A 60,948-nucleotide genomic window follows, 5' to 3' on the forward strand; every position below is an offset into this window, starting at 1 on the left:
CAACGGACATAATTCATCTTCATGCTACATGAAACACCCAAAATTTTACGTGCTAACGTATTAACATCAATAAAAATAAAAATATAAATTCTTCCATGTACATCATATATTGTGCAAAAATCACTCTAATTTACATTCTGCTGGTTGAGAATATTCTACAAAAATCACTCTAATTTTCTTTAGTATGTAACGTGACCAAACCGAACATTTTGAGCAGAAGAGATAAAAGAAATTCTCAACACAAAGAGATAAAAGAAATCAAAATGAGATCAAGCAAACAAAAATCTTCTTTGCTGCCTCTGTTCGGACCTCCTTTTTCCCAGTTGCTTGTGCTCATGGCGGACGACGAAATCAGCAACCATCTCTTGCGCAAGCCACTGGAGCTCCTCCCAGGACTGCTGCACGGCGGCCTCATCGTGCTTTTCGATGCAAGGAGTCAACTCACCTGGGACTCCTTGCGGTGGCAGCCACAGGCGGCACAGCGGAGCGCGTCAGCGGAGCCTGTATTGTTTTTGGATTTTTAAATTATTGATGTTGCGATAACCAATATTTTTTTGGATTGTGCCGATCTATTTACTATATTCACAATTTGGGTGAACGTTTTTTTTCCAATGAGCTCGCAGCGGATGGCGCTCGGCGAGAAAAGTTTTGTCTTGATCACATGGTGGGTATATGCTTCCTTGTCTATGTGTGTGTATTTGAATTGGTCTTGTGGAATTTGTTGGGCAAAGACTGAAAGCGACAATTTTTGCCACAATTATTTCTTGGTGTCCTGGGAAGCTATCTCCTAGTTAGGATTCGTCTCGCGATTTCAAGAAGCCGTCACACATACTAATCTAGCATCTTTTCCCTTGAGCATCTCCTATCACTTTTTTGGGTGAAAAATTGTTTTGCGCAAATATCATCGAGTAGCAAAATGTAGGTTAGATTGACCGGCAGCAACCCGTCTATGTATAGTGAGAATTTTTATATTTGTTCTTACTGTCAAAAACTTCTCGATTTTCTGGAATTATGAACACTCAAAAATGTGTTGAAACCTATGTGTACAAAGTAACGAGCAGCAATTTTCTATATTGTGGAGTACACCATGGTACTTTCATTTCATTAAATATCATAGCACTGTTGTTTCAACACCAAAGAGTATTTGTACAACTGAGTACGTAGTGGTGTGTTTGTTCAACACCAAAGAGTATTGGTACAGCTGAGTATCTAGTGGTACTTGGATCTGATGAATATTATTAATCGGTTATCCTTGGTCGCAGTTAGCATTTTAAGATGGTGTACCAATATGTTCAAAACAATTTTTTTGTCTATTATTAGTGGTGATTGATATATTCAAAGAAGATCAATGCAATAAAAAACTTGTGACTTGGCGAATTCATGTGTCGTCTCCCATTGTATGGCATAGGGGTACATTTAACGAGGTACAAGGATTTTATTAAACGAGGTACCTTAAACGAGGTACAAGGATTTTATTAAATTTGAATATAAAGAATTAAATGGATCAATCATATCCAATATTAGACAACAAAAAAAATACATAGGGGTACACTGCCCAAAAATATTTAAAATAGTTAGATTGCATATAAATTTAAAGGCGCTAATTGAAAAAGAAAAGATTCAAATAGGAGTACGTCAAATGTGATTAGGGCGGCGGCCATGGCCATGGCATAATCATGTGCAATGTGATTAGGGCTGTGGTACATGTATATCATTTTATTTTTGAAATTTAGTTTTGTGTTATATTGGCATTTTTAAATAATCTAATACACGAAGAATGTCTTGGTGTCTGGCATTTTTATCAGGCAGCAAGGATCTGAACCCATACAAATGACATTAAGCGAAATCCTATTCTGGAAAGAAAAGGGTCATTGTACTCATTGGTACCAACGTGATTTTTACATTCAAATTTAAAAAAAAATTCTCCATAACCACACACCAATAAAATAAAATATTTTTATTTATAATCATTTTTTCTCATATACAGTACAATAAATTAACAGAAACCTAAAATCAAATCATAACCACACTAATCGGGAACCACAATGCTCATTGGTACCACAGTGATTTTTAAATGTACATCGTGGTACCTTAAACAATATACACTACTAGCAACAGACTCTATTATTTGAACATGCAGGTACACCATTAAAAAGATTTAAAATAGTTCACTGATATAATACAATTGTGACATCCCAAAAAATTCACCAAATTAAATCACACGCTAAAAATAATTTTCAAAAACTATTTTCAAATCGTTAAGCTCAGACTTTTCGAAATTGTTTCCCGACCGATCTCCCGGTCGCCCGAAAAACCAGTCCCGGCATCCAATCGCTATCCCGTCTCCCTGTTTCCGCCTCGTTTCGAGCGTCACGCCGACCAGCGCGCGTGCAGTTGAGATCGTCGCCGCGATCGGCGCCGGCGCCAATCTCTCTCCTTCTCTCTCTCTTTCCCTTTTTCCTTTTTCTTTTTCTTTTTCTCATTTTCCTTTTTCTTTCCTTTTTCTTTTCCTCCCTTCCTCTCTCTCCTTCCTCCCTCTCCTCTGCCGCGCGCCCCCGAGCGCCGCTCGCCGCGCCGCCCGCGCACGCACGCGCGTCCCTGCTCCCTACCACCCCCACGTGCTCCGCGTGCCGTGACGCCCGCCGCGCCGCTCGCCGCTGCCGCCAGTGCCACCTTGGCGCACGAGCTTGCGATAGCAGAGCGCGCACAACACTCGCCATCGCGGCCGGCCGCACGTGCACTGCTCCCTGCCCCGGTCACGCTACGCCCCAGCCCACGCGCGCGCCCTGCTCCCGCCGGTGCCCCTGCCCGCGCGCCGCACGCGCGGCCCTGTGCGCGGCCTCGGCCGATGCCGCGCCGCCCGTCGATCCGAACAGCGCCGCCCGCCCTGTGCCGCCTCGACGCGAGAGAGCGAGCCAAGCTCGACGTCGGCCACAGAGACCAACCACGTGCGCGCTCCGCCCCTGGACGCCGCCCTCAGTGCGCACACCACTCCACGACGGCCGCAAACGGCCGTAGCGCCATTAATGGCGCCCCGCGATGCTCGCCGGCCACCAACACCGGCACCTCTACCCCCCACCGCCTCGCCACGCCTATAAATAGGCGCTCCTCGCGGCCATCCACCACCACAAGCCACGCCGCCCCCGTGCCCCTCCTCTCCGGCCTTGCTGCACCGCCACCTAGAGCCGTCGTGGCCGCCGCCCGCTCTTGTCGCCCCAACTCTCTGCTCCACCCCAGCTCGAGCTAGGTAGGGGAATCGAACCCCCACCTCCTCCTCTCTCTTTCCCCTCTCCTCCCGGCCGCCGCCTTCGCCCTGGGCGCCCGAATCAGGCCGCCGCCGGCGCGCCAACCCCCCTCCCCTATTTCCCAGCAAGAAAAGGAGGAAGAAGGGGGGCGTTTATGCCTATACCCCCTGTCTTTTCTATTATTTCATTAAAGGCCCTCCCACCTCTCTAGTTCATTTACGAAAGAGCCCTTTTCTATTTTCCCTATTCGCAAATAAACCCTTCCACCATAAACTTAATTCCAAAAAATGCCCCAACACTTTTTCCAGAGTGCCCCTACACTTCCACCATAAAATATTTACAAAAAGGCCCTTGAACCCCCGTTCGACCCCTAAACCCCTCTCTGACCTATCATTTTATGCGCCAAACAATCTTCGATCGACCTGAAACTTTACCATGCCATTCCTATTATAATTTTGGCCATGCCATTAGGAAACCGTCCAGAGATATTACTCCTATCTTCATATCGTAACTGTTTCCGATTCGAGCTTAATGATAAAACTTTTATTGATTATGTGTTTGTTTGTACGCGTCATAGATCACGGTGTGAACGAGGGAGAGCCCGTCGACGAGCAATACTGCGAGCAAGCGAACGAGGACCAGTTCCGCGACCCCGAGCCCGAAGGACAGTACTTCGACCAGGACCTCCCGGAAGGGTTTGAAGACGGCAAGTTCAATCCCGCCCTTTGATGCATGTTTTGTCCTAGTTTTATAAACACAACATATTGGCCTGTTTTACAAAACTGCATATGTTTTATAAAACTGCATATGTTTTACCTATCCCGCCCTTGATTTGTTATAACCATTCCTTGACCACCTAGATTAATGTCTGAATGTGATGTGTTTGGACATTAATCGCTGCTAGAATGCTTAGGACCTTAAACACGATATGACTTGTTTTATAAAAATAAAATGTGTGAGTTTGTGGGAAGGGAAAAATGTGAAATTTTCGAAAGATAAGTTTAGACGGGATGGATGGCACTTCTGTGTGATTTGCCGATTGGTGTGCTTGTACCTGTGTGGTAGAGCAAGGAAGGGAGATATCCATCTTGTCACAACTAAGGACCGAGTTGGTGTGTCATCTCACCTAACTCTATTACCGTGCAAACCACTCGACCGTTGAATGGGCAACGGCTTAGCATAAACCCCACTAGCTAGTCTGATAGCCATCAGGAGAGCTGAGAGCAACGGGTGATCAAGGAGAAGGGGTTAGCTCTGTGTGACTTATGCCCCAGTTAAAACCTCTGTGATAGGTCAATGACCCCTTGGTGGATTCCGTGATGGCTAGTCAGGTCTAGCTAAGGTGGGTAATGGCTTTGTTGGGATCTGCACCGACACTAAGGTGATCGAGTTGCGGTACCCCGCTTGTGGGTAAAGTTGCACACCTCTGCAGAGTTAAAATCTATTCGAATAGCCATGCCCACGGTACTGGGCGAGTTACGGTGTGGTCACATCACTAGTTTTTATTTTGGGATGGGCTGGCGTGAGTTGTTTTGGGAATGTGTCCGGCAGTTGTGCCGTGTGCTACGACGGATGAGGAGTCTGGTAGCAGCTTAAAAATTAGGGTCCTGTGTGGGCCAACATTATGTGTTATTCAGTACAAAAAAAACTTGCTTTGAAAATCTTTTCTTTCAAATGAGCACATGCATAAAAGATTGCTTTCCGCAAGTTAAACCCCAGCCTTATCCTTGATGTAACCGATGCATTATATTCTGTTTATACCCCTTCCGTGGGTGTGGTTGGACTTGCTGAGTACGTTTGTACTCACCCCATTCTTAATTTTACAGAGGAAGATCCAGACTTCGTTCCCAAAGACGTCCAGTAGAGGTTCCGTCCTGCACCCAACCTTGCCTGTGGATTAGGGTCACCCGCAGGAGGTTCCGCATGGCGCAAGACTCTGATGACCCCCGTTTCGTAGTTAATATCGTGGTGTGGGTGTTAGTTGTTATTCTTGCGATAGTGACGCTTCACTGCCCACTTCCGCGTATAGTTGTACGGTGATGTACCATCTGATGTAATAAAAGTGTTATCAGCCTCCTAGGACTGATATTGTATCACTTTTAAGTATTTTCTTATGAAGGGATACTTCAGGTGGTATCAGAGCCGTAGGTTAGCCGTAGGACGTGACCCTAGGAGTGAAACCCATCTTCAGGCCCTTTTCACATTAGGATTTTTCATTACTCAATCCTTTTTCCACACAAACACTCACCATTGGTTCTTACCCTGTTCCAGATGGCTGACAATGGATGGAGTGGCGGAATCTGCCACGCAGAGCCCTGCCTTCCTAAGTTATTGATACTCAGCCTGGAACGCGTCGGAGTAGTGGACCCACCAGAGTACGTCTACTAGGAGTACGACTCCAGGGGCACTCTTCGGTGCGCCATGATGATCTTCGTGGGAAAGAGCACCCGCTACCCTGACATGGACCCTTGGTTCATCTCCACCACTGGCTTTCGCTTCCCTGACACCTACCAAAAAGCCGCCCGTAAAGCCCTGCGACGTCTGCGTGTGATCTACAAGCATCATCTTCAGTAGACTCCTATGGGATTTTTCCCGCCTACAGAAGGAAGAGGACGCACATGGATTGCCCGGATGAGAGGACTTGGGAGAGAAGAAGACTTAGAAGATACGGTCTCCCACCTATCCATCTACATCACCGGCCTGGATGAACTTTATCGCGAACAAGCGGCACAATTGAAGCAACAAATCCACAGGGTAGAAAAGGCAACCCAAGAACTGGAGGAGCAACGGACAAGAGCCGCACGTGCCGAGTATTCCCTAGCCGCTCTCCAAGCCCAAATGCAAGAATACGAGGCTCGCAGAGGAATAGGTGGGTGGATAGAAGAAGAAGAAGAACCCGAAGAAACTCATTGGGATAAAGGTACTCAGACCGAAGATGATGTGATGGATCAGTGTCTTCCACCAAAGAAGCGCCCTATCAGGATCGAGAAAGAGTCCCCATGATAGGAGTAGCACTCCGATCTAGAACCCTATTCTAATAATCGTGTATCCATGAAATCTGTATTCCCCATGTTGCAGTAATAAATACCATCTGTCCCCTTTGTACCCAAATACTTGTGCAAAATGTGTTCACCCTATCTTTGTTTTCAGATGGCTGAGGAAGGATAGACTCAGGGCAATTGCCAAGCTGCACCTGGTTTCCCCAGCCTCTTGATGAATGCCCTGGAGAGCCTTGGCGTTACGGAACGCCCAAGGTACTACAGCAGAGAGTACAAGCACCATGGTACCCTCCGCTGCAGGGTGATTCTGGTCATCGCCAGAAGTGACCGCTACCCCGACATTCAGCCATGGCGAGTGACCGCTACAATGTTTAGGCACCAAGACACCTATCCCTTGGCCGTTAGAAAGGCACTCCGTTATCTATGCCAGATTTTTGAAAGACACCTCGCTTCCACACCAATGAGGTTCTTTCCGCCGGCCATCAGAACCCTAGTTTGGGAAGCACGCATGAGAAGTCTGGAATGACGCTGCCATGAAGAAGACCCCCTATACCAAGTGGCTACTTACCTAGCCTCCTTGGATCAGCTCTTTGACGAGCAAGCCAACATTCTGAGAGAGCAGACCCATCGAGCCGAGCAAGCAGAGCTCGCGGTGAGACTGCAACAGATACGAGCAGCCCAAGCCGAAGCAAGAGCCGCAGCCGCGGTCAGCAGCAAAGCGGTTGCTCAGGAGAGACTCAGACAAGCCCGAGACCGGCGTATGCAAGAATGGACCAGAAGTGGAACGCCAGTCCCAGCAATTGGGGAAGACCATGTTTTACTCGGGACACCCGTCATAGGATGGGGACCACTCGTGATAACCCCACAAGCCCCACCCGAGAACCCTGAAAGGTCTACTGCCACCGATGAAGGAGAGGCTACTACGCAACCCTTGGCAAATGGAAACCTAGAGGACGGCGAGCAAGGACTACTCGCACACTCCGCCCCTGGAGAAGGCTCGCCCCACGAGTAGAATGCCCGACGCCACCCTAGTGTTATACCCTCCCAGCCCCACTGGTTTAAGTTGTACCTATTGTCGGTCAAAACCCACCGGCGAGTAGCGACAGGCAACATGAAGAGCCGGGAGGTCACCGGGGCGCTGTCAGGCACTGCTCCCTCGTCAACGGCCCGCAATCCTGGCACACGCCGCGGCTTGCTAAGATGCAGGGCGTGCCACCTGACCTATACCCGATCAGGAAGGTGCGATCGTGCTTGCGACGATTTGGCTACAAGCACAGACACGTGTAAACATTAGTCCGAGCCGTGGTCGGCTCCCCGGGAAGACTCTTGCATCAGTTTTAAAGAACCGATCGAGTCCCGGTGTCAGATTAGATCTGCATATCCAGATGATAATAAATAAAGCAAATAACTGTAAAGCTGATTCAATTGAATCTAACTAATCTAATCCACGACGGTAAAAGCTTCACTGCTAGATCGAAACATCCTACACGTAATTGGGCCTAATGAGCGTAATAAATAACTAAACCTTAACCAGAATAGAGGCCTAAGAACAAGCGAAAGCCGATTCCCGGATCAATTCCCTGTTAAGACTAAGGCAAAGCATCTAATACATCACCGGATCATCCAACCCGTTTACAAGGCCTAAACTAGCAGATATTACGCCAATTCTTAAGTATAAGAACAAACCATAACAGATTAGATCTACTAGATTAAAAGGAAGAAGGGTGCCATCTCTACACGACTAATTCCATGCAACGAGAATTAGTATAAGATTAAAACATGATCGCGCAGAGATGACATGATGTTCGTAGATGATAAGCAATAAAAGCACGATTAATCTACTAAAGATCATGCTACGAAAATCAGGATAACTAGCACTACTCGCCATCAAAAACACTTCAGTACGAGTAATACCAAGGTAAAAGTAAGAACAACACTGCCCTGATCGCAAGAAGCGATCAGGGCAGCATGGCGCTTACTTGGATGAAACCCTAGAATTAGGGGTGGCGGTGCGCCGAGAGTTGTTGTTTGCGAAACGTGATGATGTCCTTCTTTTACAAATGTCATAGGGTACTGTCGTGGGATTTTTAGGGTACCCACAGCCGGGTGGCGGAGCGCACCCGCCTATTCCCGGTGAGGGAGGACTCGGGGAAGTACTAGGCGGTTAGGCTAATCTAGCACGGAGGCAAGCACACATGAACTCACGATCTAGAGTGGTTCAGGCCGCCGGAGCGTAATACCCTACATCCACTGGGAGAAGTATTGTTCTTGGTTGTGTATGAACATATCCTCTGCCGGGCCTTGGCCTTTTTTCAGCCTGAGCCTTCTTCTAGCGGGCGCCCCCCTTTTATAGATCAAGGGGTGCGGATACATTGGTTGTTGAGGCCCCGACAGGTGGGCCCCACGTGACTGTGTAGCATGCTGCACAGAGTACTTAAATGGCTACAGTAGTTGTGAATCTTTTCTCCGATATGCTTCCATGCCCTGCTGGCGCTCTGACTCAGGGAGGTCTTCTCTTGTCCCGTCAGTAAGGTGCCCGTTGGGGAAACGTAGCTTGCGGCGTGGCCTGCTAAGGCTATTATGTAGGCGTCATAATGGGTGAAGCCGAGCCGTCGTGTCCATCTGTCATGGCAGACTGACAGGCGCGGCGTGGGCGGCGCCAGCGGCTCCACTACACGTCTTGGTAATACGCGATCAATAGTGTCCCCTGGTCTAAGACTCGCCTCGGCTTCTGCTATATTAATGCGGACGTCCACCTACCGCAATGAATGCAGTGGAAGGTGAACCTTTAGTATGGAGACCAAGTGGCCTTATATACGTGTCTGTGCTTTGCAGACACGTGGCAGCTCCGGACCTCCCCGGGGCGGCGTGTCAATTCCTTCCCTTAGTGAGGGGTCCGGTTACTATACAGGGGGTCCGGGACCCCATGGGGGGGTCCGGGACTCCGCGGGGGTCCGGACCTGCACAGAAAGTCCCGGAGCTCCCGGCTGTTCGGGCTGAGCTCCTGCTTTTCCCGAAACACGTGGTGCTCCCAGACCATTCCCAGCCAGGGGACGGGTCCGGGACCGTTGTTGGGTGAACAGGGCTCCGGACCGCAGGGATCCGGTTGTTTGGACGTAGTCAAGGATAACCACAAGGCTCTTGCCTAGACACAGCAAGAGGGGGTACCCCAGTCCTGGGGTACCGACAGTGGCCCCCGGGCCTTACCTCGGGAGAGGTACGAACCCGCAGGTGGGGCCTACTATCGTGATGTGTTTCCACGCAAACTTGATTGCGTCGGTGTGCTCATGCAGAGAGCGGGCGCTCCGGACCCCTGAGGCCGGTACACCGGTTGCCAGGTTCAGGTACTAGAGCGCTCTCCTCAGGGCGACGAAGGTGTAGGCTTAGGGTGCGGAACCAAACTAAGCGGCTACACAGACCTCGGATCGCTTAGGGAGCAAGCACCACTTCCCGGACCCGGCTCTTGGCGAGCGGTCTCCGCCGGATCGGGCCACCGGAGTTGACTTGAGTCGATCGTGGCGAGCGGTCTCCGCCGGAGCGGGCCACCGGAGTGGACTTGAGACGACCGTGGCGAGCGGTCTCCGCCGGAGCGGGCCACCGGAGCGGACTTGAGACGACCGTGGCGAGCGGTCTCCGCCGGAGCGGGCCACTGGAGTGGACTTGAGTCGACCTGTGGCGAGCGGTCTCCGCCGGAGCGGGCCACCGGAGTGGACTTGAGTCGACCGTGGCGAGCGGTCTCCGCCGGAGCGGGCCACCGGAGTGGACTTGAGTCGACCGTGGCGAGCGGTCTCCGCCGGAGCGGGCCACCAGAGTGGACTTGAGTCAACCGTGGCGAGCGGTCTCCGCCGGAGCAGGCCACCGAAGGGGACTTGAGACGACTGTGGCGAGCGGTCTCCGCCGGAGCGGGCCACCGGAGCGGACTTGAGACAACCGTGGCAAGCGGTCTCCACCGGAGCGGGCCACCGGAGTGGACTTGAGTCGACCGTGGCGAGCGGTCTCCGCCGGAACGGGCCACCGGAGTGGACTTGAGTCGACCTTGGCGAGCGGTCTCCGCCGGAGCGGGCCACCAGAGTGGACTTGAGTCGACCGTGGCGAGCGGTCTCCGCCGGAGCGGGCCACCGGAGTGGACTTGAGTCGTTGCTAACGATCCTAAACGAAGACTTGAGATAGATTACAACTCAATAAAGACTCGAAGATTAGATAACATGATCTGGACTCTTCCCTCCACCGGTCCAGATCTTCATGAAGCTTCCAAATATCAGCCGAAACATGCCGTATAATTGTGGCAGATTCTTGTCGTCCTATTGTTTCGGTAGTTCCCGTCAACTCCGAGTGAATCTGGACGTGATTCTAGTTGTATTGGAAAGCTTATCTCCTTAGCTTTCCATGCATATCTAGAACATCCAAAATGGAGTCCATATGTGGCCTGGGCATCTATTTTTGTGCGGCCTCTTCCTGCAGTCCGAACCAGCCTCGCGAATAGACTGGGCTTCAACATGAATTAGGCCCATGATCCCATCTCAGCTTGACCCTTAAGTGCCCAATTATCATTGTATTTGGCCAAACTTATGATATAAGCCTGGCTAAGTGGACTCCTTTACCGTGGGCTTCTTCTGACATTTGGTCTACCAATCCTGGTCAAATTCTGGCGATAACAGTACCCCAAGTGTGAACCTATACCCGGACGTGTAGTATGCATTTTATTCTTGTCCCCGTGTTGTACCCTCCCTTGCAATAATGAAGTTGTTTGTGCTTGTTGTTTGCTATGTTTGTGTGTTTGTTGTGTGCTTTTCGGCTGAAGGTAGATTCTGCCTTTTCAAAAATACGAATTAAACAACTTAAACATCACTTAATCCTAACCCTAATCTCACAAAGACTCTACCCAATCTACAGATGGCTTCCCGAAGCGGTACAAGGGCCTCCCGCAACCGGACCCCTGCAGCTGCTGATGCGGGAGTACAGCCTAATGGGCAGAACCCTCCTCAGAAAGAACAGGAAGTGAGCCAGAACAGAGGAGAAAATCAAGAAGTGCCACTGCCACCACCACCACCCCTCGGAGACCTGGCCCAGATAATACACAACCAAACATTCATACTGGAAGCTCTGGCCAATGCTCTCGTAAACAAGCGGCCACGGGAGCAGACCATGAATGACAAGCTGACAGCTTTTCTGAGGACCAAGCCACCCACCTTTGCTGGATCCAGCAACCCCTTGGATGCAGATGACTGGCTATGTGTGATCCAAAGGAAGCTCGAGCCGTTCGAATGCCAGGATCGAGACAAGGTTCTCCTGGCAGCCCACCAACTCACCGGGACTGCCTTGGCCTGGTGGGAGAATTACTGTGCCGCTGCCGAAGATGCTTCCACCATCACCTGGAAGGAATTCGTGAAGGAGTTCCGCCGCTATCATATCCCCTCGGCCATCATGAAGCGCAAGGCGGATGAGTACCGAGTACTGCAGCAAGGGAGCATGTCAGTGGAAGAGTACACCCATCAGTTCATGGAGCTGGCTCGATATGCACCAGAAGAAGTGAACGATGATGAAAAGAAGCAAGACATGTTCAAGAAGGGATTGAACCCAGAACTCCGGACCCTGCTTACCCCTCAGATCTACCCGGACTTCAACACCCTGATGAACAAGGCCATTCTTACAGAAAGGGCCAAAACTGAAGAAAGGAAGGATAACAAGCGTAAGTTTCTGGAAAGCAAGGCCCGCCAGCAGGATCGCTTTTAGAAACCAAGAAGCTTCAGCTACACTGCACCAAGATCTCAGGCCCCAATGCAGTATAGGACTCAGTCCCAGGTGACAGGCCCCTAACACACAGTTTAGGAGCCAGAACACCATGAAGGCCCCGCAGAGTAATGCAAGCCAGGTCACCACCAACAACAGTAATGCTAGGGTCTGTTTCAACTGCCGAGAGACAGGGCATTTCATTGCTAGCTGCCCATATGCTAAGAACAAGCCTGCTACATCAGCCTTCTCCAACACGGTGAATGGACCAAGGCCAGTTCTGTTAGGTGCCAACCGAGTGCCCATCCGCAACAACAGCAACACCAACAACAACAATCAGCAGTTGAGGCAGCCCCAGCAGTCATTTGGACGAGTCCGCGTCAACCACATCAACGCGCAGGAGGCTCAAGGAGCTCAGGGCGTAGTGCTCGGTGAGTACCTAGTTAGCTCAGCTCTTGCAACAATACTATTTGATTCTGGAGCATCACACTCGTTCATATCCTCGAGTTTTGTGGAAAAGCACAATATACCTACAGTACTACTAAAAACGCCCCTATTAACCTGGACACCTGGAGGCGACATCAAGTGTCAACTAGGTTGTCTACGGGTAAGGATCAATTTAAGTGGGGTAGAATTTCTAGCAGACCTAGTAGTACTTAAGTCTAAGGGAATAGACGTAATCCTTGGAATGGATTGGTTAAGCCGACACATTAGTCTCATAGGTTGTACTGACAAAGTGGTACACCTAACAAACCCAGAAGGAGTACGAGTGACCTGCCATACTCGGGGAAGTGGATCTGACCCAATGGTGTTTAGCATGGAAGCCAAGCCATTGGAAGAAGTCCCGATAGTAAACGAATACCCAGATGTTTTCCCTGAAGAACTTCCCGGAATGCCACCAGATAGGGATATAGAGTTTGTCATCGATCTTGTCCCTGGAACCTCTCCTATAGCCAAGAGACCCTATAGGATGGCAGCTTCTGAATTGGCAGAATTAAAGAAGCAACTGGAGGAATTACAACGAATTAGCTTCATCAGGCCAAGCTCGTCGCCTTGGGGAGACCCAGTCCTATTTGTCAAGAAGAAAGATGGGAGTATGAGGTTGTGTGTGGATTATCGGGCGCTGAACGAGGTTACCATCAAGAATAAGTACCCCCTCCCCAGGATTGATGACCTTTTTGATCAGCTAAAAGGAGCCAAGTACTTCTCCAAAATTGATCTGTGGTCAGGGTATTTTCAGCTTAAGATTAGAGAAAGCGACATTCCTAAGACAGTTTTTGTCACCCGTTACGGGCAGTTTGAGTTTACCGTAATGTCTTTTGGACTCACCAATGCACCTGCATATTTCATGAATCTCATGAACAAAGTGTTTATGGACGAGTTAGATAAGTTTGTCGTAGTCTTTATCGACGACATACTTATTTACTCCAAGAGTGTTCAGGAACACGAGCAACATCTGCGGGTAGTATTGGAAAAGCTGAGAGTACACAAGCTATACGCCAAATTTAGCAAGTGCGAATTCTGGCTTGAGAAAGTGGCTTTTCTTGGACATATTCTAACCGCAGAAGGAATAGCAGTGGACCCCGAGAAGGTCGAAGCAATTTCCAACTGGCAGCAACCGATTAATGTTATTGAAATCAGAAGCTTTCTTGGATTAGCTGGGTATTATCGGAGATTCATTGAAGGATTTTCCAAGATAGCCCGGCCCATGACAGAGCTGCTCAAGAAGGATAAGAAATTCAACTGGACAGAGTCATGTGAAACAAGTTTTCAAGAATTGAAGACAAGATTGACAACGGCCCCAGTACTGACCCTACCAGATATTCATCGGGATTTTGTTATTTATTGTGATGCATCCCGACAAGGGTCAGGATGTGTCCTCATGCAAGACGGGAAAGTTGTTGCATATGCTTCCCGCCAACTTAGGCCTCATGAGCAGAATTATCCAACCCATGATTTGGAATTTGCAGCCGTAGTGCATGCCCTTAAGATTTGGAAACATTATTTGATTGGAAATAAGTGAGATTTACACCGACCATAAGAGTTTGAAGTATATCTTCACTCAGCCGGATTTGAACTTAAGACAAAGAAGATGGTTGGAATTGGTTAAGGATTATAATTTGGAAATCCATTAGCAACCCGGCAAGGCAAACGTAGTGGCCGATGCCTTAAGCCGGAAATCCTATGGACCCAAGGATGATCATCTGCGAGAGGAAATGGAACGATTGAATGTGCACATTGTCCCTCGAGGCTCCAGCCACGTGCTGAACGTCCAATCCACACTAGAAGACAGAATTAGAAAGGCTCAAAGTTCGGACAATGACTTGATGGGAATCCGAACACAAACTGGACAAAACAAGGCACCAGATTTTAGAGTGTAATGAGAGAACCTTATGGTATAAAGATAGAATTTGTGTGCCCCGGAAAGGAGACTTCCGACAAATAATCATGGATGAAGCCCATAACTCGGCCTACTCCATCCACCCAGGATCTACCAAGATGTATATGGACTTAAAACAAAAATATTTGTGGAAAGGAATAAAGGCGGATATTGCACGATTTGTCGCCCACTGTGATACGTGTCAGAGGATCAAGGCTGAACACCAGAAGCCAGCAGGATTGTTGCAACCCCTACCCATCCCGGTTTGGAAATGGGATGAGATAGGAATGAACTTTGTGGTAGGATTGCCCAGAACACAGAAAGGACATGACTCTATATGGGTAATAGTGGACCAAGTCACTAAAGCGGCTCATTTCATACCCGTACGGACAAATTACGGTGGAGAAAAGCTAGCCAAGCTTTATGTGGAAAATATAGTAAAGTTACATGGTGTGCCTAGCAGAATTGTTTCAGATATAGGGACCCAATTCACCTCTAGGTTTTGGAAAAGTTTGCATAAAGCCATGGGCACCAAATTGGATTTTAGCTCCGCCTATCACCCACAAACGGATGGCCAAATGGAAAGAGTGAATCAGATTATGTAAGATATGCTGAGAGCATGTGTCCTTACCTATGGCAACGATTGGGAGCAGAGTTTGCCATATGCGGAATTTTCATACAACAACAGTTATCAAGCGAGCCTGGGTATGTCACCATTCGAGGCTCTCTACGGAAGAAAATGCAGAACCCCCCTGATGTGGTCAGAAGTTGGAGAACGTGCCCTAGTCAGACCCGCACTCATAAAAGAAGCCGAGGAAGGAGTAGCAGAAATCCGCGAGAAGTTAAAAGCCGCCCAGTCTCGACAGAAAAGCTACGCAGACAAGAAGAGACGAGAAAAAAGTTTCAACCCAGGAGAGTTCGTCTATCTTAAATTTTCACCTATCCGAGGAACCCGAAGATTTCAGGTACAAGGAAAGTTGGCCCCTCGGTACATTGGACCGTACCGAGTTCTGAAGAAAGTTGGAGCCGTAGCGTACCGACTGGAGCTACCAGAAGGAATGTCGGACATACACCCGGTGTTCCATGTGTCCCAGTTAAGGAGATGTTTGAGAGTACCGGAGAAAGAGCATGTGCCAGAAGAAGAGATAGATCTGCAGACAGACCTTCGGTACCAGGAAGTACCTGTCAAGATTTTGGACACTATTACTAGGAGAACAAGAAACTCCGAAGTATGGATTTGCAGAGTTCAGTAGAGCAGACACGGAGTAGAAGAAGCTACATGGGAGCTTGAAGATGCCTTGAAGAAAGAATTTCCCCACCTGTTTAGGAGCCAGCCGAATCTCGAGGACGAGATTCAATTTAAGTGGGGTAGGTTTGTGACATCCCAAAAAATTCACCAAATTAAATCACACGCTAAAAATAATTTTCAAAATCTCTTTTCAAATCGTTGAGCTCAGATTTTTCGAAATTGATTCCCGACCGATCTCCCGGTCGCCCGAAAAACCAGTCCCGGCATCCAATCACTATCTCGTCTCCCTGTTTCCGCCTCGTTCCGCGTATCATGCCGACCAGCGAACGTGCGCGTGCAGTCAAGATCGTCGCCGGCGCGAATCTCTCTCCTTCTCTCTCTTTTCCTTTTTCCTTTTCCTTTTTCTCATTTTCCTTTTTCTTTCCTTTTTCTTTTCCTCTCTCCCTCTCTCTCCTTCCTCCCTCTCCTCTGCCGCGCCCCCCCCGAGCGCCGCTCGCCGCGCCGCCCACGCGTCCCTGCTCCCTGCTACCCCCACGCGCTCCGCGTGCCGTGATGCCCGCCGCGCCGCTCGCCGCCGCCGCCAGTGACGCCTTGGCGCACGAGCTTGCGATAGCAGAGCGCGCACAGCGCTCGCCATCGCCGCCAGCCGCACGCGCACTGCTCCCTGCCCCGGTCACGCTGCGCCCAAGCCCACGCGCGCGTGCCCTGCTCCCGCATGTGCCCCTGCCCACAAGCCGAACGCGCGGCCCTGTGCGCGGCCCCGGCCGACGCCGCGCCGCCCATCGATCCGAACAGCGTCGCCCGCCCTGTGCCGCCTCGACGCGAGAGAGCGAGCCAAGCTCGACGTCGGCCACAGCGACCGACCACTAGCGCGCTCCGCCCCTGGACTCCGCCCTCGGTGTGCACGCCACTCCACAATGGCCGCAAACGGCCGGAGCGCCATTAATGGCGCCCCGCGATGCTCGCCGCCCACCACCACCGGCGCCTCCCCCCGCCTCGCCACGCCTATAAATAGGCGCTCCTCACGGCCATCCACCACCACAAGCCAGGCCGCCCCCATGCGCCTCTTCTCCGGCCTTGCTGCGCCGCCACCTAGAGCCGCCGCCGCCGCCCGCTCTCATCGCCCCACCTCCCTGCTCCACCCCAGCTCGAGCTAGGTAGGGGAATCGAACCCCCACCTCCTCCTCTCTCTTTCCCCTCTCCTCCCGGCCGCCGCCTTCGCCCTGGGCGCCCGAATCAGGCCGCCGCCGGCGCGCCAACCCCCCTCCCCTGTTTCCCAGCAAGGAAAGGAGGAAGAAGGAGGGGCGTTTATGCCTATACCCCCCTGTCTTTTCTATTATTTCATTAAAGGCCCTCCCACCTCTCTAGTTCATTTACGAAATAGCCCTTTTCTATTTTCCCTATTCGCAAATAAACCCTTCCACCATAAACTTAATTCCAAAAAATGCCCTACACTTTTCCAGAGTGCCCCTACACTTCCACCATAAAATATTTACAAAAAGGCCCTTGAACCCTCGTTCGACCCCTAAACCCCTCTCTGACCTATCATTTTATGCGCCAAACAATCTTCGATCGACCTGAAACTTTACCACGCCATTCCTATTATAATTTTGGCCATGCCATTAGGAAACCATCCAGAGATATTACTCCTATCTTCATATCGTAACTGTTTCCGATTCGAGCTCAACGATAAAACTTTTATTGATTATGTGTTTGTTTGTACGCGTCGTAGATCACAGTGTGAACGAGGGAGAGCCCGTCGACGAGCAATACTGTGAGCAAGCGAACAAGGACCAGTTCCGCCACCCCGAGCCCGAAGGATAGTACTTCGACCAGGACCTCCCGGAAGGCTTTGAAGACGGCAAGTTCAGTCCCGCCCTTTGATGCATGTTTTGTGCTAGTTTTATAAACACAACCTATTGGCCTGTTTTACAAAACTGCATATGTTTTACCTATCCCGCCCTTGATTTGTTATAACCATTCCTTGACCACCTAGATTAATGTATGAATGTGATGTGTTTGGACATTAATCGCTGCTAGAACGCTTAGGCCCTTAAACACGATATGACTTGTTTTATAAAAAGAAAATGTGTGAGTGTGTGGTAAGGGAAAAATGTGAAATTTTCGAAAGATAAGTTTAGACGGGATGGATGGCACTTCTGTGTGATTTGCCGATTGGTGTGCTTGTACCTGTGTGGTAGAGCAAGGAAGGGAGATATCCATCTTGTCACAACTAAGGACCGAGTTGGTGTGTCATCTCACCTAACTCTATTACCGTGCAAACCACTCGACCGTTGAATGGGCAACGGCTTAGCATAAACCCCACTAGCTAGTCTGATAGCCATCAGGAGAGCTGAGAGCAACGGGTGATCAAGGAGAAGGGATTAGCTCTGTGTGACTTATGCCCCGGTTAAAACCTCTGTGATAGGTCAATGACCCCTTGGTAGATTCCGTGATGGCTAGTCAGGTCTAGCTAAGGTGGGTAATGGCTTTGTTGGGATCTGCACCGACACTAAGGTGATCGAGTTGCGGTACCCCGCTTGTGGGTAAAGTTGCACACCTCTGCAGAGTTAAAATTTATTCGAATAGCCGTGCCCACGGTACTGGGCGAGTTACGGTGTGGTCACATAACTAGTTTTTATTATGGGATGGGCTGGCGTGAGTTGTTTTGGGAATGTGTCCGGCAGTTGTGCCGTGTGCTACGGCGGATGAGGAGTCCGGTAGCAGCTTAAAAATTAGGGTCCTGTGTGGGCCAACATTATGTGTCATTCAGTACAAAGAAAACTTGATTTGAAAATCCTTTCTTTCAAATGAGCACATGCATAAAAGATTGCTTTCCGCAAGTTAAACCCCAGCCTTATCCTTGATGTAACCGATGCATTATATTCTGTTTATACCCCTTCCGTGGGTGTGGTTGGACTTGCTGAGTACGTTTGTACTCACCCCATTCTTAATTTTACAGAGGAAGATCCAGACTTCGTTCCCAAAGACGTCCAGTAGAGGTTCCGTCCTACACCCAACCTTGCCTATGGATTAGGGTCACCCGCAGGAGGTTCCGCATGGCGCAAGACTCTGATGACCCCCTTTTCGTAGTTAATATCGTGGTGTGGGTGTTAGTTGTTATCCTTGCGATAGTGGCACTTCACTGCCCACTTCCGCGTAGAGTTGTACGGTGATGTACCATCTGATGTAATAAAAGTGTTATCAGCCTCCTGGGACTGATATTGTATCACTTTTAAGTCTTCTCTTATGAGGGGACGGTTCAACAATAAAACATATTACATGTATCAAAACACACAACACTTAGCCAACAGTAAAAGAAAAGAAATGATAGAATTTGTTTGCATCAATTCATGCATAACTCTCTCCCTCCCCAATCGGCAAGAACAACAGCCAGCAACTCTCCTCCGTTACAATAGCTCCTCGTTTCCCAACAAAACAAAAAGCAAATCAAGAACAAAAAAAGGATGGAGAGGCATGAACAATAAGGGTGGCATGGAGACCTTGAGGCCGATAGCTTCTAACAGCGCATGGTGAAAGTTGAGGTGGAACAGGAAGTCCGGGTGGGGGCCGCGGTCGCCCTCGCCGCCGCACGCCACTCCGCCACGGCACGAAGCTCCGACGGCCATAGTCGCTGTGGGTAGCCAGCGCACAGTGGTCGGCGAGGCCTTCACCCTCCTCCGCCACTTGTACGACCTCTGCCTGAACTGAGAAGCTGCTGAGATGGACAAATTGAATCGAATATATGTATGAGCGCCACAGAAACAAGGATCTAACATCCAGAACATCTAGGTTGAACATCCAAAAAACATAGCAGAAAAAGACTATAGTGCATCAACATCCAGAATCGGCAACAGCCAGAATCGTCATCATCAGCAAAAGATTCATCAATGGGTGCAAAGACAAGCTGGGCGCATGCACCAGCTGCATTTTCATCCACACCGCTGCACAACTGCCAAAGAACATACAATCCTGTGAGACCAATGCAACAACATAACTGAAACTAATCAAAGGCTAATGGTGTCTGAAAATATACCTGCAGAAGATATGAAACTGAAAAAGTATTTTTTGCCAGAAAAAGAACACATGCAGTAGTACACATGCATATTATGAAACTGAATAGACAAATAGGTAAACTGCCAGGGTTCTGCAAACTACCATCCACCAGCTTTCCAATTCGTTAAACATCCATGCTAGTTCATTTCGTTGAAACCTGAATCAAATAGGAGACATTAGGACACATTTGAATATCATACCAAGATAACAAGCAATATGAAAAAATAAGAATTTACTGCATTCAGCTTAAACAAAAGGTAAACAGGAAGCTATGACTGATTCGGAATTGTTACTGTGTTCCATTGACTTGACTTGAGAAATTAAAAACAGTCCCTTGACTTGAGAAACTAAAATAGCATGTTATTGTGTTCTGCTTATGCCTGATTCGGAAAAAGATTACACCACGATCTGTTACAAAATATCATGAACATCATAGTAACCATCAACATTTAGCAATCCAACCTGCAGTATCAGTATGTCAAGAACTCAAGATAAGATAAGTTGTTCAGTGCCCTTAAGCTATTTGTAGCACCGGATATCTAGTTTGAGGGGGGAAATTTGTTGTTTCAAATGGTTATACAGAGTACTGAAAGTACTGCAAATCTACTAGGCGCAATCTAATTTCAAAAAAGTAGTTCATTTCAGGACTCCGAAGAAATTCTCAAACCAAAGCCACCACGATAATTTGATGATCAGTTCAAGATCATAAGCATTGATCATACGCTAGAAACTATAGTATTCTCAAGCACGAACTGCAGTGGTAATAATCGACGAATTAGGGAACGTAGGAGTACAGGTTGAAGGAGCTCACTTCCAGGGGACGTCGCCGACGAGCATCCAGTCACCGTCCGTGTCCTTGTATGTGGGCACATACTCCGTCCCGTTCACTGCGTCCACCTACTTCCTCTCTTCCTCTCATCGTCGGCGAACTCCCCTGCGTGCCGTCCAGATAAAGCACCCTCACCAGCTGGAACGCTCAACCAAACAGAGCAAAGTGCTGCTGCGGTAACCAGAAGCTGGCGAGGCAGAGGGGGGTGGTACTCACTGATGTTGAAATGAGAGAAGAGCTTGTCCTGGAGCGCGCGCCGAGGACCAGGTCGTAGCCGGTGTAGGCCTCGAGGTCCACCTTCCGCAGGTAGGGCGCGCCGTCGACGACCGCCTTGATGAAATTTGCGGCCTGCTTGGCCTTGCTGGAGCCCGCAGGACCCCACCTCCTCCGCCAAGGGCAGCCGACATCGTTGGAGCTGCTGTGCTTGGCCTGGCCGCCGCCGTCGCAACGCTGGATCCATCCTCGCCAACGCCGCATCTGGGGCCCTGTAGGAGCCAGTGCTGGATCTGGATCCATGAGGCCAGATTGCGGCACCGGGGCCGCCACGCTGGGTCGGTGCAGCGGGGCAAGAGAGGTCTCGGCACGCGGCGGCCACCTCGGCGAGCGCGAGCTCGAGGAGCGCGGCGTCGTCGTCGGCGAAGAGGCGGCGCACGCCCGGCCTCGGCGCGGAGGCCATGGCAAGCGCCGGAATTCGCCACGCCGTCGCAGGATCCACCCTCGCCGGTGCTGGATCTGGACCCCTGGGCAAGACCGCGGCTCCGAGGCCGCCGCGCCATCCTGTACCCCGGACTGCGAGTCATCAGAGTTCGGAACCCGCAGTTCGTTCACGGGAAGACGGTATGAGCCGCGTTCGAGCGCTCACCTTGTCATCGACGGTGGCGGGCCCTGGCTGCGGCGACGGCCGCCGGTCGTCGGGCACCGCTTCCACGCACCGCCACGCCTTGTCCTTGCGTCGGGCCTAGATCGCCTTCGCCACCTCTGCGTGCGCGACAGCATCAGAATATCAGTGGGGGAACAGATTAGCTCGCGTCACCTCCTGAACGGAGGAATCGGGCCACGAGGAAGAGGGATCCACGAAAGGAGGGATGGCACGCACCTTGCAAGGTGACAACAGCGCGTCCTGGGGCTCGATGAGATTCACCTTGGTGACCCTGGCTCCTCCTCCGCCGCCGCAGGGATCAGTCTTGGAGACGCGGAGGACCACGACCTAACGTAATGCCCGGGGTTGCCGCGCATCACCTCGCCCGCCTTGGCCGGCCCGTGCAGCCGCTCCACCTTGCCGCCGGGGTGCTGGATCACCACGGTCGCCGCCTCCACTGCGAACAGCTAGGTACGGGTGCCGGCGGCGCACCCACCAGTAGTCCGCCGCTGCTCATCCCGCTGGCCTGTTTCCGCCGAGAGAGGTGGATGTGGATCTGGTTTTCAAAATGCGAACCATGTCGTCCACACCATGTATAGATCCGTTGGACACCATGTCAGCTGTACATCTCGGGACATGTGTATACGTATGTATACAGGATACAAAAAGTGCATACGTTTTGCAGATTTGTTGCAGGTACAGAACACATCCCGATACACAAATAGAGGGTCCAGATAACACCTATCATGCTACCATGGTGTATATTATCTTGGTTCGGGAAACAGTGCCTGACTAGTCTCCGGCTAAGCATTTCGGCTCCAGCGACAAGGAGTGAGATCTGTTTCCGTGGACCACGACGATGGAGTACTTTTTTATCGCTCCCCATATTGGTCAAAGCTACGGCAATATAGACCTTATTTAGATACCAAAAGTTTTGGGTGTAAAGTACTATAATATTTTTATTTGTATTTGGTAATTATTATCACGTCATGGGTTAACTAGGTTCAAAAGATTTGTCTCGCAAATTATAGTCAAATTGTGTAAATATTTATTTTATTTAGCTATATTTAATACTTCATACATGCGTTTAAAGATTTGATGTGATGTGAGCCTTATAAAATTTTAGAATTTTGAGTGCATCTGGTATATTACTCCGTACGTCGCAGTTGCACGCCACCTGCCCCTCCATTTCACCCGTTCGCTCACCTCATCACCTGCGTGCTGTTCCGTTTTTACAGGACGGGCCGGCAGCCCGGCACACCGCGGACTGGTCGCGGACCGCCGGTCCGGTGGCACGCGTCGCGCACAACGCTCTGGCCAGCGCCCGCCGCCACCGTCCGCCTCCGGGATCGCGCCGCGCGCCCACCGTCGCCTTCCCGGTTTTTCGCTGTCCACCCGTGCGGCCGTGCCGCGGCCCGCGGCTAAGCCGCAGCGCCCACCCCGATCCCTGAGGGGCGGCTGGGGCGGCGGCCATGACGTGACCCGCGGCGCCCGCGCTACCAAAAGCCGGCAGTTTTTAAAAGAATACACAGGGGCCCACCACCCGAGCGGCGCGGGCTCCGCTGTCCGCTGTCCGCTCCCCGCTCGTCCCGTGCCCGGTGGTGCGCCCGGCGCGCTGCGCGCCCCGATGTGCAAATATGAATACAATACTCCTCTTTCTCCTCCGCGATTGCGTCCCCGCTTCCGCTTCTCCCCTCCAGTCTTCCTCGGTTCCTCCCACCCTCCGCCTTCCTGCCGCCCACGCGACGTTCCTCGGGCCCGTCGCCTTCCCCGGCTCACCCATCCACCCCGATCTCTCTGACGCGAGATACTAGTTACGGTGGAGCTCGTTCACTCGGAAAGTGCCGAGGCCCAGACTCCCGGAGCGGGAGAGCGGAGACCTCCGGTGCTCCTGCAGGTGAGCTCCATGGCCTCTCTGCTTGCTTGGTTTCTGTTGTTTCCTGGGGGACGGCGGTGGCTGGGTTAGTTTCACCGCTGCCTCTGGTCGATCGCCATGGAATTTGAGGTCGGGGTTGTCTCCCGGGAACATGGGCGGACCGGACGGGACTCGCGCGTCTGGGTGTGATCTTTTGCGGTAGGGGTGCAATATATCTCGGGGGATATTTCTTAGTATTAGGGTGTGTGCAATTTTCTTTTCTGCGGGAGGGGTTCATGCGGACCAGGACTACTAATTACTAGTAGTCGATCACTTTCGGAAGCATTTAATGCACTCTCGTTGCTGCTTCCCTCGCATTCAGTTCTTGCGGACCTGGGCCTGGGGCTGCAAAGGACGATCTTTGGGGGAACTTTTAGTGCAGTGCAATTGCTGTTTCAATGTTTGCTGCGATTTGCGGGAGTTTAGGCACGCTGGAGTGGGCGTGAATATGTGAGGACCGAGAATCCTTGTCCGGATTGCCGGATTGGGTGAAAAAGGCAAGGGAATTGGGAAGGTGAGACCGAAGGTGGGCTCATAAAGTTGAAGGATTGGTAGGATGGTGTAGCCAGTGGAAACGCGAATATATCTTTTCCGACGCCAATTTATTTCATAACTTTGGCGCACTGAAGTACTAGTAGCTGATGTGCCCATTCCTCTCAAATGCGCCCCTAGGGGCTGGTCACAGGAACATGGTTTTTCATTTTCGTGATCGGCTTGAGAGTAGACTGATTGGCCTGGTGCAAAGGTCGTACTTTTCCCAATTGCAATCAGTATGGCCGGTCCACATCGTCTTTATTCCAGGACAATATAACAGTACAGTATATGTCAGGATCAGTCATGCTAGTAGGGGTGGTAACAGATCATAGCCCTAGTGGTCTCTTCACAATCCAACTTGGCCCTTATACATTTTTAGCTCAAAATTGTATAAGAATAGAGCCCGGCCCTTGATCTGGCATTTAGATTATGTAGGCTAAATTTTATGGCCCTTTACCACCCCTACCTGCAAATGAAACTTGGATTTTCAACTGTTACTGTAACCATCGTAAAAAAGTTCACTAACTTATAATCAATGTATCAGTGTGTTGTCACTTGGTTAATCCAAATATATTCCTGATGACCTAGACTTGGCTTTTAAGCTGATTTTTTCCCTGCAAAAACTCATGAATAGCATGAAAACAGTTTCAGTGTTTATGATGTTTATGGAACTTCTAGGTAGCAGCTCTGCAGTGTTATTCTGTTTTTTCCAAAGTTGTGAGTGAGACTTTGTGCTAGTTAAGCACTGATAAGTGATAACTGAATATAACATGGTTGCCATTGTGGTGCAGGTGATACTTTTGTAGCCTTGCTAATAATGGTTAATATGAGGGACAGTGAATCGCCATATGAAGCACAAATGGAAGAACCCTTAGGGAGGGTGTCTATACTTTCTTACGGTTCTGGGCATATGCTTAATGACATCACATCGTCGTGCTGGTTTACCTATTTGCTGGTGTTTTTGACTGATGTGGGACTTAGTCCAGGGTATGTGCTTTCTGGGTTACATCTCTTTTTCTCATATTCCAATCAATGAGCATGTTCTGTCCTGTAGGCTGTAGCATGTTGCTCAATCATGTTAAACTGGAAGTATTTTTGAACTCATTTTAGCTTTAGTCTTAACTCTTTGTCCACTCTGCTTGAAGAGGTATTTTACGGTTCTATGAATTAGGAAGTAAGTTCATGTTTAATTTCAAGTTGTCTTAGACCGTAAGACGTGATGTAGTATCTTACTGCAATATTCTCTAATGTCCTTTAAAAAAATTACTATCTAAAACTTCAAGTGTAAGCATGCACAACTGTTCATCAAATTCTTCTGTCCCTTTTCGTTACTAGTGCTAGTAATGTTCAAAATTTGGCAATAAGACTTACCATGTCTTAAATACTAATGAGGCTATAACAGAAATGTTAGTTCCTAGGGAATGGCAATTACCTTTTTTTTTTAAAGAAAAAACATAGCCAACTAATTTTCTGATCGATGACATGCCGTAGAGTCTGCCTAAAATATTGGATTGTTGGATCCAACCATGTTTGTTTTCCCAGGTTGTGAGAAATATTGAAATGCTGAAAGCTTGGAAGTAAAAGCTTCAGGATATCTTCAGACACTTTACTTTATAATTCACCTTTTGCAGCGATGCTGCTGCTGTCATGCTTTCTGGACAGTTGGCGGATGGATTCACAACAATCTTTGCTGGGGAACTGGTATGACCCATGAAACAACATGATCCATGTATTATAATTTCAACACACCACGAGCTGAATTTTTTTAGCATTTGCTGTGCATGATTCTGGGGAAGATATATAAACAAACTGCTTCTGTTCCAGATAGATCGTTTTGGGCATTTCAAACTGTGGCATGCAGGAGGATCTATTTTAGTGGCAATTTCCTTCTCATCTGTTTTCGGTAGCTGTGTTCCTTGCAAACTTATGGGGACTAGTTCATCTACTTTGGAGACTGTTGGATACAGCACATTTGCCGCTATCTTTAATGTTGGTTGGGCAGTTACTCAAGTTGCTCACATGTAATTGCTCCTTTATTTCACCACTTTCCCCATGCTTATGTCTATGGTTTCAGCAGTTCATTTATGGAAGTCTTTTACATATTTTTAAGGTCAATGGTGAACTGCATGACATCAAACCCATCTAGCCGGGTTTCACTTGTAAGCTGTCGTAATGCCTTCACAATGGTTAGAATACTCTACTCGCAGTGTTTTTTCTGTTATGTCCAAATTACAAAATGCTGCATCTGATATGCTCAATTTCCATGCTTTTGCTAGGTTGCAAATCTTAGCCTGTATGGAATTGCTTTGTTGATGTTTACTCTATTGCGGTCAGTGAGCGTACTGGTTCAGGTACTCTCTTTTATTAAGTAATATGTTCTTTGTGTGCCTGACATTCTTTTTATTCATTATAATTTTTCAATACTTGGGACAGTATCGGTGGATTGCTTATGTGTCCATTTCCCTTGGATCTTGTTTTGTTGTCATCTTCTTAGTTGGAACGAAGGAGCCAGGGTAAGATGGATACCTATGTACTTAATATTCCTTTGAAAGAGTTATTGACTTTCACTAGGTTTTTCTTCTCCTTTATTATTTGTTGAATAAAGCATTTTATCTTTAGGTCAATTCAGCACTCTACGGATCAGAACCTTTCCAGAATTTCATGGGCCTACTGGTTCAAGAGAGTATTATACTACCAAGTTGCTCTAGTCTATACTCTGACTAGATTAGTGACCAATGTTTCACAGGTATCTAGTAATCTTTTGATCTGTGATATCGGAGTGAAATTACCTTTTATTTGAGAATTTCTAAAGGCATCTATACTTTTAATGGTATTTAAACTGGTGTATTTTATTTCTTGAATATACGACTTATGCTTGGAACTTCAACGATACAACCAGTCAGTGATAATGTTCTGTTCGTCTTAACAGGCATTTCTTGCTTTCTATGTGATAAATGATTTAGAAATGCCTCAATCCTCGAAAGCATTGGTAAGGTCCAACCCCATATTTTTTTTATTTTTTAAGATTTATTTCTGACTATTGCAATAGTTCGTCAATCTTGTACTCATCTAATGCACATGGTATTGTAGAAATTTTAAACAACTGAACAAACAAGAGAGGTATTATACTCGATAGAACTTATTATCAATGATGTAAGAGATGAAAAATTTTGAAGGCCTGAAAGCTGCCGAATTTCAGTCTGTTCTCTGAAATTAATCTGAACTCCAGTACATTTGGTGATCAGTCCAGATAATCTGATGGTTCACAGTCAAAATAATCTTATTACTGAAATAGATGTTAAATAGTAGTAATTTTTTTCTTCTTCCGCAGCTAAGACACCATCACCAATTTCGTAACATATACTCCATATGTTATATCAGTTAACCATGATGATGCGTTGGCAGTCGTGGATTCCCAACTAGGGCCATGGCCCTAGTCTTGACCCAGTTACGCTCTGGACTCCCTTCTGTTTTTGATGTAGTCCAGCCCAATCAGGGCAGCAATACCATTGTAGGGCATGGCCCTAGTCGCTGGACCAGCCCAGCTACGCCCCTGTGTGTTGACTTGTAATATGTGCGTCCCCTGGTTAATTATTTCACATTTTTGTTTTTCAGATTCCTGCTATTATCTACGTCTGCAGTTTGATAGTATCTGTAATATTACAGGTCAGATTATTTTTAATGACTATTTTTTCTAATTTAGTACTTCGTTATTCAACTCAATGGAGTTTTGAAACATTTATAGGAGACTAGGTGGTCAAGTTGGCGTCTCAAACTTTACTTTTCAGCTGGAGCAGTGCTTTGGATATTGTCAGGTCTTGGGATTGTTCTTCTACCAAGCAGATTGCACAACGTCATGTATGCCATTTCAATCATAATAGGAGCTGCCAATGCACTTATGACAGTAAGTACAATGTAACATTGATTAATACATGTACTGCAAAGGTATGATACAAACTTTAGTAAATAAGATGTACAATTAAAGGAGAAAAAACATTTAAGAAGGTATGTCACCAATTAATCTTGCCATGGTGGTGTGCTGTCATTCTGGCCCATGTACCTAGCTATTGGCTGGGTCATGGATCTGGTATCCTGGCTTGTATTTCAATCCTGACCTTCAGTACTATTTGGTTTAGTAAGTGTCCTTTTTGATCAGTTATGTTAAAAGGGAGTGGAGATAAACAACCTAACCATGTGTATATGCTATCCTGCATTTCAGCAGATTTTTTCCACGCATATTACTTCCATCATTCTTATCTTTCCTTGATACCAGGTGACAAGTATTAGCATGGAAGGTGTTTTAGTAGGAGAAGATCTGAATGGTTGTGCTTTTGTGTATGGCTCATTAAGTTTTGTTGACAAAGTATCATGTGGAATAGCCCTGTATATACTGGAGTCCTATCAAGGTAATAGTTGTAACTCTCTTAGTACTGGCAAATCAACATAAGCATTTAGTAATATTTCAGTCAAAATTTTGTTATTTTGCATGCAGGAAGTACCCACATAAGATCAAATTCAGTAACGGCATTTGGTTATCCAGTTACAAGATTTGGTTTGGGCTTTGTTCCAGCTGCCTGTTCGCTGCTTTCAGCAATAGTAGCTTATACCATGGACCTCCCTGATACTCGGCGAAGACCTTTGGTGGAGCCCCTTCTAGCATGATTTTGCTGGTGGCACTGTTACAGTTGAATGTCAACATTTGGTCATTAGTAATAGACACATGGTCACGCAATGGAATGACTGGAGCCTGAAGTTACTAACGACATTATAGGGTGGAGGAAGTGAATCACTCTGTTCGCTGGGCTGGAGCTGGTGGCTGGTGCTGGAGTGGTGTGAGAGAAAAACACTGTTGACTGGCTGGTGCCTAGAGGCTGGTGCTGGAGCGGTGTGAGAGGAAAACACTATTGAGCTGGAGGCTGGTGGAGCTGCCGAACACAGTGATTATGATGGAGAGAATGTACTCAGCGACGCGTTGAGTACGAATTAAAAGTAGCATAGGAATAGGAAGACTTCATTCCACAATCCATTGTAAATGCAACTTATCTTCATTGTTCAGAAAGTGCATGGCGTGTATGGCAATTATTTTGAAAGCAAATAACTGCCGCATAGGCATATATAGCGCTTGCCAAGGGAAAAAAAAATGTTTACTCTAGTTTTTGTTTTATAGGACTATAATTTCATTGTACATATAACACCATGATTCAAAACAAACATTTCATAATTAATTAATTATATTGACGGATGAAATCACCTGCGGCCATGTAAATTACTTCTGATATTCAGGAGTTATGCTAACAGTTCATCATTGATGCATACATGGTATGAAAGCTAACTGGCCTATTTCTGGTGGGGGTGATGAACATGAAATTCATCCAGGAACATGTCCTGATGTCCACTTGCCATCTATCACCTTCCAAACTTACTACATTCACACGTATGTCCAAGTGCTATTGTAAGAAAGTTCCAAACTTTCATCTAGTTGTACACTGATTCCTACACCAATTCAACTGTAATTAACGCCTGTCCAAGTGCTGAATAATAGGAGCTGCAGTTTATTTTTAAGGATTTCTTTCTCCGATGGCAATATAAAAAGGGTATGTGGAATGCGGAACCTGTTGCAACTTGCAACGCTTCCAGTACACGTTTAACGTTTTGCTTCCAAAAAATGTTCTATTGTTGCGTGGGGTGCCAGATTATTTAAGCTGCATTGCAAAGGCACATATAGTACAGTTCTTATATGCAATTTCATTCAGCGTAGGACAAATTTAGGGCAGTAAGTGCAGAATAAATCCAGTAATTGTAAAAAGGGTGCTTTCTTTTGAAGTGATCAGATCCAAAGAAAAATCACAGATAGACTTACCTAATGTCCAGCTAGTGGCCAGTAGCTATGATGATTGAGAACGAAAAAAAATACTAATATCGCATCGTCAGTTCATACCAGGAATAAGTTTATCTACACCATTGCAAATGAATTCCTCAGTACACCTTGATCTGTAGGACTGAAACTGTTGCGGTTACAAGTCACATCAGTATGCCAATCTTGTATTTTGTACAACTTATTTGGTAAGGCGAGCGCCGCACAGGTTTATACCACACAAACACTTTTCTCTGGCGGTTTCTTTTTTTCCGCGGTGCAGGCGTGGAGCTATGCAAGCGTAGATCAAAAGTACCATTGGGGGCAAGACAACTTCTATTGATCACATCTTTCAGAACATTACATAGCTATCCATTCCTAATCAATAAAAACATCATCTTTCAGAACAACTCTAAAGCACCATGAGGATATTTTTTAGAGTTATAACCATGATGATATTAGAGGCCAGACAAGTCTTGTGATGCCCTCTCATTCTGAATGCATGGTGCTGTGAATTTGCAATGTGTCAACTGAATGTTCATTTCTATCCATTCCTAATCTGCCCATCTGCCAGCAGCCCAATCGAAACGAGTACTAGGTCCCAGGCTACCAGCAGCTTCTTTCTCCTCCTGAAGCAACACCTTCCCTCACCGTCCTTGAGCTCCATGCCATGTTGCCTCCATGGCTCCATCCATGCCATGCGTGTCCCACCCTAGGCATCACATAATGCAGGTTGTCTGCGCCGTGCGCACTGCTTTGCGTTGCGTTGCATACAACGGCAGGTCTGAGGTCTCAATCCTCGGCGAGGGTCCTGGCAGGATGGTCCGCGGAGTGCGTGCGCGTTCCGGCTCGCTCGATGCCGTCGCGGCCGCGCGGTTCGGCGCCCGCGAGCTCTGTGGCGCTGCTCGCGCTCATATAGACGGGTCGGACGGCCGCACACACGGGCAATGCAGGCGTTCCCATGGCGACGACGCGCGCGCATTCATGGCGACGAACCGAGCAGGAGCCAGAGCAAACGCCTCCGGAGGCCGGAGCAGAGCACGACGTCCCCACTCCCCAGCGAGCTTGCCTTCCAATGCCCGCGGCTCCCTGGACGAAGCTCCTCGCAGCGCAGCGAATCGTTCATCTTGACCGCACGTGGACGATCCAACGACCAGGATAGGCCGGCCAAGGGGTGGACGGTATTTCATTTACCGTCCACCCTGGACGGTAGATGGAATACCGTCCACCCCAAGAGGCGGACGTCGCGGCCGGGATCGTCGAAGAGAACCACGCCGTGCTGACCTCCATCGCCGCTGCCACATTGTGCGCGTCCACGGCGATTCCGACCGCGAGTTCCTGGAGCCCTGGCCAAACCGTGCTCGGCGGCGTGCGAGCTATCGACGGACGGCGGCTTGGACGGACTTCCCGCTGCCGGACGGGCGCGCGCGGCAGATGCCGCTCGTGTTCCGGGCGTGCACAGGGCACGGCGGCCATGAGGCTGGGTGGCAGCGCGGCCCTGGACCATGAGCGCTCGCCCCCAAGGGTTCCCCTCCCGCTTCGGCGGACCACGAACGCCTTGGCGCCGCCTCCGTCGCCCCGCGCTCTCCGAGTCTCCGTGCTCCGGTACCTCGACTGCCGCCGCGCGCGGGTCACCAAGACGACTTCAACTTCAACTTGGAGGTGGCTTTCGCGCGCAGAGGGAGGCTGATGAATTGGTGGATCCATTTTGACTGCCATTTTGCCTACCATCATTGAGTTCTGTTATTCAGGAGACAGATGCAGGCAACTGGTTTCATAATTCATTAGATAGGAAGAAACCTAACTGACCACCGTTTTTTCACATGTGTGGTCTGACCTGTTCTAGCTAGTGTAACTGGGTCTGATTGAACCATGAGGGTATCAGAGGGAATTCTATTTGAGGCCACACAAGCCATGCCTTGTGATGCCCTCTCATTCTGAATACATGGTGCTGTGAATTTTGCAAGGTGTCAACTGAGTGTTTATTTCTATCCATTCCAAAATCTGATATTTCAGAGATCATATTCGCTGTATACGTGTCATCTTTTTCTGGATTTAGCGGCTTTGCGAAATTGAAATTCTTACGCTTCCCTTAACTATGTGTAGATTCCTATCTTGTGTACCAAAGTAAGATAGCTCCAGACCCTGATTTGTTCTACGGCCCAGAATGCCCTTGTGCAGGGTCGCACTGGTTATGACCTGCACGCTTCAGTGTTTACATATTTTCGTTCTGCAATGAACTGTAGCTTCTTGTAGGATGCACAATCATTCGTTGCATTGCGCCTGCAGGAAAACTGGCATCTGCAAGCAAGTCCTGCAAGTTTATGCGGTATAAGATGAGCATAGGCTGGAACTTTTCTCTCTTTTTTTCTAAACAAATAATATAGGATGAATTTATCCTGATAATTGAAAAAAGGTCCAATTTTTTTTTACAGAGCTTCTCACCTGGGTACACAATCAGTAAATCCATCAACCCCTTGATGAAGTTTAAAATAGAAAAACTAGAGCCTAGAGGTACATGATCACTAGCGTGTGATAATCCTAGAATTATCTCATATTGGTTGCATCGCGTCCATTTTCCAACTATCAAGTATCAACTATCATGCAAAGTTTTGCCTTGTTATACTGCAAAGAAAAAAGGGAAAAGTCCTATTTTCAACCCTTAACTATCACGATCGTCCGATTTTCAACCCTGAACTCCAAAACCAGACATCTTGCACCCTCCAACTATCGAAACCGTGCAAAATACACCCCTAAACCAAATCCACTCCGGTTTTGCTATGACGTGGCACCTGTTTCTGATGTGGCTGTCACTTTGGCACTCTTACGTGTCTTTAGCCACCGGTAATTACCAAAATACCCCCTATCTTCTCTTCCTCCCCGCCACCACGCGCCCGCACGCGTCGGCGCCGCCGGCCTCGATGTCGGCCGCGGCGGCGGCGCTGTGCCCGCGCGAACCTCCTCATGGCGTTGTCCCCGCGGCGGCGGCCCCGGTCTCCTCCGGCTTACCCGTCGATGGAGCCCCGGCCGCCCAGGCCTCCCTTCCTCCCACGGCCGAAGGCGGACGCGCGGTGCGCGGCGGCCGGAGCGACGAGGCGGTGGCGCTCGCAGGAGGGCGGGGAGCGGTGGTGCGCGCAGGAGGGCGGGGAGCGGCGAAGGCGAAGGCGGAGTGGCACGGACTGGGCGAGAGGGCGGGGTGGGGCGCACGCCGGCTTCTCCTCCGCGCCCTTCCTCCTCCTCGCCCACGGCTCCTCCCCTGCTCCGGGCAGAGCTCGGCCGCAGTCCCCCTGGCGGCGGCGCGGGCGGACTCGGTCGCGGCCCCTAGCGCGCAGTGCGGGCGGAGCTCGGCAGCGCCACGAGCGGAGCTCGGCCGCGGCCCCCGGCGGGCGCTGCGGGCGACGGCTCCTTCCCCTGCTCTTCACTCCCTCTCCTGCTCCTCTGCCACCCGGCCCGCCCCCACGGCTCCTTCGCGCAGCGGCGCGGCGGAGGCCCGTGCGCTAGCGGCGCGGTGGAGGCTGCACGGCAGCGGAGGCTCCGAGCTCGCCTCCCCTTCCCACTCTCTCTCCCTCCAGCTCCGCCACGCCGGGCGCTGCGCCTGGCCGCCGCCGGCACGCGGGCCGGCGAGCCAGCTCCGCCGCGGCCCGCGGCCGGCACGAGAGCCAGCTCCGCCGCCTGCGCGGGGAGGAGAGGAGGGTGAGGGCGCGCCATGGCCCCGCAGGGAGGAGAGGAGAGTGAGGGCGGCGCCTGGCGCCGGCGACGGGGGTGCGAGGAGCGGCACCGGCGAGAGGGGGTGCGAGGAGCGGCGCCGGCGAGGGCGTGCGCCGGGAGAGCAGGGGGTGCGAGGAGAAAGACAGAAGAGAGAGGAGAGGTGGTGGCCCACCTGTCTGTGAGAGAAAGAGAGAGGAGAGGGTAGCTGACGTGGCCATTGGCGCCACGTGGACGAGTGACGTGGCTGAAAACCGGGGTGGATTTGGTTTAGGGGTGTATTTTGCACGGTTTCGATAGTTGGAGGGTGCAAGATGTCTGGTTTTGGAGTTCAGGGTTGAAAATCGGACGATCGTGATAGTTAAGGGTTGAAAATAGGACTTTTCCCAAGAAAAAATAACATTGTTATCACTGATAAATGGTCCTATGCCCCCACATATCATCCACATGTTTTGTGGCTATCCTTGTAGTTTGCATTGGTAGTGAGCAAAATTTTCTTCTCCTAGTGTCAATCCACCATGTGCTGTGTAGCAGCAGTGGCAGATGAACTAGGCTCGATCAGCCTCTATATAAAGCCCACAGAGGGCACGCATTCCTTCACCACCGAGCTCACACATCCACCGGCAATGGCGTCCATCACCACAAAGCTCTTGCACCACCTAGCACTGTTCCTCTTCCTTGTGCAGCTCACCGGCCCAGTTCTCGCCTCAAAGATCAAGAGCCACGCTGCGCTCAAGCCTCAGCCACCGAGCACCTACATCGTCCATGCCAACCACCTCGCCAAGCCGCCCCATTTCGCCACCCACGAGGACTGGTACCATTCCATGGTGGCAGCCAACTCACCTCGCCCCACCAACACCAGCCGCATCTTGTACACCTATGACACCGTGATGCAAGGCTTCGCCGTCCAGCTCACTGGCGACGAGGCCCGGCGCATGTCAGGCGCCCCCGGCGTCGCCGGCGTGTACGAGGACGAGCTGTTCTACCTTCATACCACGAGGTCGCCGGGGTTCGTCGGCCTCGACCCGAAGAACGGCGCCTGGAACGAGACGAACTTCGGCGACGGCGTCGTCATCGGCTTCATCGACGGCGGCATATGGCCCGAGAGCGCGAGCTTCAGTGACAGCGGGCTCGGCCCCGTCCGGGCGAGCTGGAAGGGCAAGTGCGTCGACGCCGACGATTTCAACGCCAGCCTGTGTAACAACAAGCTGGTTGGAGCCAAGGCCTTCAGCGCTGGCAGGGCGCCGAGCAAGATCGGCGGCGGCGTCCCCTCCCCGAGGGACAAGGACGGCCACGGCACGCACGTGTCCTCGACGGCCGCCGGCGCGGAGGTCCCGGACGCCGGCCTCCACATGTTCTCGCGAGGGACCGCGTGGGGCCTGGCGCCCAAGGCGAGGATCGCCATGTACAAGGCGTGCGACGCCGAGGGATGCTCTGGAGCGGACATCGTCGCGGCGGTCGACGCCGCGGTGAAGGACGGCGTGGACATCATTTCCATGTCCCTCGGAGGCCAGCCGCGCTCCTTTCACAGCGACGTCATCGCGATCGCCACCTTTGGCGCTGAGCGCAACGGCATCTTCGTCGTCCTCGCGGGCGGCAACGCCGGACCGGGAGCATCGACGGTGATCAACACGGCGCCGTGGATGGCCACCGTCGGCGCCGCCACCGTGGACCGGCTGTTCCCGGCGAATCTCACGCTTGGGAACGGTGCCGTGCTCGCAGGCCAGTCCCTTTACACCATGCAGGCCAAGGGAACCGCCATGATCCCGCTAGTGTCCAGCGAATCCCCTGGTGACTGGACGCCCGACACTGTCATGGGGAAAATCGTGGTGTGCATGGACGGAGCAACCGACGCGCACGGCATTCTCTTGCAGAATGCTGGTGGAGCAGGGATAGTTGGTGTGGATCCTCGCGAGTGGTCTCGAGATGGCACCACGGCCTCTCCCTTCACACTTCCGGGTATCGTGCTCAGCTACACCGCCGGCGAGAAGCTCAGGGCGTACATGGCCACGGAGCCCAACCCGGTGGGGTCCTTCAGCTTTGGCTGTGAGACGGCCATTAGCAAGAACAGGGCGCCGGTGGTCGCCGGCTTCTCGTCGCGAGGCCCCAGCAAGGTCGTGCCCGAGCTCCTCAAGCCCGACGTCGTCGCGCCGGGAGTGAGCATTCTGGCGGCCTGGTCGGGCGACGCATCTGTGTCGGGAGCCGACGTTGTCGACGGGAGGAGAACCAACTACAACATCATCTCTGGGACGTCCATGGCGTGCCCGCACGTCGCCGGCATCGCGGCGCTGATCAAGAAGAAGTACCCCAGCTGGACGCCGGCGATGATAAGGTCGGCGCTGATGACGACCGCCTGGACGATCGACAACCGCGGCCGGCGCATCCGCGACAACGGGGCCACCGCTGGCCTCGACGACGGCGTCAGGGTCGCGACGCCGCTGGTGGCCGGGTCCGGGTACGTCCACCCGGATCTCGCGCTGGACCCGGGCCTCGTCTACGACGCCGGCCAGCGCGACTACGTCGACTTCCTGTGCGCCCTCAACTACACCGCGGAGCAGCTGCGCCTGTTCGTGCCGGACTTCGTCAGGTGCACAAGGACGCTCGCCGGCGGCCCCGCCGGCCTCAACTACCCGTCCTTCGTCGTGGTCTTCGACAACCGCACCGCCATCCGCACGCTGACGCGGACGCTGACCAAGGTGTCCGAGGAGGCCGAGACGTACAACGTCTTCGTCAAGGCGCCCAAGCACGTGAAGGTGACCGTCACGCCGACGACCCTGGTGTTCAAGGAGCCCAACGAGAGGAAGAGCTACACGGTGGACTTCAGAAATGAAGCCCGTGGAAACCGGAAGACAGAGTGGGATTTCGGACATATCAGCTGGGAGAACGAGAACCATCGTGTCAGGAGCCCAGTGGCCTGCCATTGGCAGAACTGATGGCTTCCAGTAGAAACTTGCAGACTTGCAGTAGAATAAGGTTGACGAGTTGGTCGGTCATGAAAAATTCAGTATCTTCTGTTGTGACTCTGTGAGGGCTATCAATGTTAATGGTTATATAATGTTAATTTCCTTGCGATCCCTTAAATTTGCTGAATTATCTGCGTGAACATGACAAATTGCAGTTGCAAGCTTGTAAGCATTTTTATCTTCTTCAGATAAGAAGTCCGTATCCTCCATAGGCCGAGCGATAAGGTGAGCAGCAGATAGTTCTTCAGAATCAAAATCCTCCAGGATGAGGCCTGCCATTGAAGAGAAGATAAAGACAGCCAAGCCATGGGGACGAGGGCAAGCCCTTAGTCGTGGTGTTCCTGCAGCCGCACCGCTGTGATGGTCACGTCGACGATTGTGATGTTGCAGCTCCTATTGACACCATTTAGAGGCTCATTTGACCAAATACAGTATGCAAAATGTAGCTTATATGTTTGGTTAGATGTCTAGGGGCTCATTTGTATTATTCTTTGACTTTGAGGGCCCCTTTGCAAGGTGGGCAAACCAGCCCAAATAGGAGCCCGAGATCCCCTTCTCAGTTGGAGGCTTGTTCTTCCCCTTTGAGGTGAGAGGAGGAGAGAGGAGATGTGAGGGGTGAGGCTTTGATCTACCAAATTCATCCATTGGAGAGTGAAATTGGAGGGGATTTGGAGCCTCCCCTAACCTTGTTGGCTCCCACCTCTTGTATCTTCATCTTCATAATGGATTGCTTGCTCGTCGCCGCCCGTGGGTTTCCCCGCAAGGGTTTCCACGTAAATCCTTGTGTCTACCTGTGATTTGGTATTTATCTTGACATACTTGTTGATTGGTTGCTATCTTGCTTGCTATTGGTGCCATTTTGTTCAAATTCATGGTGTATGGATGAGATTGGCATATTATGCATACATGAGTTCTTTGATATGTTCATGATGGGGATTGATGTGTTAGTGAGCTGATCTTTGCAAGTATATTCTCATATGTGAATGAAGTTTGGACAACACCATATTTGAAGAATTGATATTATGGAGCTGTTTTGATATATGCACATAAGGTGTTCGGTGAAATGCTTGTTGAGTGATTAGCTCGCTAATCTTCAACGCTTCTGTGACAGAACCGCTAAGTTAAATGACTTAATTAAGCGTAATGGCCATCATTTGAACGCATCAGGCGCATTAGCTTAATTAAGTGTAACCTGACATCCTGTTTCCAACCCACAGACCGATCGAAATACACCAAAAGTCTCGCATGACGGCGAGCGCAGACAGTACCAGCATGATACAATTTTACAAAATAGTAAACAATATTAAGGTATTTACAAAATGATTTTTACAAATTAAAGTTCACATAATAGATAATAGCAGCGGTAGAGAGAGTCTAACCTGAGGAAGATTTTCATTAGAAACTAACTGAAATAAAATGAAATAAAACGATAACTACGGAGATGTGAGGACGTCACATCGAGTCCACCGATGTGAATCCGGGTTAGCTCCTATACCTGAAATAGGGTAAACAACAAATCCTGAGTATACTAATACTCAGTAAGACTTACCCGACTAAAGATATACTTAGCCCATTATCTAGACATGCAAGATTTTTGGCTGGTGGATTTGTTTTGCCAAAAAAACATCTAAAAATAGATCCTTAACTTCAAAATTTTAGCTCCAAATTATAACAATAAATTGGCTAAACATCTATGATTTGCATATCTATAGCAACCAAGGTGGAAACATAATTAATTAGATAACATCAGCATTTATCAACTCGTTTCATTTCATTTCCTTACTACGATGTGACTCAGAGATCAAGGTGCTCATGTCCGAGAGCGACTGACGGCGAATCGATCCGATTTAACCTTGCAAGGTGGACATAACCAACACGGCACGCATTTTCTCCGTCGAACTATACGAGCCAACCATTCCCCTCTCCGCCTCGAACTACAGGACCGCCTCACCAGCGTATAGTCAGCCGAGCTCAACGAGAGACCTCCAAAAGCAAATACATGCATCCCAATTCTCCGCGACTACTCGACTCGCCCTAAGGGGTGGGAAATTACTTGACTTTTGCCCTATAGCTCGCGAGTGATAGGAAATCACTCGACTTCTACCGAGACTTATTTAAGCATAGCAGTGCTATCGACCTATCCATACTAGTATAAGACCAAGAGAACCTAGGGATCATGCAATTAAGGTTCCAGACAACTCCTAAAAACATAATGCACAAGTAATACACATATAAAAATTCATAATTTAAAATAGTAGGTTATGCACCGGGGCTTGCCTGGGATTAACACTAGGTCAGTGTTAGTTAGATGATACTCGCTTGACGAGCGTCTTCTTTTGGTCATGCACATCGGGATCCATCCGTCCAGCTTCTAGATGTGTCCACCATTCACCGTCTTCTGGCTCGGCTCCAACATCACGTCATTCACGTGGTTCATCTATCGTACCTGAATGAAATGCAACATTGCATATGTATGAATGTAATGAGTGGCGACAAATGATGCATAAAGCACTTATAAAGAAGTTTGCATAACTAGAGAGCAGGTGTAAACATCATACAGAGAGGTGCATATCACTAGTTGCATCAACCCTACACTAGCTTAACACACAAGCACCTCATACAACCAACAAGTTAGAGGTAATTATAGTGTTCCACAATTTTGTTAAACAGCCCATGAAAGCTAGCTCCAATGACTAACAACCAGTCATGACATCATATGTACAAAACAAAAGTTTATTTTCTCCTAAACCTAATATCCATGTTCTTAACACTAAACAAGCTATTATGAGGTAAATTAGTAACTCAAGACATCAAATTCTTACCTTAAACTACAAACATTATCACTAGTTTACCATGAAATTGCCAAAGCATTTGAATTGCTACAACTTCATTTTAAGGAATTATTATAAATTATCCACATAAAGCATTAACAAGCAATTATTGATTTCTAACAAAACATTAAACTAAAGCATGCCATATTATCTCCCCAAAGCATATATATCTAGTCATGAGGGGCATAACGAAATAAGTTTCACTACTTATGGTTCAAACTATAATTTACTAGGCACTAAACAAGTTTAGCACATTTCTATGTTTACACCTTTCCATTATTCATAACTATTTATTAAGCACTACACAAGTTAAATCAATAACATATGCACATGTGCACTAATAAATCTGAAACTTTTACCACATCACATTCATCACATGACTAACCTACCATAAAAATTTCATAGCAAAAGGAGCAACATAGCTATGGGTATGAATTTAACCCTATCAAACATAGATAAACATCTAAAGCAATATTTTTCTACTAGAGCATATAAGATTTTATATCTACTGTGTGGATCTACTTACAGGGATTCCAAAACATCTTTATTTTGCTTTTTATGATTTTTTAATGATTTACTATGCATTTTCAAAGTTTACAGCCACTTAAACTAATATTTAAACTAGAGCAAAAACTATTCAGAAACTAAAGATCAACCTGTAAGAAAAGTTGTATATCTTAGAACAAAGGAATCCAACAAATTTTAGTTTGTATTTTTCTTATTTTTCAATGATTTTATATGAATTTTAGAAGCTTGCAGCTAAATTATGCATAAATGAAAAACTACTTTACAGCAAGGCCCTCAACTTTTCTAGAATTGCGCAGCACTATTTAGGACTATTCATATGAGTCACAGACTTTGAAAAAAGAGGCCCCCAAAATTGTTTCTATTCTTGCGCAGGGTCCCTGACCCAGTCAACCATGGCCGACCGGTCTTTGACCGGCCATGGCTCCCCGGCGGCTCGCCGGCCGGCAACGGGGACGTCACAGGTGGCACCAGCAGGGCCGAGCGCACCCGTGGCGCACCATGGCGCAACACAGGGCCGCGCAGGGGCGGTCCGCGATGAGCAGAGGCATGACGGCGGCGGCATGGCCCAAAAACGAGCGCGGAAATGATGCCAACGTGATGGAACATGGAGAGCACGAGTTTTAGGAGGTTACTTACATCCGATTTGAACCGCTGGGTGGGTGAAACGATGGCCGGAGGATGAAGTTCGACGGTGAGGGGCGGAGCTACTGTTCATGGTGGTCTGGAGCTTCGATTCCCGTCGATTTGGCCGAGGAGGAGTTTGGCTGGGGGTTGGGGAAGCTGGAGGAGGTCATGGGCTACCTCTTGGTGCTTTGATTGGGGCTCGGAGGTGACCGGAGGAGGGAGTTCACTGTTAGATGAGCCTAGCATCTGTTAGAGTTAGTTAGATTTGCATGTAATCTTTCTGTTAGTCATGCGCATGAGGACCGGCTTGTGGTTGCCATGCGCATCGTGCCCGCGAGAATAGCTCGCGCTAGACTCGGACAACCGGAGGTGGGCGCACATCGTGGACGTGGGGATGGACGCGTCGTTAGCGCGGTGTACGGATCGCCACCGGAGTCCTTTGCTTTGTGTTCAATAAAAGGAGAAGAACAAACCAGAAAACACTGCAGTTTTGGGAAGCACCAAAATCTCTTGTGCTCATGTTCCAAGTGTTCACGTGTGTGCACCTTCACTCTCGCCGGCGTTCCCAGCTCGCCTGCGCCGTTCACCAGTGTTCCGGTTCGTTCCAGAGCTGACATTTGGCATCAGAGCCAGGCCGCTCATCCCTTCGCGTTCCAATGGCGTCCCCGCCGTGCCATGGCCGTTCCCCGCCCAAGGTTGGGTCGTCGGGTGGCAACAAGACGCCACTAGCATCGCCCAAAGGGAAGACTCCGCAACGCACGCCGTCGCCGAGCCGTTCCCCGCCGCACCGTTCGCGCACGTGCGACGCCCGACGCCAGTACCGCCGCGAGTCGCGCCGTCCGCGCAAAGTCATCGTCGAGCGCGTGATTAATGAGACCGGCAGCTCCGGCAACTGGACCCAGCTGACGAAGATGAACTACAACAAGTGGGCTCTTCTCATGAAGCTGAAGCTCCAGGCGCGCCATTTGTGGGACGTTGTCGACACCGAAGACGGCGAGTACCATGACGACCGCACCGCACTGGAGGCCATCTACAGCGCCGTTCCCACGGAGATGGTGTCCATGCTCGCCGTCAAGGACTCGGCGAAGGATGCTTGGGAGGCCATCAAGACCCTCCGGATCGGCGACGCGAGGCGGCGCAAGGCGACTGCGCAGAACCTCCGCATCGAGTACGAGACGATCGCTCTCCTTGACGGAGAGCCGATCGAGGACTTCGCGCACCGCCTGAACGGGATCGTGCAGCGCCTCGAGGTGCTTGGCGATCCGGAGCCAGAGGCTGTGATATCCCGAAAAAAAATCAACCAAATTAAAACATGCGATAAAAATAATTATTTGCAAAACTTTTCATCGTTGAGCTCAAAACACCCATAAACCCCGAACCCTATTTTCCGGAATCTCTCTCCATTCCAAGTGTCCGATTTCCAACCACGACCGCCTCCCTGTGGCCTCGTCCGCGCACGCACGCGACGTCGCGCGTGGCCGACCGGCGCCGCGATCGCGGCGCGAATCTCTCCATCTCTCTCTCCTTTTTTCTCTCTCTCCCCCTTCTTTTCATTTTCTTTTTCCTTTTTCCATTTTCCTTTTCTTTTCTTTTTTCCTCTCCCCTCTCTCCTTCCTTCTCCCTCCTCTGCTCCGCTCCCGCGCGCGCCCCGAACGCCGCTCGCCACCGCGCGCTCCGCCCACGCCGTCCTCGCTCCCTGCTCCCGCACGCGCGCGCCCGCCTTGCTCCTTGCTCCCGCGCGCGCCCCCCCCCCCCCCCGCCCCGATCCCACGCGCGGCATACGCGTACCAGCTGTCCACGCCCTCGCCCCCGCAGCCCGCAAGGCGCACCGCCCGGCCGTGCACGCGCGCACCAGCTCGGCGCCGCCTGCCCGAGCGCACCCCGCCACGCCAAGCACGCCCCTGCCTCCCCTGCCCCGCTGCACATGCACGCTCGCCGGTCCACGTGCTCCCAAGACCCGCCGCTGCCACCTGTGTGTGCCCTCGCCGCCCGCCGAACCGTACCCGCGCCGCTCGCCGTGTTCTGCCCTCGCCGCGCGCGCCATCGCCCCTGTGCCAGCACAGCCCCGCCTGCTTGACGCGTCCCGTCACCTGCCTCGCCGCGCCGCCCGCCGAGCAAACAGCGCCACCGCATCGCGACACGAGCAAGTGGCCGGAGTGCCATTAATGGCGCCCCGCGATGCTCGCGGGCCGGCACCGACCCCCCACCGCCTCGCACCCCTCCCCACCGCCGTCCCGCGGCTATAAAGAGGCCCCTGCCCTACCTCCGAGCTCCACCACTACGAGCCGCGCCTCCTCCCTGACCTCCTAGCGCCACCATCCACCATCGCCGCCGCCCCGAACGCCGGCCACCGCGGAACCGCCTCCACGCGCTGCTTCTGTCCAGGGTAAGAGGTGCAGTGGGACCTTCTCGCCTCCCTCTCACTCTCCCTCCTCACCTTGGCCGCCGTCGAGCCCCACCGCGGCGCCACCATGGCCGCCGCCGCCTACTGACCGCCGCCGCCATGAATCCCCGCCCTGCGGGCCTCCTTTCCCCCAAATCGAGGGGGCAATCGACCCCTTGGGTCTTCCTCTCCCTTTTCCCTCACCCCAGAGCCGCTCCCGGGCTCAGAACGCGGCTCAGGGCCGCCGCCGGCGACGCGCCGCCCCCTCCCCTATTCTGCGGTCGGGAGGAAGGAGAGGGGGGCACATTTGCCCAAAACCCCCTCCTCTTTATTCAATTTAATTAAGTATCCTCCCACCTTGTGGCCTTTTTGCAAATAAAGCCCCATCCTTTATTATATTTGCAAACGAACCCTCCACTGTATAAACTTATTTATAAATAAACCCCTGACCCTTTTTAGAATAACCCAAATAGTTTCTAAAATACAAACCAAGTCCTTGCCTTCTTAAATATAATTACAAATATGCCCCTGGACTCTGATTTAACCCCTAAACCTTTATATAACCCATCATTTCATGCGCCAAACGACCTCGGACCTACCTAAAACTTTACCATGCCTCTCATGACATAATTTTGTCCATGCCATTAGGTAACCGCCCGAAAATACTACTCCGAACTCCATATCTTAGTTATTTCCGATTCGTGCTCAACGATAAAACTTTTATTTCTTTTTTTGATTGTATGTTTGTTTGTTTGCGTCGTAGACCACGGTGTGAACGAAGGAGAGGCCGTTGACGAGCAGTATTGCGAGCCAGCGATCGAGGACCAGTTCCACGACCACGAGCCCGAAGGACAGTGCTTTGACCAAGACCTTCCCGAAGGCTTCGAAGACGGCAAGTTCAATCCCGCCCTTTGATGCATATTTTGTCCCAGTTTTTATAAACACAACCTAATGGCCTGTTTTACAAAATTGCATATGTTTTGCCTGCTGAAAACACGGTTGGGTAGCCACCCCTTGATTTGTTATAACCATTCCTTGACCACCTAGATTAATGTCTGATTTTGTTTGGACGTTAATCGCTGCTAGAAGGCTTATGATCTTATACACAATACAACTTGTTTTATAAAGAAAAGGTGTGCATGTGTGGGAAGGGATAAAAGTGGAATTTTTTCGAAAGATGAGTTTAGATGGGATGGATGGCATTTCTGTGTGATTTGCCGTTTAGTGTGCTTGTGCCTGTGTGGCAGAGCAAGGAAGGGAGATATCCATCTTGTTACCACTAAGGACCGAGTTGGTGTGTCATCTCACCTAACTCCACTATCGTGCAAACCACTCGACCGTTGTATGGGCAACGGTTTAGCATAAACCCCACTAGTTAGTCTGATAGCCATCAGGAGAGCTGAGAGCAACGGGTGATCAAGGAGAAGGGATTAGTTCTGTGTGACTTATGCCCCGGTTAGAACCTCTGTGATAGGTCGATAACCCCTTGGTGCATCCCGTGATGGCTAGTCAGGTCTAGCTAAGGTGGGTAATGGCTTTGTTGGGATCTGCACTGACACAAAGGTGATCGAGTTGCGGTACCCCGCTTGTGGGTAAAGTTGCACACCTCTGCAGAGTTAAGAATCTATTCGAATAGCCGTGCCCACGGTACTGGGCGAGTTACGGTGTGGTCACATAACTAGTGTTTACTATGGGATGGGTTGGCGTGAGTTGTTTTGGAAATATGTCCGGCAGTTGTGCCGTGTGCTACGGCGGATGAGGAGTCCGGTAGCAGTCTTAAAACTTGGATCCTGTGTGGGTCAACCCTTTGTGTTACTCGGAACAAGAAAACTTGTTTTGAAAATCTTTTCTTTCAAATGAACCCCTGCATAAAATACTATTTTCCGCAATATAAACCCTAGCCTTATCCTTGATTTATCTTGTGCATGATATTCTATTTATACCCCCTCCGTGGGTGTGGTTGGACTTGCTGAGTATGTTTGTACTCACCCCATTCTTTATTTTTACAGAAGAAGATCCAGACTTTGTACCTGACGACGTTGAGTAGGGGTACCGTCCTGCACCCAGCCTTGCCTGTGGATTAGGGTCACCCGTAGGAGATACCGCATGGCGCAAGACTCTGATGACTTTTTTTTTATATTTAATATCATTGCGTGTGTGTGGATTGTAATTCTCGCGATAGTGGCGCCTCTCTGCTCACTACCGCGTAGAGTTGTACGGTAATCAACCATCTGATGTAATAAATATGTCATCAGCCTCCTGAGACTGATGTTTGTAACACATTTAAGCCTTCTCTTATGAGGGGACACTTCAGAGGCCAAGGTGGTGGCAAAGTACTTGTGAGTGGTGCGTCCCAGGTACAAGCAACTCATCATATCCATGGAATCTTTCGTTGACATCTCTACGTTGACGATCGAGGAGGTCACCGGCACGCTCCGGGCGGCCGATGAGGTCGACACGCCGCCGCCACCACCATCGTCCCAAGCCTAGGGCGGCAAACTGCTGCTCACGGAGGAGCAGTGGCTGGACCGTTACAAGCAGAAGGACGGCGACTCTGGCCGCAGAGGAGCGAGCTCCGGTGGCCGGGGCAAGTGCCGTGGCAAGCCGTGCGGCCGGGGAGGTAAGGGCGCTCCTGAGGGGCGCAGCAACTCGGGCGGGGCCAGCCCGGACGATGAATGCAAGTGCTGTGGCAAAAAGGGACACCGGGCCCAAGATTGTCGCGGCAAACTGAAGGTGAAGAAGGAGGCCTATGCGGCCCAGGAGGACGAGGCCACCCTCATGTTCGCATACGGGGCTGTGGACGAGAGCGGCCCAGCCGTGGAGATGCCCAACTCCACACCGCTCCCGCTAGTCCCCGACGCAGGCGTCGACGACTTGCTTGCACCGTCGCCTCCGACTCGGGTTGAGATCGTGGAGGCTAAGGTCTTCGCCGCCACCGACGTTACAGAGGACCGGGACCTGAAGCGATGGGTCCTGGACACCGGAGCCACCAACCTCATGACTAGCTTCCGTGACGCGTTCTCCGACCTGGACACAGGCGTCGTCGGGATGGTGCGCTTCGGCGATGGCTCCGTCATTCGGATCGAAGGCCGCGGAACCATCCTCTTCTCCTGCAAGAACGGGGAGCACCGCACCCTCAGGAACGTCTACTTCATCCCACGCCTCACCACCAACATCATTAGCATCGTCCAGCTCGACGAGGTGGGCTTCAAGGTGCTCATCGAGGAAGGGGTGATGCGAGTCTTCGGCGAGGAGCGTCGCCTACTCGCCAAGGTGCACAGGGGCCCAAGCCGGCTCTATGTGCTGGAGGTGACCATCGCCCGGCCGGTGTGCTGGGCGGCGCACGCTAAGGAGGACGCCTGGCTGTGGCACGCCCGCTTCGGGCATGTCAACTTCGGCGCGCTCAGGAAGATGGGCAGGGAGGAGCTGGTGCGCGGGATGCCGCTGCTGGACCAGCCTGACCAGCTGTGCGACGCCTGCCTAGCAGGGAAGCACAAGCGGACGCCGTTTCCTCAGCGTGCCCTGGGGCGCTCCACCGAAGTCCTCCAACTCCTCCACGATGACCTCTGCGGACCGATCTCGCCTCCAACACCCAGTGGTAACCGGTACTTCCTGCTCCTCGTTGATGATTATTCACGCTACATGTGGCTAGCCCTGCTGCCTAGCAAGGACAGCGCGGCCACAGCCATCCAACGCATCCAGGCCGCGGCGGAGCGCAAGACCGGCAAGCCACTACTTGCCCTCCGTACCGATCGGGGGGGGAGGGGGAATTCCTGGCCAGCTACTTCCATGAGTACTGCGCAACGCTGGGAGTGCAGCGTGAACTCACGGCTCCGTATTCTCCCCAGCAAAACGGAGTCGTCGAGCGCCGAAATCAAGCCGTCGTGGGCACGGCGAGATCCATGCTAAAGGCCAAGGAGCTGCCAGGCGTGTTCTGGGGGGAGGCGGTCACGACGGCAGTATATCTGCTGAACCGCTCCTCCTCTAAGAGCGTGTGGGGGCAAGACTCCCTACGAGCTCTGGACTGGGAGTCCACCCGGCGTCCACCACCTGAGAACGTTTGGGTGCATCGCACACATGAAGATCACGACGCCGGGGTTGAAGAATCTTGATGACCGAAGCCGGCGCACCATCTTCATCGGGTATGAGCCTGGTTCCAAGGCTTACCGCCTCTTCGATCCGACAACGCGTCGCGTGCACATCAGCCGCGACGTCATGTTCGGCGAGGGCGGCCAGTGGAGCTGGACCGGGGAGCTGGGAGATACGAGCGGCGACTTCGTCATCGAGGAGGGGCTGCAGGAGCCCCCTGGTGTCGTCACAATGATGACAACAGCTACCGCTACATCGCCAGCCCACACGACGTCTCCTGCGCGCTCGCCAACCCCTGCTACCGCGTGGGCATCACCCGCGCCTCCTTCCTCCGCAGCAGCGCCAGCACCGGCGTCGCCGTGGACACTAGCGCACGTCGCTGGGCAGCAAGTGGAGTTTGCCACGCCCCCTAGCGCTGGGGACATGGACCTGGACGCCGATCATGACAACGCCCCTCTTCGCTTCAGGAGAATCGACAACGTGCTCGGGCCAACCTCGCCGCCGGGACTGGCACAACGAGAGCTGGAGGAGCATCTCCTGCTGGCGAGCGACACCGAGCCATCCACTTTCGCCGAGGCGCAGCAACATGAGTGTTGGCGCCTTGCCATGCTCGACGAGATGACCACGATCGAGGCGAACGGGACGTGGGAGCTTGCAGATCCACAGCATCACTCGCGCCCGATCGGCCTCAAGTGGGTGTACAAGGCCAAGAAGGACGCAGCCGGGATCATCTCCAAGTACAAAGCCCGGCTGGTCGCGAAGGGTTACGTGCAGCGTCAAGGCATGGACTTCGACGAGGTGTTCGCGCCGGTGGCACGTCTGGAGTCCGTGCGTCTTCTCCTGGCGCACGCCGTGAATGAAGGATGGCCAGTGCATCACATGGACGTCAAATCGGCGTTCCTAAATGGGGAGCTGCAGGAGGAGGTCTACGCCGAGCAGCCTCCTGGGTTCGTGCTCAAGGAACATGAGGGGAAGGTGCTCTGGCTCGTCAAGGCACTCTATGGACTGCGCCAAGCACCACGGGCCTGGTACGCCAAGTTGGATGGCTCGCTGATCGGACTTGGGTTTAGAAGGAGCGACTCCGAGTATGCCGTGTACTTCCGAGAGGGCACACGCCGCCTTGTTGTGGGAGTCTATGTTGACGATCTGGTGATCACTGGCGGCTGCTCAAGCGACATCGACAAGTTCAAGTCGCGGATGAGGGGCACGTTTCAAATGAGTGACCTGGGGCTGCTCCACTACTACCTCGAGCTGGAGGTGAATCAGTCCGAGAGGGGCATCACTCTGGGTCAGAAGGCATACGCAGCGAAGATACTCGAGAACGCTGGCTTGATTGGATGCAATCCCAGCTGCATTCCAATGGAGCCACGCCTGAAGCTGAGCAAGGCAAGCACAGTGCCCGGCGTTGATCCCACTGCTTACAGGAGCATTGTGGGCTCGCTGCAATACCTGGTGAACACGAGGCCGGATCTGGCCTTCTCGGTGGGCTATGTTAGCCGGTTCATGGAGAAACCTACCACCGAGCACTTGGCAGCCGTGAAGAAAGTGTTGCGGTATGTTGCTGGAACTCTTGACTATGGCTGTGTCTACACAAGGGAGAAGGAGGCTCAACTTGTTGGGTTCAGCGACTCTGATCATGCTGGAGACATTGACACTCGCAAGAGTACCACAGGTGTCCTCTTCTTCCATGGCAAGAAGATCATCACCTGGCAGAGTCAGAAGCAGAAGGTTGTTGCACTCAGTTCATGCGAAGCCAAGTATATTGCGTGCATAGCAGCTGCCTGCCAGGGAGTTTGGCTGACTCGCCTCCTGTCAGAGCTGAAGGGCAAGTCTGAAGGGGCGGTCAGGATCCACATCGACAGCCAATCGGCTATCCAGCTAAGTAAGAACCATGTCTTTCATGATCATAGCAAGCATATAGATACAAGATACCACTACATTCGCGAGTGCATCGAGGAGGACAGGGTGAATGTTGCTTCAGTTGGCACTGCCGAGCAGCTGGTAGATATACTGACGAAGCCATTGCCGCGGGAGCGCTTCTGTGAACTTCGTGACAAGCTCGGCCTCGTCAAGATCAAGTAGAGACGCAAGGCTCAGGAGGAGATTTGTTAGATGAGCCTAGCATCTGTTAGAGTTAGTTAGATTTGCATGTAATCTTTCTGTTAGTCATGCGCATGAGGACCGGCTTGTGGTTGCCATGCGCATCGTGCCCGCGAGAATAGCTCGCGCTAGACTTGGACAACCGGAGGTGGGCGCACATCGTGGACGTGGGGATGGACGCGTCGTTAGCGCGGTGTGCGGATCGCCACCGGAGTCCTTTGCTTTGTGTTCAATAAAAGGAGAAGAACAAACCAGAAAACGCTGCGGTTTTGGGCAGCACCAAACTCTCTTGTGCTCGTGTTCCAAGTGTTCGCGTGTGTCCACCTTCACTCTCGCCGGCGTTCCGAGCTCGCCTGCGCCGTTCACCAGCGTTCCGGTTCGTTCCAGAGCTGACATTCACCATGGAGGGGCGGCGGCCATGGCAACGCTCTGCTCGGTTTGAGCAGAGGAAGAAAAAGAAGAGCGAAGGGAGGAGAAAGGAGAAAGAAGAAGAGGACGCGGGTGAGAGAGAGGAGCTGGCAGCTCGGATGAGGACGGCGAAGGAGGTAGTGCGGCATGGGCGGGGATGCGCGTCGCGCACGGTGTTAGCGGGCGGCGTTCGTGGCCAACTTGGGCACGGCTTGGTCTCTGTGTGTGTGGATGCTTCCACAATTAGTGCTAATAATTATATCAATCTCTCAATTAATCCTAATTAAGGTAATTATTACGTGGGTTGTTACAGCTTCCGCTGCCCCTCTGCGCTCACAACGATCCTCAAGTTCAAGAAGCACTTGCAGACACAATAGAGTTTAGAAATGAAGCCGGAGGCAGCGGAAGGCGGGGTGGGACTTTAGACACATCAGGTGGGAGAATGAAAGGCATCAAGGCACTAGAATAAGATCAGGCTTGAACAGTAGTTGAACTGATGTTGTGTCATGAGCTGATTGGTCAGGGGGCAATAAGTAATTCAGTATGTTAATCAGACATAAAGCAGTTCTGTATATGCAACAAGGCAATCAGTATAAGTATTAAGTTTCTTCAGTCATTTATATTTAAAGTATATTGTAATTTGTAAGCATCAATACAGTAAGGAGGTTCTGAACTCTGCATTTCATATAGAAAGTCATGCCATTTCACGATCAACTCAGACGAAAGAAACAAAAAGGAATTGATTTTTTATTTAATACTATTCTGTATAATATTTTCAAAAATATTTCTCGAACTAGAGTAGTTAAAAAAATTTAGCACTGAGGCGAACATTGGACCGACAACTTCCACCAAATGGACTAAACACTAAATTTCCAGAATTTCATTCTATCATTTGGACAAAATTTAGATTTCGTCGACCCAATGCATGAAAACACAATTTCGTCCACAAACTAGACGAAAACTCTTTTTTTTCTTCTGCCCTATTTTTGTAGTTGCTCCAGTTTGATGAATACTTATGTAAACAATATAAGGAACAGTATCAAAGTAAAAATAAATAATGGTACTTAATCTTCACTGGACACCAGATGAGAAGTATAATGTCTAATAACTACTAGTAACGAGCACATCTAAGTTTCATTTTGTTCAGCGCCTGAGAGCCTGAACTCGCCTGCCATCAGGGACTCAGGTCCAGCGGAACTCAACAGGGCTCCTCACTTGATGCACATCGTTCTCCCACACGATGTGCCCGAACTGCGTCGACCCGACCGCGGTCTTCTTGCTCCTGAACACGACCTTGTAGCTCTTCTTCTCCTTCTGCTTCTCGAACTGCAGCGTCCGTGGCGTGACCGTCACTGCCACGTGGTCCGGCGCCACGACCCTCACGGTGTAGGTCTCTGGACCCTCCGACACCTTCGTCACAGTACGCTTCAGCACGCGCACGCCGGTGCCGTCGCTGAGGTCCACGACGAACGACGGGTAGTTGAGCCCGGCTGCGCCGCCGGGGAGCGTCCTCGTGCAGCCGGCGAAGCGGGGCACGAACATCCTGATCTGCGCGGCGGTGTAGTTCAGCGTGCAGAGGAAGTCGGTGTAGTCCTGCTCCACGGCGTCGTAGACCAGGCCCGGGTCGAGCGCCATCTGCGGCCGGACGTGCCCGGCCCCGGCCGCCATCGGCGTCGCGACGCCGCTGCTGGTGCGGCTGTTGTCCGCGATGCCCCGGCCGCGGCTGTCTAGCGTCGCCGCGGTCGTCATGAGCGCCGACCGGATCGCGGCCGGCGTCCAGTCGCGGTGCTTGTGCTTCAGCAGCGCCGCGACGCCGGCGACGTGCGGGCACGCCATGGAGGTGCCCGAGACGATGTTGAAGCTCGACCGCCTCGCGTCGCTCCTGCTCTGCGTCAGGGGCGACTCGCCGGGCCAGGCGGCGAGGATGTTCGCGCCCGGCGCGATCACGTCCGGCTTGAGGATCTCGCGGACGATGTGGTTGGGCCCTCGCGACGAGAAGGACGTCACCACCGGCGCGCGATTCTCGCCGGTGGCCGTGCGGCCGGTGAAGCAGAACGATGCCACCGGGTCAGGCACCGAGTCGATGTACGCCGAGAGCCTGTCGGCTTCACGGGCGCTGACGGCGACAGCCGGAAGGGTGAACGGCTGGACCATGAGCGCGTCCATATGCCAATCCAGGGGGGAGATGGAGACCAGCCCGCTGCCACCGGCCTTCTTCACCGCGACGCCGTACGACGGGTAAACGCCGAAATCGCGAGCGCACATGACGATCTTGCCCCTGATCCTGTCGGGCTCGAGGTCGTTGGAGCAGTTGCTGGGCAGTAGGCGGATCATGTCTGTCGGGTTGGTCGTGTGGGCGTAGAGGGACTGCCCGGTGAGGACCTGGCCGCTCCCGAGCGTGATGCTCACCGGGAACACCCGGTCCACGGTGGCGGCGCCGACCGTCGTGATCCACGGCGCCACGTTGCTCAGCGTGGACTCCCACGGGCCGAAGTTGCCGGCGGAGCAGGCGACGAAGACGCCCGCCCGCACGGCGCCGAACAAGGCGATGGACATGGGGTCTTTGTAGAAGACGGGGTCGTCCAGGCCTCCGACGGACAGGGACAGGATGTCGACGCCGTCCTTCACCGCGGCGTCGATCGCCGCGACGATGCTCGCGGTGCTGCAGTCGTGGAGGACGCACGCCTTGTACATGGCGACCCTCGCCCTGGGAGCCACGCCCCTCGCCGTCCCGCGCGCAAACCCGAAGAGGCCGGCGTCGGGGACCTCCGAGCCGGCGGCCGTGGAAGCGACGTGCGTGCCGTGCCCGGCCATGTCCCTCGGCGACAGGAAGTCGCCGGTCGCCAGGCTCGTGCCGGTGGTGAAGAACCTGGCGCCGACTAGCTTGTTGTTGCACATGCTGGCGTTGAACCGCTCGCCGTCGACGCAGCGGCCCTTCCAGCTCGTCCGGACGGGGCCGAGCCCGGTGTCGTCGAAGCTGGCGCTCTCCGGCCAGATGCCGCTGTCGACGAAGCCGATGATGACGCCGTCGCCGAAGTCCGTGTCCGGCCAGATTCCGAAGTCCTTGTCGAGGCCGAGGAAGCCCGGGGACCTCGTGGTGTGAAGATGCAGCACCCTGTCTTGGTGCACGCCGGCCACGCCCGGGATGTTGGACAGGCGCCGGGCCTCGTCGTCGGTGAGCTCGGCCGCGAAGCCGTGCATCGCGGCGTCGTACACGTAGAACACGCGGCTGGAGTTGGTGGCCGGGGAGAGGGAGGCCACCATTGAGGTGTACCAGTGCCCGTGGGTGGCGAAGTGGGATGGCTTGCTGAGGTGGTCGGTGTGGACGATGTAGGCGTTGCAAGGCTGACGAGGTTCGCGGCCATGGTGGCCGCTGCTCGGACTGCTTGGTGGTCGGACGGTGGCTGAGGCTTGTGCAAGCAGAAGCAACAAGCTTAAGCAACACAAGGGACTGGCGGGGATGGACGCCATTGTTGATGCACCACGCCACCCACGGCAGGTTCGCCTTGACGAGGAAATGCTTAGGGATGCACGGTTATTTATATTCAGCGAAGCAGCCAGCGGCTGAACGGGCTCGGTGGCGGTGGGGTTTTAGTTGTGCAGTCGAATAGTGCATCATGGGTTTTCCATTTCGTTTGGCTGGAGGCTGGAGCCATCAATTTGATCCACATCCACTGGACTGGCTGAGTAGCTGTCAGCCTGTCACTACGAAATACTTCATCATAGTCTGATCTGCAATAGATTCTTATTAGACATGCTTAGGCAAATGTTTAGTTCTAGCCAAAGTTTAATCATGCAAAATCTTTTCTCTCAACGAGATCTGCTAGACGAGAATAATTTGTATTTTTTTAAAAAAAAAGATAAATGCTGCTATTTTTTGTTCCGCGCAATTTAGACGAGAATAATTATTAGCATAATTGTCAAGTTTAGGAGAATAATAAAAAACCGAGGATGAGCTATATCTCAGCTGGCAGGTGATGCACCTGTGTTCGATTTCTAGAATCAGAGCCGCCGAGCCGGTACTCCTATCGTTTTCCTTATTGATCTACCATTTGTTATTTGTGACTCCAGACACCAGGTTCTATGGATGTAAATACTGCCATTCTACGGATGTAAATGCTTCCAAATATGACAGTTATGTTACTCACTACTAAAAAATAGTAGAATTTATTTTCTTAAATACATCTAGGATATGTGCAGAGTCGAGGACTCAAACCGGGTAGACATGTTATATTACAAAGGAACCTTACTAGACTCAGTTTGCACCTCCATTACTAGACTCACTAGACTCAATTTGCACCTCCATTATTCTGATCACGAGTATGAAGTTGCTGATTCATTGCATTGAAAAATTTATGTGTTTCGCTCTTTATAAAGTTCCCAAGATACAACTAGTGTACAGATTGCCTTCTCCCACCACTTTGACGTTGATTGGAAATATCATCATGTTACCGTCTAATTTTCTAATTTACACTCGTTTGGACATTTATACAAGGAAATTATGATAGCAATTCAGTGTAAAAAAAGTATAGCACTGGCACCGTTAATACATGAGTACTCACAAAACTCAATATCAGACAAGAAGATGTCTTGAGTTTGAGTCGTGTCCGGCAATTTCTTTCTTTTATTTTGAAAGAAGTATACGAGCACTGCGCTTGGATAACTGGTTGCATCCAAGAAAATGTCCACGGTTCTTTTCTTTCGTTTGCCGGTTTGCATCGTGATCCGCGTACTGCATTGGGCCGATTGCAAACTACGAAGCCCAATGTGGCTGCACGTAGGCTGGACCCCAATTATTAGAATCTGCTGCTGCCGGTTGGGCCTTGGGCTCACTTTGTGCACAATCGTGGCCCGTGGGGGGCGGTGCGGTCGTCCCGCGCGGCGCTGCGAGTCGAGAGGCGGGCCGCCGGCGGCCTGATCCTGCCGCTGCGCCGCCTGGACGCGCTGCTTCAACTTCGCCTGCTCGGTGGTTGGCCGTTGATGGTAGGGTAGGGCAGCCTCCGGAGTTCCACCATCAAATTCTTGACGCTGATGGTAATTCTGGACACCCAGGGTACCGTACCACTGAGATTTGTTGGAGAATTTTATCCGGCTATTTGCTATTTTTTTTGTATGACTCCTTCGCAGTTTCTCTGAGTCAACGCTAACAAAAATAAATGGACTGGATGGTTCAGAAGGTTGGGAATGGGAGGACGACGGCGGACGGCAAGCGGAGGACGGGCGCGAGCGCGTGGAAGACGCCGACGACGGAGAAGAGATGAGCAGGCCATCCAAAAGGAGGGGCGTATTTGTAAAATATTGGATCGTGATTAGTAATCGCGATACGAATTGGGGTTATTTTGTAAAATATTGGAAACCGACCGTGCCAGGTTTGCCGTCGGCAAGCCCCGCCGCCGTCCGTGCATCCCAGGCTCCTCAAGCTCGCGTGACCTGCAAAGACAAAGTAGAACGTCGGAGATCCTCCGCTCAACTCTATCGGGCACCTTGTTGCAGCCCAGCAAAGGAGCCGCCTTTCCGGCGTTCCCGCGAGCCACGGAGGGCGGCGCCGGTCGCCGGGCGTAGCAGCTCATGGTGGCTCGCCGGATGTCAGAGTTGGTGAAGGGGCGGACGGGATTCGCGGCCGGCTGGAACGGTTTATTTGTACTGCTGGAGTGAGTCCTCTTAATCTCCCCTCGGCATTGCATTCCATACCACACCAATCTGTCTAGACTGTTGGCATGTTGGCAACGATGTCAAATGCTCCTGATTTCTCTACTCCAATGAATGTTGAATGTCAGCAAATACACGGCTGATGGATTGATGCAAGATGGGATCGAAGTAGATCGTCGGAGACTTTACCTCAAGTCCGAAGAGGCCAAGTGCCAAGTCTGACAGACAACGGAGCATCATATTCACTATTCAGAGTGTTCTCATGATCTTTATCTGAACTGATAACATAGTTTCAGATAGAACAACTTCAAGTTTACATTCATGATGACCGTTGAGCTTGATTGGCACGCAAAGATTTGACAGCATTTTCTTTTGACCAATGCAATGCTCCAAGAAAAATACATGACACTGAGCGATCTGAAAGTGAAACAGCTTATTTTTATTGTCAGAAATCTAACTAGCCTGGCAGGCAGCTTATCTGTTATCTTATTATTTATCCAACAAACAGAGTCTCCACATTCGCTCTTAAGGACTAAAAATTCCCACGTTAATCGGAAAAAATAGAAAAAAATAAAAATTACCCATCACTACCATTATAATAAAATTAGCCTAAAATACCCATATACTTAATTAAAAATTACCCACCAATGCCATTACGAAAAATTAAATGTAAAATATTATTTAGCTATGTTAGTTACAAACATATTCTATTAATGAAAACTAAATCTAACAACCATCAATCAAAATAAAATGAAAATAACAATAATTTTATGCATAATATTATTAAAGCTCAACAAATCAAATTGGTATTATAGGTAGATCATATTTGAAATGTTTTAACTAACAATAAGCCAAAAATTACGATAATGAACAAGATGATATATAGTAAAAAAATAGTATAATCTTTAAGTAAGGATATAATGACATGCAAATTTTTGAATTTTCAATACTAACCACGCAAATATGCGGGCTATACGCCTAGTTTCGTTGTAACCCAGCAACAAAAGAAAAAGAAAAGGTAAAACTGGGATTGATTTCAAGATTGATGGACTTTTGTTCGAATCATACTGTTCTTGGTTTAATGTACGGTGCAAACGAAGTCCATCAGGATCAGGTGGACACCCAGTCGCCCATCTAAAGGCCAGCTCAGACTTCAGAGTTCAGAGCACATCATCCCAACTGGTAGCGCAGGCAGAGAGAAAGGATGAATCGAACAAAAATACAATGTTTGCAGTGGGGTCCAAGCTCCGAATTAGTGCAGGCAGGTGTTGCCGGGACGTTTCAGGTTCTCTGAAGCAGGCAAACAGATAGCTTTGGGCTCTGAGAGGTGGTTTCAGAGATGCAAAAGCAGGAGGGATGCTGGAACCTGGAAGTGGGCAAAGTGCTTGTCGCCGGTCAGCCCACCGAATAGCCATCTAGTTCTGGACGCATGGTTGGTTAACCTTGCACGAATGTTACGATCAAAATAATAATAAAAACTTGCACGAATGGCTTTTCACTGCCATCCAACATCCCGTCTCACATCTCACATGCCAGTTCTCCACCTCACCTCACCAGCTCATCTGCAAAACAACACACAAACTCAGAACAAGATGAACTTCAGAACTGAAAGAAGCTGTTGCGACACCTCGTCAAGATGAACACAAACCACTCGCCAAAGCGGCTCAACAGCAGGACCACCATCCAAAGCAGCAACGGCGACGGCTCGCCGAGGTGTCTTCGTGTCCATCATTCAGGGCTAATGGGTCCTAAGTTCAGGGGAAATGACACCGGCTTCAGACGGATCGAGCGACGCAGCAGATGCACATCTCGGTCGACCCGTCCGACGTCGGTGTCATCTCTCCTGAGCTTAGGACGCACACCCACAACAGCCAGCAGCTCTCGTCCCTCTCGTCTCCCCTCTGCTCATGCCCTGGTACTCTAGCACTAGTCTGCTACCTCTCTGCAAGTTTTTGCTTGCTGCCTGAAGATACACACAACCATGTCTCTGTACTACTACTTCTCTGTGCCCCTGCCCCCTATGCCTGCAGAATACAAACACAAACACGTGCTGCCTTTATATAGAGGCAGCAAGCAGGGAGAGGCAAGCTAGGACTGCGTGCTGCAGGCATTTCTAGTTGCCGCTGCAGCTCTGCTGGAAGCGAGTGACGTCCAACCGGTGACGACTGGCGAAGAATGACATGCGGTGATCCAGCCAAGCTTTGACCGGCGGAAGCTCGTGCTTTCACACAGCTCCCAGACCGGTGATTAGCCTGACTGATAGGCACGGGTCAACGCCTCTGACACCGGCGCGCGTCGTTGAGTGAGAACGCTCCAGCGCACTCGACTGTCACGCCGTATTTTGTTTAGCTGAAAACTGACAGCGCAACAGTCAACAGTGCAGCAGCACAAATGGCGGGCAGGCAAGATCAGGTGTTCTTGTGACTTGTGAGCAAGGTGAATCGGTGATGCTCTTCGACGCCGGTGTTCTCAATCGATGTTCGTGTTTGTGCCAACTGCCACCATCAGGGGAGGAGGGAGCTGTCGCAATGGCCATTCTAGATTCCTTTGTTTTTATCTCTTTGGCCCTGTTTAGATGCATCTCGTAATTTTTTTTAAAAAAATCTTTTCACATTCGAAGTATTAAATATAGATTAATTATAAAAGTAATTGCAGATTCCGTCCGTAAATCGCGAGACGAATCTAATAAACCTAATTAATCCGTCATTAGCATATGTTTACTATAGCAATTATTGTATCAAATTAATGTCTAATCATATCTAATTAGGCTCATTAGATTCGTCTCGTAATTTATAAGCAAACTATGTAATTAGTTTTTTTATTTCGTCTAGATTTAATACTTCATGCATGTAAGATTTTCATTTGATGTGATCGTTTTGAATTTTTAATTTTGATCGTTTTGTTGTTGCGAATCGTGATTGCTCTGTATCTAGTTCACGGCAGCAAGGCTCTTCGGTCTCCAGGCTGCGACAAGGCAGAGGTCCATGGTCAGCACTGATGTGCCTTGGCATTCTCTTTTTTGAGATGAAACCGAGATTTTGGGTCTCTTACAATCATTGGTTTCTCCAAAAAATCTGCCATGATTAAATTAAGCTGTGCATATATTTACAGATACAGAAACAGCAGGTTTAGAGTTCTATAATAGCCACCATAGGTTTGGTCGACGCCTTCTTTCGAGCGGTCTAATTATTCACATTCCCAGTGATATGCAGCTCTTGTTTTCTACGCCTCTCAGCCTCTGCCTGCCTGACTGAATCATTCTGCGTTAGGATCAACGGACAGCCAAGAATCATGTAGTCCCTCGTGCTCCATGACTAGACTTTCGTCTCAAGCTTTCTGTTGCTTCACCACTCTATCTTATGTTTGTTCCGTCAAAGAAAAGTCTGGCAAGAATCAAGTATTTATTCTAGCTTTTTCATGTTTGTTCTGTCAGAAAAAAAAAAGTCTGCTGGAAGGGTCTCAATAATGATATATGTATCTTATGTTCAGTGAACTTGGCCACTAGAAAAGTAGCAGTCTAGTACTGTACTGAAAATTGAAAAAGTTCGCATGTATTGCTTTCAGAGATACTAGGATCTGCTGCAGATCAAATGTACCTGTAATGTAGTCGCTAGATTGGTCTGAAGTCTGAACAGAATAAAGGTATGATATGGCTGTTCACATACATGCATCCGATCTATTATAAGATTTAATGCCGTTTCTTTGATTAGGTCTGCCTTTCCTGACTCATTCAGAAATGCATTTTAACTTAAAAAGCAAACAGTCTGGTGATTGAGCAATCCATAAGCTAGAATTTTAGGAGATCCTTTCTCACTAGACGCATACCAATTCCTTTGAAAGAGACTGAGGGATAGTTAGATGTATCCATATCGTTTACTTCAAAGAAAAAAGATTAGCACATATCATTGGTGGTAACGAATATCAGTATATCATAATGCAATGGATTGAACTGCAATATCTGATGCCATGAAGCAAATATTAGTATGTTTGAATTGTCTCCTTGGTTAGGTCTACTCCATTATGCAATATCCACAATGATAGACCCTTGGTTGAATTCTTTAGTGCTCTGAATCAGTTCTTTCAGATAGCATTTTTCTTAACCACATGTTCAGAACAAACTACAAAGTATGCTGCTGGGATCATGATGTTATCATTCCATAAAACAACGAGTATACCCCGCGCATTTGCGCGGCTAGTATTGAAAATTCAAAAATTCGCATGTCGTCGTATCCTTACTTAAAGATTATACTATTTTTACCATACATCACCCTATTCATTATCGTAAATTATGTCTTATTGTTGGTTAAAACAATTCAAATATGATCTACCTATAATAACAATTTGATTTGTTGAGCCTTAATAATATTATGCATATAATTATTCTTATTTTCATTTTATTTTGATTGATTGTTGTTAGCTTTAGTTTTTATTAATACTATATGCTTGTAACTGATACATTGCTAAATGATATTTTATATTTATTTTTTTATAATGACATTGGTGGGTGGTTTTTAATTAGGCACATGGGTATTTTAGGCTAATTTTTATCATAATGACAGTGGTGGGTAATTTTTATTTTTCTATTTTTCTCCAATTAACATGGGAATTTCTAAACCTTGAAAGCGAACGTGGAGTCTCCGTTTATTGGCCAAATAATAAGATAATAGATATCGTGCTCGCTAGAACTGAACGTTCAAGGATTAAGTCATGATGTAAATTTTTTCACGAATCTTGAAGTGGAGGTTTGTCGCAGGAAGATCATGCACTTATAGGAGTTCACCTTTTTTTCGTCTTTTTTTTTTGTAAAACCTTCGGTCCAAGTTCCCATCGAAGTACTTGTGAACGCGTGCATGATATCCATCCATCTATCCATATCGCGCTACGAGAAAACACAAAACAGACTTGGTTTTCAGAATAGAAGCAGATTGGTGATCAGGCTGCCCTTTCTGTGGTCCACTCAAAATCATGCATTTTTTTCCGCAAAAATTTCAAATAACTCATATGCTCGTACAACTCGTAAACATAATTTTTGGAGCTGTTCTACGTCAATAATTCCTCAAAGTTTCCACTATTTGACTAGGGGTCCCTATTCAAGAATATTATTCTTGACTGGGGCTATGGCTTTGAATTGTCTATGTCTTCTTCTTTGGAGACAACTGGGAACCTTGCTGTTGCCTAGGTATACCTGTCACCACTAGAAAATACATACTTGTAGATTCACCCACTACTATCCACTACTTTAGACTGGTCATTAAAAGAAAATTTTATGCCTTTCTGGATGCAAAATAGATTGTCTGAAATTGACTAGTAACCTAAACAAAGGATCAAGGGACAGCGGACACAGGCACTTGAGATTTTACCATGATCTGAACAAAATCCTTCCAGAGAGGTGAGATCATATAATTAGTGAAGAATCTTCTACGAGTACATCTTTAAGAAATCCTTGTGCGGATTTACCAAATCCACATCAATGGTAAATTAATTGGTGCACACCTATCATGATGCCTACTTTCATGCAACACAAACAGTACTAAAATAAGATGGGTTTGGTCGAACATTGCTTGTTGTATGTTGCTTTTCTCTTTTTTTAAAAAAAAAAAAGTGTGACGCTTTCCTTTTCAGAGTTACAGTGGCTGGTTACTTGGACGTCTCTGTCATAGTGTATTCTGAATCTTTTAACTGAACTCTGTGTTTGCCCCTCTTCTGTCGAACATCTAGGTTCTCTGCTACCTTGTGAACTGTGGTATTTCCATTCTGTAATGGAAATGAGACTTTCCTCGTGTCAAAAAAAAAAAACTGAACTCTGCTTGACTGATTCGGCAGTATCACTCTGTTCCGGTTCCATGGTGAAGGATTTCTGCATACTATATGGTGAACAATTTCTGCATACATATCGCTCTGTTCTATTACCATTTACCATACTATATGACAGAATTTCTGCAGCACTTGAACGGTGAGGCCAGTTTCATTCAAGTGCATCACTCTGATGTGCAAAGCAATGTGAACCACGCAAGAAAG

The 60,948-nt window shown here is 50.1% G+C and overlaps 4 protein-coding genes and 2 long non-coding RNA genes across 10 annotated transcripts; 2 read left to right on the forward strand and 4 right to left on the reverse strand.

The window, feature by feature from the left end:
- Positions 1-19,690: 19,690 nt before the first annotated feature.
- LOC120658992 lies at positions 19,691-20,609 on the reverse strand. The gene is made up of 2 exons (XR_005668902.1): positions 20,471-20,609; positions 19,691-19,816 (listed from the first exon to the last, which is right to left on the reverse strand). It is a non-coding gene; the product is annotated as an uncharacterized LOC120658992 (long non-coding RNA).
- Positions 20,610-20,635: 26 nt separating this feature from the next.
- On the reverse strand, positions 20,636-21,164 carry LOC120662898 (auxin-responsive protein IAA13-like). The gene is made up of 2 exons (XM_039941953.1): positions 21,023-21,164; positions 20,636-20,973 (listed from the first exon to the last, which is right to left on the reverse strand). Exons 1-2 carry the CDS (start codon positions 21,162-21,164, stop codon positions 20,636-20,638), a joined length of 480 nt encoding a protein of 159 aa, XP_039797887.1.
- A 1,828-nt stretch (positions 21,165-22,992) lies between these two features.
- On the forward strand, positions 22,993-29,043 carry LOC120661781 (major facilitator superfamily domain-containing protein 12-like). 5 transcript variants are annotated; one of them, XR_005670040.1, is made up of 13 exons: positions 23,000-23,244; positions 24,588-24,783; positions 25,428-25,497; positions 25,621-25,817; positions 25,907-25,982; positions 26,073-26,147; positions 26,230-26,309; positions 26,416-26,542; positions 26,726-26,785; positions 27,412-27,462; positions 27,585-27,700; positions 28,070-28,202; positions 28,289-29,043. XR_005670040.1 is itself a non-coding variant. In XM_039940725.1 (13 exons), exons 2-13 carry the CDS (start codon positions 24,614-24,616, stop codon positions 28,456-28,458), a joined length of 1,368 nt encoding a protein of 455 aa, XP_039796659.1. In that variant the 5' UTR covers positions 23,005-23,244; positions 24,588-24,613; the 3' UTR covers positions 28,459-29,043. The 5 variants fall into 5 exon arrangements, 4 of the variants coding, with proteins under 4 accessions (XP_039796662.1, XP_039796659.1, XP_039796660.1 ...); XM_039940725.1 differs by having other exon boundaries at positions 23,005-23,244; positions 27,542-27,700; XM_039940726.1 differs by lacking the exon at positions 23,000-23,244 and having other exon boundaries at positions 25,339-25,497; positions 27,542-27,700.
- Positions 29,044-33,981: 4,938 nt separating this feature from the next.
- On the forward strand, positions 33,982-36,436 carry LOC120661782 (subtilisin-like protease SBT1.8). Its single transcript, XM_039940729.1, has one exon. It carries the CDS (start codon positions 33,982-33,984, stop codon positions 36,286-36,288), a length of 2,307 nt encoding a protein of 768 aa, XP_039796663.1. The 3' UTR covers positions 36,289-36,436.
- Positions 36,437-50,463: 14,027 nt separating this feature from the next.
- On the reverse strand, positions 50,464-59,782 carry LOC120662899 (subtilisin-like protease SBT1.7). Its single transcript, XM_039941954.1, has 2 exons — positions 59,757-59,782; positions 50,464-52,768 (listed from the first exon to the last, which is right to left on the reverse strand). The coding sequence occupies exons 1-2, from the start codon at positions 59,780-59,782 to the stop codon at positions 50,464-50,466; spliced, it is 2,331 nt and encodes a 776-aa protein (XP_039797888.1).
- LOC120661783 lies at positions 53,800-56,942 on the reverse strand. Its single transcript, XR_005670041.1, has 2 exons — positions 56,579-56,942; positions 53,800-56,492 (listed from the first exon to the last, which is right to left on the reverse strand). It is a non-coding gene; the product is annotated as an uncharacterized LOC120661783 (long non-coding RNA).
- Positions 59,783-60,948: the final 1,166 nt, after the last annotated feature.

Source organism: Panicum virgatum, chromosome 2N (assembly GCF_016808335.1).
Source record: "Panicum virgatum strain AP13 chromosome 2N, P.virgatum_v5, whole genome shotgun sequence".
Classification (NCBI taxonomy): Eukaryota; Viridiplantae; Streptophyta; class Magnoliopsida; order Poales; family Poaceae; genus Panicum; species Panicum virgatum.

What these genes read in the sequence shown, in the direction of transcription:
- LOC120662898 (XM_039941953.1), bottom strand. Translation starts at nt 21,164, where the DNA reads ATGGCCTCCGCGCCGAGGCCGGGCGTGCGCCGCCTCTTCGCCGACGAC. An exon ending in GACCCAGCGTGGCGGCCCCG is followed by an intron (nt 20,974 to 21,022) that starts GTGCCGCAATCT and finishes TGGCTCCTACAG; the next exon opens with GGCCCCAGATGCGGCGTTGG.
- LOC120661781 (XM_039940725.1), top strand. Translation starts at nt 24,614, where the DNA reads ATGGTTAATATGAGGGACAGTGAATCGCCATATGAAGCACAAATGGAA. An exon ending in CAATCTTTGCTGGGGAACTG is followed by an intron (nt 25,498 to 25,620) that starts GTATGACCCATG and finishes CTTCTGTTCCAG; the next exon opens with ATAGATCGTTTTGGGCATTT. An exon ending in GTTACTCAAGTTGCTCACAT is followed by an intron (nt 25,818 to 25,906) that starts GTAATTGCTCCT and finishes CATATTTTTAAG; the next exon opens with GTCAATGGTGAACTGCATGA.
- LOC120661782 (XM_039940729.1), top strand. Translation starts at nt 33,982, where the DNA reads ATGGCGTCCATCACCACAAAGCTCTTGCACCACCTAGCACTGTTCCTC.
- LOC120662899 (XM_039941954.1), bottom strand. Translation starts at nt 59,782, where the DNA reads ATGCACGCGTTCACAAGTACTTCGAT. An exon ending in GCGTTCACAAGTACTTCGAT is followed by an intron (nt 52,769 to 59,756) that starts GGGAACTTGGAC and finishes CTGCCGTGGGTG; the next exon opens with GCGTGGTGCATCAACAATGG.